Genomic DNA, 72,089 nt, shown 5'->3' with positions numbered 1-72,089 from the left:
TTAAATTATCCTTGCTAAAATGGAATGAAAATGCAAGGGGGGAAATTAAATGAAAAGTAAAATGAGACTATCTATCAACTAGACTCAATGCACGGGATGCAAATGTAAAATGTTATAAATGATGCAGAATGGTTTATACAATATGAATGCAGATTTTCATGCAAGGGAATGAATCTAAAGAAGTCTAATTGGTAAAGAGAATATAAAGAATGCAAAACCCTAAATGGGTACTAACTATATGCATGAAATTTAAATTTAGAAGAATGCAGTGCAAGAATGCTTAAAACAGCGAACACAATGAAGATGCAGAACCAATGCAATGTACGAAATTAATCCAATTTATATTGCTAAAATGAGTTATGTTAGCTAAAATGCAGAAACTAGTGCAGAGGATTAAAATTCTATGTGCAGGCCTAAGCTAATAGCTTTAGCTCTGATGCAGAAAATATTCATATAAATGCCTAAACAAGTCTAAAATAATGAATATGAATGAACTATGATGCCCAGTTACAGAGAACAAATGCAGAAATTAAAATCATGTTTGAAACTCAATGCCGACAGTTTCAAAGCATATTTTCTGGTTCACTTGCAGACTATGGAATCTTAAGATGCTGATGCATATGCAATGGCTTAGGCAAATTTAAAATGCTCAATATGAATGGGAAATGCAAGGTGAACAAGTAAAAAAATGGTAGGAATGAAATTCAACTAGTTGAACCTATTATTAACAGCAAAAAAAAAAAAAAAAAAAAAAAAACCTATGACAGCATTGTGACTAAATGCAGTTTTTATGCAGATTTCAAAATGATATCAGAAACTACCAATGCAGACCTGAACAAATCTCAAACAACTATGATGCATGGTTAAAAACCTACTATGAACCTATTTAGACAGTTTCAAGATCAGTAATGTGGATGCAGATTTCAATGATTGAGCTATGATACACTCGTGTTATATGCAAAGCGAAATGAGTCTACTACTTCTAATCGATGCAACAGATGTAAAGACTGCATGAAATTCAAACTAAGCCAAGTTGAATCAGAAACTACAATTATGATTCTAACGCAAATGCAAGTGCAGCGTTACCTACTCTGTAAATGCAAGTTATGAGTGATATGTAAATTCAGCTCTTAAACAGATGATGATATCTAATTATGTGCATCATGAAATGAATCAAAGACAACTACCTAGACCAGAAAATGCACAGGAATTAATATCATCAAATTGGGTATCAAGACGTACACAAAAACTAGAAATTAAAATAGATGCAAGAAGCCCTAATATCAATATTATCAAGGTTAACCCTACTACACGATTTAAACCACAAAAACAAGGCATCCTGTTCTGATTGTCTGACTCAAGAAGACCTCTTGGGAAATAAGAAAGAGAGAAGAATACAATACGACAGAGAGAGGGGAAGAAGAAGTGACGATACCCTATACTACACTACTCTACAAAGAAGAAACTACAGAATGAGGAAAGAAGATGTGTCGAAGAGAGTAGTCTCTTTATCTTTTCCACACAAAAAAACCTTTTTATTCAAACAGAGAACCCTACGAATCGAAGAAGAAAAACCCAAACCTAGGTCTTATCCACGCCTCAGCCTGAGCGACTTCGAGTGGCACTGAATTCGCTTAGCAGCAGCCTCGATTCGAACTCAGCTCCCCAGATTCAAACCCAGCACCTCTGATTCAACGTTAGGTCTTGTGTGCACTCGTCCTTTTGTTCAGCTAAGCGTTCTGGGCTCAAAAGCAAATGCGTCCCAAGCCTTTAGTCAGTCTTCTTGACTAGGGGTTGGTCTGCAAAATCAGAAAAAAATAGTAAGGGGTTAAAATCGAAAAATCTCATACATAAACCTATGTGAGCAAAACTAAACTTAATATATATTTCTATTTTGGTATAATTAGTGATTTAGTTCCTTATTTTTTTTTAATCTGTACAAGATACGTATCAAGTCGTAAGATTTTTTATTTTTTAAAATTTTTAAAATTTTTAAAATTTTTATTTTTTTTCTATAAATTTATAAACTGCCATGTGTCAGGTTACCCGTTTTGTCATATGACAGTTTCCAGGTTTTGCCACGTGACAATGGTAATAGTTGTTTTCAATTTAGTTCTTTATTTAAATTTTTGGTTCAATTTAGTACTCATATCTTTTACAACGATCCAATTTTGTTCTCTCCAATTTGAGACCAAATTATTAAATAAGCTTAATTACAACTTATATATACATGTTTCAATCATTTCTTTTTTTACAATCACTCCACCTAAATACTAAAATTACTTTATTTTTTACATTTTTAACTTTGTAATTTTTTACACAGAAAATTGTTTGTTATTATGACCAATTCCTTATATTGTTCATAAAAATTAAGACTGGAATTGCGTTGGTATTTCAATGTATGTATATAAATACAAAGTCTATCATAGAAAATGGAGATCGAAAAGGAAAATATTTTCTACACTTTTCTCTATCTTTCTTATCACCACTCTCATAGACACACGTGCTTTTTACCTCCTTTGGGAGAAAAATAAAATAACAAATCTTAGAAAAGGAGGCAAGAAAAAGAAGAAGAGAAAATGTATTTATAATATAGAGGACGAGAGAGTGAGATTGATAGAGAAAAAGAGATATTAAAAATTTTTGAAGATACGTAACTGTTAGTTTAATTTTCTTTTGATTTATTTTTCCCAATTTTCATTATATTTTGTTTTAATCATAAAAAATATTTTTTCCCATTTCTTTAGTGTATGTCCGGCCGCTCGCGTCACGTGATACCCATCTTAAAATTTTGCTTTTTTTTTCAAAAATATATAAAGACCTAAAAATAAAAAATAGTTTTCTTTGTTTACTCTTTCATGTCTATCCGGCGGTTGGCATTGCAATGACATCCACATCCAATTTCCAATAAATTTTAAAAAATATATGAAAGATTTTAAAAGATTGGAAAATAAAAGATTAAAAAGAAGAATTTATTTTCACTGTATGTCTGGTCGCTCATGACATAACACAAATTTTCAAATAATTTAAAATACTAAAAAATTAATTAAAAAGGTTTTCAAAATTATTAGAAAAATCAAATCATTTTCCTAATAGTTTTTCAAATAGTTTTTTCATAAAGAACCATGTAACCTTCATTCTCTATTGTGAACATGGAGATACGTAGGAGTGAGGATTAATCTTTGTTGGTCCCAAAAAACCAAAAAAATGTTTGTTTCTTTTGTTCTTTCTTTAATTATTATTTTTGGGGAAAATAAACATTTTGAAAAACCGCATCCTTTTTGCACGTTGAATTAAAGATACCGTTTTAGAACGGGATCTGTGAGGTGCTAATACATTCCCTACGCGTAATTGACTCTTGGACCAAAAAAATCTCATTTTTTGCATATCTTATCTCATCTTTTTGGTTTTTCTATAGTTTTTCAGAATAAACTATGGTAGCGACTCCAAACCCTGTTTTTTCAAATTTTATTTTTTGGTTCGTCGTCCCATCATAATTTTAGTTGCGACAACTTGACAACTCTTGCAAATCATAACTCAATTAAACAACAAATTTCACAAGAGACAAAAATAAAACTCTTTTTGTTTTTTTATCAAACATATGGTGTGCAACAATATATGATAAAGACTTCACTGGGATTGACGTTCATGATTTAATTCATAGCAAAAAACACTAAACAATATACTTCTAATTCCTTTTCTAGCATTCACACATCTTGTAACAAGTCGTAATGTCTTACCGATCAGTCTAAACTTGAATAATAAAAATTGTATGTCTAACAACATTTATTATAAGTTCGCATTAATGATCAAGATTATGATGTTATGAATAACTAAATGTTTCACATTTATGTCTAGCATGTGAAATTTATTAATTGTTCTATCCTAATTAGATTTTCCAAACTATCTTTCAATCAGCCGATACTCCCATATATGTAATCAATCTAGAATATGTAGTTAAAACAAGAATAGAACACAAGAGTGATGAAAAAGAGTTAAGTATACATTACACTCAACTCTCGTGAATAAGGGAGGTAGCTACTTCTTAACATTTTGAATACTAGAATAAGAATGAATGCCTTTAACCTTCAAAATGCGGATCTACCTTCTCTCCTTTTAGGTCAAGTGTCATTCTCCCCAAAAGAATTTTTTTTTCCTCTCTCCCCCCAAAGGGGATTTCCCCCAAAATAGTTGTTTATTTCCGAGAAGGATTTTTTATTTCGATCTTTGCTAAGCCCCTTATTTATAGATTTTTCAAATTGAATTGGGTGCTTTATATTTGATATTGTACTAGAGTAACCAACCTTATAAATATCTCCTCTTGCTGATAACTTTGATACTCAAATTCTATTGTGTCACAACCGAAATCGTGGCAGGACGACGAAAATAATTTAAAAAATACAGAGGAGTCGCCACCATAGTTTATTATGGAAATCAATAGAAAAACCTTTAAAAAAAGAATAGTCTATGAATCAAATTTGGGTTAAGAAGTCACTTATATGTGGGAAAGGTATTATCATCACACAATGTATGTCTTAATACGGTTCCATTTAATTAAGTATGCAAAATAAAAGTATATTTTTAAAATATTTGTTGTTCCCCAAAAATCAAACAAAATAAATACATATTCAAAATAATAAAGATAAAAAAATATTTTTTATTTTTTTTTCCCAATAAAGATTGTACCTCACTCCTACGTATTTTTATTTGGAAAATCAAATCAAGGATAACATAGTTTTTTGTAAAATTATTTTTTGTTTGATATTATTATTATTTTTTTATTTTAGATTTTAATATTTTTATTATGAAGAGAATCTGAGATTGGACATGATTAAATTATCAAGCAAATCCAAGACTTGACATGATATCCAAAAGCGATAGAAAAAGAAGTATAGTTTACAATTTAATTTTTTTTATTTTAGATTTTGATATTTTTTTTATTATCAAAAGAGTCAAAGATTTAACATGATAAAAGACTTAGTTATCAAGCAAATCCGAGAATTGACATGATATTCAATAATTATATAAAAGAAATAATTTATAATTTTTAGTTTTTTAAAATAAGAAAATTAAAAGCCTTTATTTTAATTGTCAAGCAAATTCAAGACTTGACATGATATTCAATAAAGAAATATAATTTATAATTTTATTTTTATTTCTTAAAATAAGATAATTAAAAGCCTACACATGAGTGTTTTACTTATCAAGCAAATCCAAGACTTGACATGATATTCAATAATTATATAAAAGAAATAATATAATTGATAATTGATAATTTTTATTTTTTTTAATAAGAGAATTAAAAGCCTACGAAAGATATTTCTAATTACCAGAATAAAAATAATGGCATCCAAAATAGAAGAAAAGAGAAAGGTCATACATATAAAATAAGTTTCACGTGAATTAATCACTCAAATAGAGACGTTCTTTCACAACCAGAGTTGTTGCCACAATCGAACATTAAACTTCAATTGACATATATCAATCATGAATCCAAACCAAAGTCACCTAACATTTGAACCCCAATTGCGTTTAGCTATATAACGAGTCAATCAATCATGCACTTGATATTATAACAGAGTAATAGTGTCAAGATTCACAACCCATTAATTTTATTATTCTCACACTTATGTAAACAACATTAGGAGCAAAAAAATAACTTACCTTTCAAGGCAACGAATAGAGCAAATCCCGACTAAGAGGATAATAAGCTGACCCCCTTTACGCGTGTGCTTTAGTAATAAAAAGAAGAAGAAGAAAAGTGTCGAACTTTTTTTCTTTTTGCATTTGAGAGATTATGTGCTTATATAGACACATTGGGATACCACTGAAATCCTAGTCTTTAATTATAATGAACTATATAAGGAAAGAATTGGTCCCGATGAAACATATTATAGAAATTAAATCGTCGCATAATACCCAGGGTATTGATTATAAATTATTTAAAACTATTGTCTGTAATTATTAGAATCATATATTATCCTGTACATGAAGATCCTGATCAAATCATAACATAATATTCATATAATTGATTCTAATTATTACCAGAAATATTTTCTTCTAATTATTAAAATCGTACCATTCTCTAAAAAGCATTATTACCTAGAATATTTGCTTCTAATTATTAAAGTCGTATCATTTCTCTAAAAAACATTATTATTAGGAATATTTGCTTCTTATCACTAGAATAATATCTTCTCTTACCGAAAAACTCAATGAGACAATCACATAAGCATAAATTCAAGATATTTATTCTAATTATTATGAAGAATATTACTTCTAACAATTAAAATTATACCCTCCTCTAAAAACATATTATAAAATATCCTTTTCAAACATGTTACGTGAGGAGTGTAAATAGCAAACAGTGGGGTAAAAATATGTATACAACATTTGGGATCATGAAAAAGGTGTGATAATTAAAAAAAATTAGATTCTTCCTTCTTTTTCTTTTTTTCTTCTTTTTTTTCCATGGTAGAATTAAAGTTTGAAAATTTAAAAAAATTTCTTTCACCTCTTTTTTCTTACCTACCATCAATCAAAAACATATTTTTTATTTTTTTTAACAAATGCATTCACCCGGACGAAATTGGGTGTTGATAGTTGTCCCTTTTTACTTAGATTTTACTATATAATATAAAATTGAAATTTTCTTATTATTATAGTAAAAGATAAGTAAAGATAAAAACACTAATTTCGTTTGGGTTTCAAAAAGAAATATAAAAGTAAATAAAATAAGTGAAAAAGAATCAAACATATTTAAAGATACACATGACCACACCCAAGAAGAGGATCTCTATCCAAAAGAGAGGAACTTAGTGACCATTACCATGTAGATGGTCTTGATGTGACATAAGAAATCAATGACCATTGTCTCGTAGAGGGTCTTGATGTGACATAAGAAATCAATGACCATTGCCTCACAGAGGGTCTTGATTTAAAGAGATCGATGACCATTGCCTCATAGAGGGCCTCGATGTGACATAAGAAATCAATAACCATTTTCTCGTAGAGGATCTTGATGTGACATAAGAAATCAATGACGATTGTCTCGTAGAGGGTCTTGATTTAAGGAGATCGATGACCATTGCATCGTAGAGGGTTTTGATTTAAAGAGATCGATGACCATTGCCTCACAAAGGGTTTTGATTTAAAGAGATCGATGACCATTGCCTCATAGATGGTCTTGATGTGATATAAGAAATCAATGACCATTTCCTCACAGAAAGTATTGATGTGACATAAGAAATCAATGACCATTGCCTCGCAAAGGGTCTTGATTTAAAGAGATCGATGACCATTATCTCGCAAAGGGCCTCAATGTGACATAAGAAATCAATGACCATTGCCTCGTAGAGGGTATTGATGTGACATAAGAAATCATTGACCATTGCCTCGTAGAGGGTCTTGATGTGACATAAGAAATCAATGACCATTGGCTCGTAGAGGGTCTTCATTTAAAGAGATCGATGACCATTGTCTCGTAGAGGGCCTCAATGTGACATAAGAAATCAATGACCATTGCCTCGCAAATGGTCTTGATCTAAAGAGATTGATGATCATTGCCTCGTAGAAGGCCTCAATGTACCAAAAGAAAAGTTAAACTCGATCATTGCCTAGCAAAAGGCCGATATACCAAAAGTAAACCTAAATTCAACCATTGTCTAGCAGAGGGCCGATATACCAAAAGTAAACCTGAACTCAACCATTGCCTAGTAGAGGGCCGATATATCAAAAGAAAACTTGAACTCGACCATTGCCTAGCTGAGGGCTAATATACGAAAAGAAACTTGAACTTGACCATTGTCGAGCAAAGGATCGATATTTAAATGAAAGTTTGTAACCTTTCGATAAAAAAGGTCCTAATATGAAATTTACATGTGAAAGTCAAATTGAATTTTGTGAATACATGAATGAAAGAGACTCATATTTGTTCTTGACAAATCATATGATCAGTGTATGCTGAAATCTCTAGATAAAAAAAAATGAAACCTAAAAAGTTGCCTCGGGTTATATACATGAAGCAAAAGAGATGACTCAGATGAATTGGTGTAGGAACCTTGATTAACGTAAAAAACAAAGTGCAAAAAACGATGGTAATGTGTGAAAACTTTGACTAACATAGAAACAATGTGCAGAAACCTTAGCAAGGTGTGAAAACCCTAACTGACACAAAAACAAGGTGTAGAAATCTTGACTAATATAGAAACAAGATTTAAAAACCTTGGCAAGTTGTGGAAACCTTGACTGACTTAGAAACAAGGTGTAGAAACCTTGGCAAGGTGTGGAAACCTTGACTCACATAGAAACAAGGTGTAGAAACCTTGACTCACACAGAAACAAGGTGTATAAACCTTGACTCACATAGAAACAAGGTGTGGAAACCTTGACTCATATAGAAACAAGGCGTAAAAACCTTGACAAGGTGTGGAAAACTTGACTCACATAGAAACAAGGTCTGGAAACAAGGTGTAGAAACCTTGGCAAGGTGTAGAAACCTTGATTGACACAAGAGAACCAAGATTATTAAAATTAGATATATTATTATTTTTTTCATTTTGTTTTTTGAAAAAGAAAGATTCGACAACCACTCATATGAAGGAAGAAGGTTTTGATCCCAAAAGGTAGAAAGACTTTTCTTTTTAAAAGAGGATTCAACAACCATTCATATGAATGGAGAGGGTTTCGATCCAAGAGTGACAAGAATTTTTTTCATTTTGAAAAGAAAAAAAAAAGAACTGTGATGCATGTACATTATGCATTATTATTTAGACATATGTTATGAATTTTTATTTTTTAGCATTTAAATGATTGTGCATGCATGAATATGCTAACATAATGTGATATGTGCATGAATATGCTAACATATATATGATTTTTTTCTTTTTGACCCAGATATTACATAGAGCCTAATTTTGCTAACACGTGTTTGAATATTTTATGTTTCATAATTGATGTGATATCTGTATGAATGCATGCAGATGCTAACACATGTTATGAATTTTCTTTTCATTAATGCATGAATATGTTGATGCTCATTATGAATCTCTATTGTAGTGTAATTTTTTTTCAAGATGTCTTGATACATGTTATGTGTTATGCAAAGTGACATGAAAATGTAAGATGCTACGAATCTGGGAGCTACCTATATACATATATATATACTAACAACATATGGATGCATGTTATACCTTATGCAAAAGCGACATAAGGATGAAAATATGAAACATGTTATGTTAAATTTGGAAACTACCTAGATGCACGTGAAATGTGAGTGTATGTATGGTATGTACCATGCAAGGTGGCATGAAAAAGTAAGGGGATGAATATTATTCATTATAAATTGTGACATAAATCCAAAATAGATCCATGCTACGTGTCATGTGAATGTCAAAATGCTATTTCCCTTAAAATTATATGCATGGTACCATACATGAATGAAGACAAGATGTGATGTAATGCATTCTCATGGCTCAAGAGGCATTTACATGATATGTTGATGCAATTGTGATGTAATTATGATGCACTTATTAAAAAAAAAAGCATGCATGATATGCATTTAACTGAGTTGCCTAATGAGATGTAATGCATGTATGCGCCTCAAAATGCCCTTATTTACATTATATGTTGATGCAAATGTGACACAATTGAAAACTAACTACTTAATTTTGTAAAAAATGAAAAGATTAAAAAAATATATAAAGAAACATGCATTCTCCCTTTGTGTCCTAAAAGGTGTAGAGAAAACCTATTTTATGGTCTATAGACTTTTACATTATAATTCCAAGGATATTTCTAAATAATCTCATAGGCCTCTGGAGCTGAAGTCAACCTCATGACATAATCCACAACGATAGACGACCTAACAAATGTTGCATGTCAAGAGGAAGCAAACTCTAGATGAAGTCTTCCCAATAGTCAAGTAGATCTGAGATCTAGCATAACAATTATTGGACCTCCACTCCTGATGGCTAACTCAGGTCCAGGTATGGGACCCCAATATAAAATGAATGCACTAGCCTAACATGTGTAGTGTGTGAAGGAAGCAACCTAAGACTACCCAAATCCACACCTGCAACCGAAATCGTGGCAGAACGACATAAATAATTTAAAAAATATAGAGGAGTCGTCACCATAGTTTATTATTGAAAACTATAGAAAAACCTTAAAAAAAGAATAGTTTTTGAAACCAAATTTAGGTTCGGGAGTCGATTACGTATGAGGGAAGGTATTGCTTGTAACTATTAGAATCATATATTGTCCAATACATGAAGATCCTAATCAAATCATAACATAATATTCATATAATTGATTCTGCTTATTACCAGAAATATTTTCTTCTAATTATTAAAATCCTACCATTCTGTAAAAAGCATTATTATTGGGAATATTTGCTTCTAATTATTAAAATTGTACCGTTTCTCTAAAACTCATTATTACCAGGAATATTTTCTTCTAATTACTAGAATAATATTTTCTCTAACGGAAAAACTCAATGAGACAATCACATAAGCATAAATTCAAAATATTTATTCTAATTATTATGAAGAATATTGCTTCTAATAATTAAAATTATACTCTTCTCTACAAAGAGAGATTATAAAATATCCTTCTCTAACATGTCATATAAGGAGTGTAAATAGCAAACAGTGAAGATAAAAATATATATAAAACATTTGGGCTCATGAAAAGTGTGATAATTAAAAACAAATTAGATTCTTCCTTCTTCTTTTTCCTTTTTTTCCATGGTAGAATTAAAGTTTGAAAATTTTTTAAAAAAATATTTTACCTCTTTTTTCTTACCTACCATCAATCAAAAACATATTTTTTATTTGTTTTAACAAATGCATTTACCTGGACGAAATTGGGTGTTGACATATTGATATTCTTTTTAATTTCTTTGATATTTCCACCTATCTGCAAAATATTAAATATGTAAACTAAATACTTATCTTTTCCAATTTTATTAAATAAAACTTAAAATATCTAAAAAGATAATAATGAAATAAAAATAAACAAAAAAATAAAACATGATAATACAAATTATCAAATACATAGTCCTAAAATACAGCCGAAAGAAAACTTTGCTAATTACACATAGAAGTGTGACGAAACTTATATAAAAATATACTATGCCTATTTTTTATTACAAGCAAAGAAATTAAGTGTTTATTTCCTCCTAGATGAAAGATCTTTCTACTATAATCATAAAAAAAATTGAAATAAATTTCTTTACCACAAATAAAATATATCTAAATGAAAGACTAGAATAAGGCCTTTGAAAGATTTTTCTTGAAAGCTTAAAAAGCCCTTTTCACCAATTTGTTTGGACCCACTTTGAGTTAATTGGAAACTAGAAGGTAATATCAACGCAAAGTGTGGCACCAGAAAATCTAGTGAAAGGTTTAAAACAATGGAGGATGAAGGTAAAGTTAACATTTTTCCAAAGGAAAAGTTTGGAATAAAGAAAGAAGAATTAATGAATGGAGAAGAATTCAAAGTTTGAAAGACTTCCTTTAACATCTTACTTTCAATTATTATTGAAAGAATGGGAGATGGTTTTAATATTTCCTCCCTTTCTCTCTCTTAGTGTCTTTCTTGTCTCTCTTCTCGCTCTCTTTCCTTAACCTTCTTTCTTACTCCTTTTTCTCTCTTTCCTCTTCCTATCTTCTCTTGCTTTCCTTTCTTCTTCTATTGTCTTTCTCTTTCTTAGCTTTCAAATATTTTTCTTTCTTTTCTAGCTCTCTCAACTCTTTGTTCAAAAGTATGAGTTTCTCTTTCTTCCTTCTTTCTATCTTTCTTTTCTTATTGGTGATTCTTGGTTTCTCTCAAAAGAAGGGAGAATAAATTTTCTTCTCATGTATGCCCTTAACTCACATCAATCTCTAATTGGAGATTTTCTACCTTTCTCAACAATATACTGCTTATGATTCCACCTCTCTTTTTCATGTCTTACAAACCTATAAATGCATAAAATAACTATATGGTATTTACCACACCTAACAATGAATGGATGAAGCTCTTTAATCTTTCTCTCCCAAACTAAGTATGATAATGCATCAATGCTCTCATAAAAAAAGGAATGTCACTCTCATCTCTCAAATGTAACTCACCTTCACTATTTCTAGGATACAAACTACTATGAACAAAAGAATGAGAACTCGCCTTTTAAAAAAAAATTTCAAAAAGAATTATAAGTGAAATTTCCAAAGAGAAAATAAGGAAAAAATTCACTAAAAATGCTTTTAGGAAAGGGAGATGAATCATTTGGATAAGCTTAGAAGCCAAGTATTTCCTAGTAAGAGATCTTTAGATCACTTTCGCCAAATTTCTCAATAAAATCTCAAAACTATTTTCAAATGTGTGAAAATTTCTTAAGACCAAAGGAATGTTAACTATGTGTAACTAATTATCACAACTACAACAATTTAAAAGACAATGTAAAACAATCATATGAAAGAATTTAAAATCAATGAATGGAAGAAACATGAAACTAGTTGAGACCCTAGGTGAAAGGACAAATGGCACTTGGAACCCTTTGATTCACTTTCACACTACACATATTAAGCTATTACAAGCTTAGCTAAGGAAATGGAATTGCATACTGCATTTTCCCACTCTAAAGCAAAATGAAACTGAAACTAAAAGAAAAATACAAAGAACTGCAAATTTTTGTGATAAAAATAAAACAAAAACAAAAACTCAAGTCTGCAACAAGCTTGGGGTTGGTTGCTCTTTCAGAAATCTGACATCTCTCGATCCCGTCAACTTTTGTTAACTCTCAAGTGTATCTCTGTCTAGCTCAAATCCTTAGTTGTAGGTCTAACATTCAAGTGTGTTGTTGCTCACGTGCTTTCCCTCATAGCAGCTATCTTTAGCCTTCAGAGTCCCTTCAAGAAGAGAGTTCACACCTAGTAATGCTTTAACAATGAGTTGCAAATAACCAAAAAGAAACAAAGGAAATCCAAAAACTCTTCTTCCACGTGAGAGTAAAGAAACAAACTAAAAGTAAGGAAAATTCAAATTTGAAACAAGGACAACATCAAATGATAAAATTAATGAACAAATTTCAAGAATATAGAAGAATGACAAGCAAGAAAATATCGCAAGGTAAGAAAGAAGGCACACAAACAGAACCTAAGAAATATGTTTAAAATATAATGATAAAACTAAAATCAAACGAGAAACAAAAAACAAGTTGAATCAAGATCATATGCAACTGTAATTGAAATGAATTTAAGATATGGTTGTGAACTGTCCCATACATTGTCTTTTCACGCTATAATGGTTTAGTCAAATACTTCACTTCACTTCTCTTTTTAGATCTCTTATTTTTTTTAATCATTTCTTTTCATTGGTTTTTCCCTTTTAGAATTGCCAAAGGTTAGAGAAGACACTCTGCTTTTGGAAACAACTCACAAAAAGTTCAGATTTCCACTTCTAATACAATAGCAAATGCATATGATAGATTAAACAAATGATTCAACTTAAAAAAAAAAAAAATTAAGGACACATACACAAGGTAAGAAAAAACTCTTGGCGAATGCAGCAAAACAATAAATGATGCAACTATGTCAAAGCATAAATACTACAAATCAAAAACTCAACAAAGTATGAAAATACATTAAATCACCACACATATCCAATATTGGAACAAGGAAAAGATATTAGAATATAAGCCAAGTGTAACGTTTTGTTTTTGCCATCTGTTATAACACACACACCTATTATAACCGTTGTTTACTTTTCTGTTTCAGCTTTGTTGCTTTCTGTATATAATATAGTTTTTGTATAACGTTTCAAATAATGAGAATACATTGATTTCTCTCTCTCTGCACCACTTAACTTCTTTCTCTTAAAATCCTATATGGTATCTAGAGCTACCTACGATTGTTAAAAGGGGGCACGTGGGTTTATTGATCAAGAAATAGCATTAGCGGAGTTCAACAATAGGCGCGTGTAGTCTCTGTTCATATCAATATAAATAAGAAATTACAGAACTTTAAGAACTCGATCAAGAAACTGCCATGGCTGGAGTAGGAGGAATGATGCAGGGAGCGTTTTCGGTGTTTGATGGAAAGTCGTTCGATGATTGGCGCATCAAGATGCAAGCCATCTTTGGCTTCCAAGATGTTGCAGATGTTGTGCTTGATGGATTGCCTGAATTGGGAGCAAAGGCATCAGACGAAGAGAAGAAAAATTACAAAGCCCAACAAAAACTTGACAGTAAGGCTCGTTATATTCTTTACCAATGCGTGGGTCCGAAGGTGTTTCATAGGATTTCGAAGGGTGAAACAGCCAGAGAAGTATGGGAGATATTAGTCAAGACCTATGGTGATAGTGATCGGAGTAAGAAGGTGAAAATGCAAACTCTACGGAGGCAATTTGAGTGTTTGGCCATGAAGGATAATGATACTATGGAAGACTACTTTGATAGAGTGCAAGAGCATGTGAATGCTATGTGTGCGTGTCGGGACACAATCACTGATCAATATGTTGCTAATAAGATTCTGAGGTCACTCCCACCGAGATACGATCACATAATGGTGGCTATTGAAGAAACACAAGATATGGAAACCATGGGGTTGGAAGAGTTGCAACATACGTTGGAGTCACATGAACACAGGCTAAATGAGCACAGACAGTTTCAAGATCAAGTTCTGCAGGCTCGATCTCAGTATCGTGGAAAAGGAAAAGGGCCCAAGAAGTACAATAAGAAGAATGATAAGCGTAAAGAAACCCAAGAACAACACAAGAAAGACTCAAGTGATCAAGAAAGACGTAAAGATCACAAGACATATCAAGGTTATGATGGAGAACAGAATTGGAAGTTCGACAAACGGAAGGTGAGATGCTTCAACTGTCAAAAGTTGGGTCATTTTGCTAAGGAGTGTTGGAAGGGAGATGAAGCTAAGAACAAACCGAAAAACTAAGCACACCTGGCACAAGATGAAATGTCAAATTCTGAACCAGTCATGTTAATGGCTAAAACTGATGGAGATGAGGCAGAGTGTAGTTCCTAGTATTTGGATTCGGGGTGTTCAACCCACATGACTGACCGAAAGGAGTGGTTCGTGAAGATGAAGGAAGTAGCTAATGGAAAGATCAAGTTTGCAGATAACATAAGCTTGACTGCAAAGGGTTCTTGAAGGGTTGTTTTGCGGGATAATAGTGGAAAGGAAGTGATGATTGAAGAGGTATTATATGTCCCTGGGTTAAAAACGAATTTTCTAAGCCTAGGACAACTTTTACAAAAAGGTTTCACCATGAAGATGAAGGACAATTACCTCAGTGTGTTTGATCAAAATGGGAGGTTAACCATTAAAGCAAAACTTTCCCAAAATAGGACTTTTCGTGTTATAATGAGTGCTGTCAATCATCAATGCTTTGCCCTTTCAGAAAAGGATGCATAATGGTTATGGCACATGCGTTTTGGTCACTTGAATTTCAAGGACCTATCTCGTTTGAGTAAAGACTCAATGGTCAAAGGGCTTCCGCTAGTTAAAGTGCCTGAAAATGTGTGTAGAGAGTATGTTCAATGTAAACAAACAAGGGGAAGTTTTTCCAAATATCTGCCACAAAAGACAACAAGCAAACTTGAAGTAGTGCACTCGGATGTGTGTGGTCCGATGCAAACAGAAACCCCTGGAGGCAGCATGTACTTTGTGCTTTTCGTTGATGATTTAACAAGGAAGGCTTGGACATATCTTGTTAAGTAAAAGAGTGAAGTACTCGAGGTGTTTAAATGTTTCAAGGCCTTATTTGAAAGACAAAGTGGTGAGAAAATCAAATGTCTTAGATCAGATGGGGTTGGAGAGTACACATATACTGATTTTAAGAAGCTTTGTGAGGATGAGGGTATTGTTCATGAGGTCACACCTCCTTACACTCCTGAGCACAATGAAACTGCAGAGAGAAAGAACAGGACACTGCTGAACATGGTACGTTGCATGTTCAAGAGCAAAAATCTTCCAAAGTTCCTATGGGGAGAAGTAGTTATTATAGCAACATATATTCTTAATCGATCTCCCACAAAGAGGTTAAAGAATATAACAACAGAGGAAGCATGAACTGATGTTAAACCAAGTGTGGAGCATTTGAGAGTGTTTGGTTCTGTTTGCTACAAACATGTGCTAGACCAACTAAGGAGAAAGTTAGATGATAAAAGTATATCGCTGCTGCTGATTGGTTTCCACTCCACTAGTGGATACAAATTGTTTGATCCCAACACAAGGAAAGCAATAGTGAGTAGAAATGTGGTAGTAGATGAAGTTGCTGAATGGGATGAGAAGGCCAGTCAATAAGCACAACCGACTATTGTGATAAATAAAGATGGTGTAGATAAAAACTCTGGTTCTGAGAAAGATGATGTGAGTGTTAGAAAATCATCCATAACCACTTAGGTACCATCCCATCTAAGGGATTATGATTTGTCTTATGAAGCAGTTGTGACCTCAGATGGAGATTTTGTGCACTATGATCTCATAGCTGAGTCTGAGCCATTGAGTTATGAGGAGGTTGTGTCTGATGAAAGGTGGTGGAAGGCCATGAAAGAAGAGATTGAAGTAATTAAAAAGAACCACACATGGGAGTTAAGTGAGCTTCCACCTGGGAAGAGGCCAATAACTTTGAAGTGGGTATACAAGACAAAGGTAAACCCGCAAGGAGTCGTTACAAGGCACAAGGCCAGGCTTGTGGCCAAAGGATTTTTACAGCAAGCTGGAGTTGATTATGGTGAAGTCTTTGCACTAGTGGCTAGGATTGAGACTATCCGATTAGTAGTCTCTCTTGCTATAAATTTTCATTGGTCACTACATTAACTTGATGTAAAATCTGCCTTCTTGAATGGTAATCTTGAGGAAGAAGTCTATGTAGTACAACCACAAGGTTTTGAGGTTAAAGAGCATATAAATAAGGTGTATAGGTTGAGGAAAGCTCTTTATGGACTCAAGTAGGCTCCAAGGGCCTGGAATTAGAGAATTGATAGCTTCATGAGTAGTATTGGATTTGGAAAATATGCGTCTGAGCATGGAGTTTATGTCAGGATTAGTCACAAGGATGGAATAACTGACAAGTTGATAATTTGCTTGTATGTTGATGATTTACTCATCACGGGCAGCAGCGAGGAGTTGATTTCAAAATTCAAAGGTGAAATGTTAAATGAAATTTAAATGAGTGACTTAGGTAGGCTGAATTACTTTGTGGGCATAGAATTTATAGAAAATCAGTCTGGTCTGGTCATGCATCAGTCAAGGTATGCAAGGGAGGTTTTGAGGAAGTTTGAAATGCATCAAAGCAATTCAGCCAACACACCAACTGAAGTGGGTTTGCATATGGAGAAAGAACCCGAGGAGATGAGTGTAGATCCTACTGAATACAGGAAGATAGTTGGGAGTTTGAGATACTTATGTAATACAAGGCCTGATATATGTTTTAGTGTTGGACTGATCAGTAGGTACATGCAGAACCCGCGCCAGTCACACTTAAATGCTGAAAAAAGAGTGTTGCGGTACTTGCAGGGCACTTGTGATTTTGGAATTCTTTTCCCAAAAGTTGAGGCTGAACCTAGGTTGAGTTTAACTGCATATTCAGATGCAGACTGGTGTGGGGACAAATGGGATAGAAAAAGTATAGTTGGGTACATTTTCTTCCTTGGAGACTCACCTATCTCATGGAGTTCAATTAAGGAATCAGTGGTGGCTTTATCATCTTGTGAGGCTGAGTATATTGCAGCCTGTGAAGCTAGTTGTCAAGCAGCATGGTTGAGTTCATTAATGGAGGGACTGAAGTTTGATTTAGGTGGAAGAGTAAGGCTACTTGTTGACAACAAGTCAACCATTAATCTGGCAAATCATCTTGCTTTTCATGGGAGAAGCAAGCACATTGAAACAAAATACCACTTTGTACGTGAGCAAGTGAATAAAGGGAGGCTTGATCTTATACATTGCATATCAGAGGTGCAGTTAGCAGACATACTCACTAAAGCCTTGAAACGGGACAAATTCAAGGAGTTGAGGAACCTGATTGGTGTTATAAAGCTTGGGTGATGTTTTGGCTTAGGGAGGTGTATTAGAATATAAGCCAAGTGTAACATTTTGTTTTTGCCATCTGTTATAACACCCACACCTGTCATAACCGCTATTTACTTTTCTGTTTCAGCTTTGTTGCTTTCTGTATATAATACAGTTTTTGTATAACGTTTCAAATAATGAGAATACATTGATTTATTTCTCTCGCACCACTTAACTTCTTTCTCCTAAAATCCTATAAAAGATATTGGTTTAATCAAAATTGATTGGCTAATTAAAAAAAAAAACTTTCGTAAAAGCATATAACATGTTCAATTGAAGAAAAAAAATAGAATTTCAGCTTATGCACTAATTTCCAACAAAAAAAATTATTATCGTTATAAAAGTACTACTGCTTTATAGATTAGATATTTCATTAATAAATATCAATAAAAGTATCCTAAAGTATCAGACATAAGTATTGATGTATCATAGGTATAAGTCAAAGCATTCAACTTAAGTGCTTCCACCATTCATCTAAGCAAACAACCAAATGAACAAAAGTAGAATTTGAAAACAGTGAAAACTAAGAACACAGTTTTAGTTAGCATAAATGAATGATGAAAAAATTCTTCTCAGAAGAAGGAGTGGATGGCTTGGTCACAAAACAAATGATTTAAACAACAATATTGAATCAATTTCACCAAAACTCTCTACCACGCATAAAACAACAACTATGCGTCAATTTTCAACAAAGTCAGATAAAACAGTGACTTCCACATTTGAATAACAAATCCAACATGAAAAAGAAACAAAAGCAATAGTTGGGGATGACAAAAATACTCCACATGCTCGTGGATATCCGCAACGGATAGTTAATATCTGCGAGTATGTATTATTAGGAGAAACAAATATTGTAATACTTGTGCATAAATGGGTCAATATCAGATATCACACTATTCGTATCTACAAAAATTTGTTAGTCATAAGAAATTAAAATTAATTTATAATTTATTGAGTTAAATTTAATTAAAATTAAAATTTAATTTATATTTTATTAAATTTAATTTAATTAAAATTTAAAATTATTTTATATTTTATGAATTTATATTATATTTTTTTTTGAAAATTTTTATTAAATTTTGTTTTAAAAAATTATAAAATATCTCTTTTTTAAATATTCGCAAAAATTTATATATCAGTAGATTTCAAAAAAGGTCACAATAAACACTATCCACATTCGATTTGTTGCCATTCCTAACAATAATACTGGTGGTTCAAAGCAAAATGACATAGCCAAGAAACAAACCAAAGACATATTCAACTATCAATAATTAATATGCCTCCACAAAAACAAGTTAAAAAATATTTAAAAAATAAATAAAAACTATCCTTTGAAAACTGAATTAGTTTAAACATTGATTAAAAACTTACCCGTCAAACAGTATTAATTAAATAATATAAAAGATAGCATAAAAAAATATAACTTCATAACTTTCATAATACTGGAAACTGAGAATAAAAATATTTATAAGTTTTAAAAATTTAAAATATACATAAAAATAAATATAAAATAATATTTAGGCCTAACATTCAATAATAATTAATAATATCATTATTATTTGAAAACTACTGAAAGGATTTTAAGAAGAAAAAGAATATAAATAACGGTGGTTACATTAAAAAAATAATGAATAGTTACTTTTAAGTATTTGAATAATTGTTTTTTATTTGTAAATATAATTAAAATAAAATAGATATATAAAATACATAGTTTTTAAGATATTGTTATAATTTATTAAAAAATAAAAAATATAACTAAAAATTAAAATATAAATATAAAATATATACACTAAAGAAGAGCATCCATGTAGATAACATGTTTTCTAAACAATATTAAATACTTTATTTTTTATTTTACTTTGAAGGAAAAAAATAAAATTAATATTTAAAAATTACTTTTCTTAAAAATAATTTATTGATTTTTGAGTCATTTAATTGAAAGCCTTTTATAATTTTAATGTATCAAACATTATATTGATTTACTAAATAGATGAAAGTAAGAGTAAAAAGTAATTAAAAATAATAATGTAACAAATTATATTTTTTATTATTTATCTTTAATAGGTATCTGTAATATTTACATTAATATGGTCTTATACTACAACCTACCACCAAAACCACCAAGCTAAAAGAAAATAGGCATTTGCAACATAATTCAACTAATAGAGTTAGTATTAGAATTTTTTTTTTTTAAAGAGCAGGATTAAAATCTTGTTATTATTCTATAAAACCCTTCTCCACGCGAATAATTTTTTTTAACGATTTCTTTCTTCAAAATAATAGGGCTGAAGTTTAATTCTACAAATATACATGTGTACTGACAGTGTAATTTATTTAAACAATCGTTTTATGAACACTTATGATACATGCTGAATTTATTTACTTTCGTAATAAGAATCCTAAAAGTTATTAAAAACTTGTTAATAAACTGTGTAAGATCTTTTACACCCAAGATGTTCATTAATTTCTTTTATAATACTTTTTTTTCAATGAAATATCTTATATAGACTTTAAATTGAAAATTTAAATTATATAAGATAAATCGTTGTCAAAATTTTGTAAAGTACTGACATGATTTTTCTTGCGACAAATACAAATATTTCAAAGTAACAAAGACAATTATTGATTGGTTGAATGAATCAAACAAGACATCATTCTCAGACAAGGAATATTTGGGCGTTTGTCATTGGCATTGGAAAAGGACTGCGTAATATCTGTCATACTCCTGTTATTTTCCTTTTTTATTTCAATTGTTTCATCACTTGTTTTTGTTTTTAGTTCAGTTTTTTCTCTTCACTTTCTAGCAACGGAGTTCAAACTTTTATTCCTATTGATTTTGGTAAGTTCAACTTCCAACCAACAGTGGCTGCAACTTCTATGGTCTACAACTCCAACGGAAGGAAGGGAAAAAGTAATTCACTTTCCCTTTCACCAGGAAAAAGTAAAAGTTAGACAAAGTAGAAAATTTTCAGTCAGATTCCCTCTCACTTTGATTTGATCCTACCCTTCACATCGTGTTTCAAATCATTCATTTGTCTCTGCAGATTTAAGCCACAGGTGAAGTTACCCCCTCTCTCTGGCATTTTATGCGCTGATTTGAATGAACCACTACAATTTAATTGGTATTTTTTTTTTCTTTTTTTGTGTTGGGATCTTTCTTAGCCATTTGGCTTTATTTTGTAGATAGTCCTTGCTTAGTGCTGAACTGAAGAGGGTAGAGTAGAATTATGGAATGGTTTCCCCTCTTTCTTGAAAAAATTTTTTGACTGAGATTTGGTTGATGGGTAACCCATTAATCTATTCTTAGGAAAGACCGTTACTTTGAGGTTGATTGTTCTTGCTTCTAAAAGGGGAACACAAAGGGGGAAAAGAAAAGAAAAGAAGTGATTTTGCTTTCTGGGTTTGGGAATTTTTTAGTGAGGGTTGTGGAATGTGACTTGCAGGTAAAAGCTGCTCTTTTCTCTTGGTAGGTCTGCTCCTTTCCTTTGCCCCCAATTTTCAAAGGTTTTGATTTGGAAGAGGAAGCACTATTATAGTGGAGATCTGGGACTTGTTTTGTCTCTTATGCCCTATGAGGACTTTCTTCACAGCGGAATCATGTAAAGAAGCACATCCTAATGCTTTAAATCCACAATCCTGGCTCCAAGTTGAAAGAGGCAAGCTTCCCAAGTTGTCATCGCAGTCCTCATCTTCATCAATGTAAGGTTGTCAGGTTTGAAGCTTAGCATTTTTTTTAGCATTTTCGTTGAATTAAGTGGGTTTCTGTTAACTGCCACAGAGAATCTCTAATCAAGGTCCCACAGCCACCTATACTCCCATTCTTCAAGCCTGTCGATTATGTGAAATTTTTGGCTCAAATTCATGAAGAACTTGAGCTCTGCTCTCCGCAGGAGCAGTCAAATCTGTTTTTGTTACAGTACCAGGTCTTTAGGGGCATGAGGGATGTTAAACTGATGCGAAGAAGCCTCCGGTCAGCTTGGCAGAGAGCAAACACTGTTCATGAGAAGATTATATTTGGAGCATGGCTCAAGTATGAGAAGCAAGGGGAAGAATTAGTTGCTCAGTTGCTAACAGCTTGTGGTAAATGTGAAAGGGAATTTGAACCCATAGATGTAGAATCTCATATTCTTTTGACAAAGTTATAATATCCCAGGATAGAGTTTCCATGAATGGGAACCACACTTCACAATATGTAATCTTTACAATCGGAGATGAGAAGATAGTCTGTGATAGACAAAAGATTTCTGAACTTTCAGCACCATTTCATGCCATGCTGAAGGGGTGTTTCAGGGAATCGCTTTCTGAGACCATCGATTTGTCTGAAAACAACATCTCTCCTTCAGGTATGAGGGCAATAAACTATTTTAGCTTGACTGGAAGTTTGCTTGATGTCCCTCAAAATCTTTTGGTGGAGATATCAGTTTTTGCAAACAAGTATTGTTGCGAAAGACTAAAACTGGCTTGTGATAGAAAACTTGCATCCTTAGTTTCCTCCAGAGAAGATGCATTGGAACTCATGGAATATGCTGTGGACCAGAATTCATCCGTGCTTGCGGCTTCTTGTGTACAAGTTCTTTTACGCGACATTCCCAACTGCTTGAGTGACAATAGGGTTGTGGAGTTATTTATTCATGCCAATAGGAAGGAGTTGGAAGTGATGGTTGGGCCTGGTATATTTGCACTTTTTTGTTTCTTAAGCGAAGTTTCTATGAACCTTAGTTCTAGTTCGGACACAACAGCTCATTTCCTGGAACGGTTGGTAGATTTTGCTGAAAATGACATGCAGAGAATGGTGGCATTTCATGAATTGGGATGTGCAAGGCTTTCAAGGAAAGAATATGATGAAGCCTATGGTGTTTTTGAGAGGGCTGCAAATGCAGGCCATATTTATTCCGTTGCAGGTTTAGCTAGAGTGGACTCTATAAAGGGTGAGAAGCTTTTACCTTATCAGAAGATAAGCTCAGTCATTTGTTCTGGCACTCCACTTGGATGGATGTACCAGGAAAGATCACTGTACTGTGATGGTGATGTGAGGTGGAAAGACCTTGAGAAAGCAACTGAACTGGACCCGACTCTTGTATATCCCTACATGTATAGGTCTGCCACTTTAATGAGGACAGAAAATGTTGAAGGTGCATTGTCTGAAATCAACCGGATTCTTGGCTTCAAACTTTCATTAGAATGCTTGGAACTACGGTTTTTCATCTATCTGGTCCTTGAGGACTACAAAGCAGCGCTTCGAGATGTTCAAGCAATTCTTACCCTGTGTCCATCTTATAAAATGTTTGAAGGGCGTGTAGCTGCATCTCAGCTCTGTACTCTTGTGCGTGAGCATGTTGAACATTGGACAACCGCAGATTGTTGGGCACGATTATATGACTGTTGGTCTGCTGTTGATGATATCGAGTCTCTTTCTGTCATCTACCAGATGCTTCAATCTGATGCCGCCAAAGGTGTTCTATACTTCAGACAGTCGTTGCTTCTCCTGAGGTATATTAAGAAAAAATGTTTCATAACTGTTTCTTATGACTTGAACTTACGTATGCTAAGGAGTCTATAAATCTGATATTAATTTGTAGGCTAAGCTGTCCTGAGGCAGCCATGAGGAGTTTACAGTTAGCTTGGGAACATGCATCAAGTGAGCACGAAAGGCTTGTGTATGAGGGGTGGATCTTGTATGATTCAGGACATTACGAAGAAGGGATCCAAAAAGCTGAAGAGTCTATTGCTATTAAAAGGTCTTTTGAGGCCTACTTCCTAAAAGCCTATGCATTGGCTGACTCTAGTGTAGATTCATCATGTTCTTCAACTGTGATTTCACTTCTGGAAGATGCCTTGAAGTGTCCTTCGGATAATCTGCGCAAGGGTCAGGTGTGGTTCTTCAACTGTTCCACCATTTTGGAAAAACTTTACCTTGCATCATCATATACATATTTTACTAAGAAAACAATACAATTGTTTTCTTCCCTTGAATGAACCAGGCTCTGAACAACCTTGGGAGTGTTTATGTTGATTGCGGGAAACTAGAGGCAGCAGAAGATTGCTATGTGAAGGCCCTTAAAATCCAGCACACGCGAGCCCATCAGGGTCTTGCTCGTGTTCATTTTCTGAGAAATGACAAGGGTGCTGCTTTGAAGGAAATGACGAATCTTATTGAGAAGGCAAGAAACAATGCTTCAGCTTACGAGAAGAGGTCTGAATATGGTGATCGTGAACTCACAAAGGCTGATCTGGAGATGGTCACTAGATTAGACCCTCTTCGGGTGTATCCTTATAGATATCGAGCAGCAGGTTCATATTTTACTTCCTCACTCACCCTTTATTCAGCTCAGAAAAAAGAAACTTTTTTTTTTTAAAGGTTGTAGTTTTAAAACACTGTTATGTTGTGTGGTTGCAGTTTTGATGGACAACCACAAGGAAGAGGAAGCCATTGCTGAACTCTCCAGAGCAATTGCATTTAAAGCTGATTTGCATCTGCTGCATCTGCGTGCAGCTTTCCATGAACACAAGGGAGATGTCTTAAGTGCTTTGAGAGATTGTCGTGCTGCACTCTCTGTGGATCCAAATCATCAGAAAATGTTGGAACTTCACTGTCGTGTTAATAGTCACGAGCCATGAGTCAAGAACATGAGTTTTACCAGATGAAAAAGGAATTTGTAAATGAAAAGTATAGTTAAAGTAGGATTTAATTTAACCATTATTAGGGTGGCCGAAATTTTGTTATTTATATTCTATCTTCCTTGAGTTTTTCATTTCGCACACATGCTCCAGGTGTTGGACTTAATGCATTGTTTTCTTTAAACATTATCTTCATCGTTTACTTTCTTTGACTGCTCTGATTATTTTATATCTGAAAAGTTTAATTTAAAACAAAATAATTACTTAAATTTTGTTACTTATGTCATTCCTTCATTCCGTAAGATATAGCATTTAAATTGAATTTGCCACATGTACTACCAATAAATTAAAACATTTAATTATAATTTTACATTACAGTTTACTATAAAAGGAAATTGTCATTCATTTAGCGATAACAAATTCAATGGGAGCATCTGCCTACCTATTTGCCAACTCTTTTATAAATAATGAGACTTACACATATATGAGGATTTGTTTATAGCCTAATTTATAGAAATATTTTCTATTTTTACCTTTTATTAGATTTAGTGCTTGTCTTTCAAAAGAATTCAACTTAAACTTACCTTCATTAATATTTAAAATTATCATCTATCCCATCTTTTATCTTCCTCCTCTCCGTCCACCATTTACTCAACACTTCTTCCTCTTCTGCATTTCCATTTGTTCATTCATTCCTTTAAAGGTGCAGGCAATATTTCCATTTGATTTGTTATAAATGCATACAAATTTTAATGGCATAATTGTTTGTGTTTGTAGTTGTACGAGACAATTTTAGAAAATAATTCATTTATTTAGAGAATTTAAATTTTTTTGAAGAAAAATGATTTTTTTTGGATCAAAAATTAAATTGAAAAATTTTATAAAGATATTTCAATAACTAAAATAATAAAATTTTAATTTTACTAAAAAAAAAAAGAAATTGAAATTCCACTTTGAAATTCTTCATTGGTCAAAATGAAAAAACTCCACATGTGCAAAAAGGCAACTCATCAACCTTCAGCTCGGGTCATAGGTCAAAACAAATCGACATAGATGAATGTCAAGACAGGTTGGTTGGACCGAATGTCGAGTCGAGTTGACTGTGTTGAAGGTCGAATCAAATCGTTCAGGTCAAAGATCAAGTTGAACTAAGTCGACCAAAGTCGAAGGTCGAAGGTCGAGCTGAGATGGCTTGGCCGGAAGGTCGAGTCAAGTTAGCATGGGCCAAAGGTTGAACTAAGGCGGCCCTAGTTAAAGGTTGAGTTAAGTTGGTTCGAATCAAAGGTCTAGTTGAGTCGATCCTTGCTAAATTACATGTCGAGTCGGCCCCTAGCTGAAGGTCGAAATGAGTCTGCTTAAGCTGACAGTTGAGTTGAATAAGTCTAGGTCGAAGGTCTAGCCGAGTTGGCTCATGCCGAAGGTCAAAACAAGTCATCCCGGGTCGAAAGTCGAGACAAGTTGGTTCATACTAAAGGTCAAGCTTAGTCGACCCAAGCTGAAGGTCTAGTAGAGTCAGTCCTGGTTAAAGGTTGAGCAAAGTCAATCTGGACCGAAAGTTAAGTCGAGATAGCCTTAACCGAAGGTATAGCCGAGTTGGTATGGATTGAAAGTTTAAACCAATCAACACTGGTTGAAAGTCGAGATGAGTCAACTCAGACAAAAGATCAAGCTAAGTCGGCCCAGGTTGATCCAGACCAAAAGTCAAGATGAGTCTGTTGGCAAAAGCAAATACAAGTCTAAATGCTGAAGCAAGATTTTGATGATGATAAAAGAAGCTTGAAAGCCATCTAGAAGTCAATATGAAGAACATGTGTTGTTATGTTTAAAGCTATCTTGTAAAGTGTAATTAGAATAGTAGAATCAATATGCAAAAAGCAAAATCTGGTATTTCTCGAAAAATCAAAGTGATAATCAATTATCACTTAGGATAATCGATTATCCCGAGTTGAATCAATTTTTCAAGAAGGCACTGGAATAATCGATTATCACCTCTGATAATCGATTATCTGTTCAAAAATTTGTTTTCCATAAAACACACTAGAATAATCGATTATCACTAGTGATAATCGATTATCCTGGTCAGTTGGGCGCGACTGTTCAATTTTTGACCTAATTTTTGGAACCCATATTGAAGGAACATCAGAGTTACTTCTCACCAACCTTTTTGAGAAGCTAGAGTGCTAGTGTTGTGACTGTAAAGAGTGTTCTCTGAGTGTTCTCTAAAGAAGCTTTGAAAAACCTAGTGTGGGTAGAGCGATAACTTTTTCCTGAGAGGTTTTCTAGGAGATTGAGTGCTGCTGCTATTGCTAGGAAAGCTAAGGTCAAGGTTCTTTGTGTGATTCAGAGAAAGGTGTTCATCTCTTGTGTGTTCAAGAGAGGTGTTTTCTTTCCTTACTCTTTTACTATCTGATTGTAATCTGTTATTTGTTAGTGATTTAGTTAATCTCGTTTTTGAGAGATTAACAACTGGACGTAGGGTCTTTTGATCCGAACCAGTATAAATACTTGTGTTCAATCTTCTTCTCTATCTCTTTATTTCATCTATTATTGTGTTTAAAGAAATTAATATTTGATTTAATCGATAAATTTTAGAAAAATTTTAAAGTATTAATTTTATTACTTAAAACCAATTCACCCCCTCTTGGTTTTTGTCCAAACGCTTAAACATTCTGCTGCGCGATACCAACAATTGGTATCAGAGCTTGCTTTGATAGTTATTCAAATTTTTCGAAAATGGTTGGACAAAATCAAACTTTTGCTGAGGGTGCATCTATCAACATACCTCCTCTATTTACTGGTGAAAACTATCCTTTCTGAAAAATTAGGATGTAAATTTTTCTGGAATCTGTTGATAGAGGTATTTGGGATGCTGTGTTAAATGGTCCATTTGTTCCTGTTAATATTTGTAAATGATGTGCAGGAATCAAAGTCATTCTCGCAATGGACAACAGACGAAAATAAACAAGCCCAGTATGATGTAAAAGCTAGATATATAATTTCATTTGCCTTAACCCTAGATGAGTTTTACAGGATCTCAGTCTGCACAAGTGCACAAGGTATGTGGGAAATATTGCGTGTGACCCATGAAGGATCGAACGATGTGAAAAGGGCATGCAAGAACTCCTTGATTCAAGAATACGAAATTTTTCGGATGCAACAAGGAGAAACTGTCTACGATGTGCAGAAACGATTCACACACATCGTCAATCATCTAATAGGTCTAGGTAAAACTTTTGACACTGATGAATTAAATATAAAAATTCTTAAATCCTTGAACAGGACTTGGCAGCCGAAGGTGACAGCCATCACGGAGTCATAAAATCTTACGACAATGACGATGGCGACCCTATTTGGAAAGCTGAGAGAGCATGAGCTTGAACTGGGTAGACTAAATGAAGAAGATATTGGAAGAAAGAAGAACATTGCCTTCAAAACTGAAGTGGTTAAAGGCAAAAAGCAAAAGGAAGAAGAAGATTTAGATGACGATGAAAATCTTAGTCTTATGATTAAGAAGTTTACAAAATTCATGAAGACCAAAGGTAAAAATCAATTCAAGAATAACAAGAAGGATAATCAAGGATCATTCTCAAATTTCAAATGCTACTGATGTGAAGAATCGGGACACGTCAAGGCTGATTGCATAAATTCAAAGAAAAGTGAAGAAAAGAAGGGCAAAAAATTCTTTAAAAAGAAGGCATACATAGCATGGGAAGACAATGCCTCAAGCTCATCAAATTCTAGCGATTCTGATAATGAAGAAGCAAATCTATGTTTGATGGCTAATCACGATGATTCTGACAGTGAGGTAAATTCTACTTGCTATGAAAATGACTATGATGATTTGTATGATGCTTTTCAACAATTACTTGTTAAATCTAGTAAATTGGATACTGCTCATAAAAAGTTAAAATATGATTTTAAAGATTTACAAAGTAAATTCGAAAAATCTCTCTTGAAGAAGAATTTTTAAAAAATAAAATTTCAATATTAGAAAATAAAGAAAAAGAAATTGTTGAATGTGCTTCATGTAAAACTTACATGTTTGATATATGTATTTTGGAGAAACATCTTGAAGATGCCTTAGAAAATAAAAATTGTGAAAAGTTTAATCTCAAGAAAAACCCAAATAAGACCAAGCATGCTCATAATCAAAATGTTAAAAATAAAACTAAGAGAACTCGTAGAGTTTGGGTAGAAAAAGGAACATCTCATTCTATGAATACATATGCATGTACTGCTACATGTTTTTATTGCATGAAAAAGGGTCATACTTCAAACAAATGCAATATTAAACATTTTGGTGTTCCAAATGGGAAGTATCATTGGGTACCTGTTCATAAGTAGATATTTTTATTCGAAGCCCAAAGACCCAAACAAGTTGTTGGGAACCTAAATAAATTGTTTCCTTATTTTGCAGATGACTTCTAAATCCATAAGATCAATGTGGTATCTTGACAATGGTTGTTCAAGACACATGACTGGAGACAAAAAAAAAAGTTTAAGAACTTTAAAAGAAAGGAACAAGGATTTGTCACTTATGGGGATAACAACAAAGGAAAAATACTTGGAATCGGTGATGTAGGTGGAGGAAATACTTTGGAGATCAAGGATGTACTGTATGTGGAAGGACTGAAGCACAATCTCCTCAGTATAAGCCAATTATGTGATAAAGGACTCAAAGTAATATTTGAGAGTGACTACTGCAGTATTCATCAAAAGGACTCCAAAGAAGTAACCTTAAAAGGTATGAGACACAATAACATTTACTTCATTGATCTTGAAAATGCATCATCTAGTGATATAACTTGTTTAGTTGTTAAAGAAGAAAATCCTTGGTTGTGGCATAAACGAGCTGCTCATATTCACATGCAACAATTAAACAAACTAATTTCTAAAGAATTAGTAATTGGATTGCCAAAAATAAAGTTTGAAAAAGATAAACTATGTGATGCATGTCAAAAAGGAAAACAAGTAAAATCTTCATTTCATTCAAAAAATGTGATTTGTACATCAAAGCCTTTAGAACTTTTGCATATGGATTTGTTTGGTCCTTCAAGGACAAAAAGTTTTGGAGGAAATTACTATGCTCTTGTTATTGTTGATGACTACTCAAGATATACATGGACTTTCTTTCTCACACTAAAAAGTGAGGCCTTCAAAGCTTTTAAGAAATTTGCAAAAGTGATTCAAAATGAAAAAGATTTGAAAATTAAAGTTTTGAGAAGTGATCATGGTGGAGAATTTCAAAATGAATTGTTTGAAAACTTTTGTGAAGAAAATGGAATTATGCATAATTTTTCGGCACCTAGAACTCCTCAACAAAATGGAGTTGTAGAAAGGAAAAATAGATCTTTAGAAGAATTAGCCCGCACAATGTTGAACGACTATGATGCGCCTAAATATTTTTGGGCTGATGCTGTGAGCACGGCTTGTTATGTATTAAGTAGAATTCTCATTAGACCAATTTTTAAAATTACCCCCTATGAATTGTTTAAAGGAAGAAAGCCTAATGTAGCACATTTAAAAATATTTGGATGCAAATGCTTTGTTCTAAACTACGGAAAAGAAAATTTGGGTAAATTTGACTCTAAAGCAGATGAAGCTATTTTCTTAGGATATTCATTTACTAGTAAAGCCTATAGAATTTTCAATAGAAGAACCTTGAATGTGGAAGAATCTGTGCATGTTTTTTATGAAATTGTGGACCTTGAGGAGAATCCTCTTGAGTCAAATAAAACAAATGCAGGTGATGAAGAATATTTTAAAGAAGCTCTTGATGAGACGTACCTAAATGAGAACCCATTGACTGAACCTGAAGATCTTGCCAAAAGCTGGAAATCACCTAGAAGATTGTCTCTAGAAAATGTCATTGGAGATATATCAAAGGGAGTAGTTACTAGAAATATGTCAAATTTCTGTATGACTGTTGCTTTTGTTTCACAAATAGAACCCAAAAGTGTAGAAGAAGCTCTTCAAGATGATCAATAGTGTATAACAATGCAAGAAAAGCTGAATCAATTTGAAAGGAATGGAGTTTAGGAACTTATTCCTAGGGATGATTCACACCAAGTCATAGGAACAAAGTGGGTGTTCAGAAACAAGCTGGATGAAGATGGAAACATCACTAAAAACAAAGCCAGACTTGTAGCAAAGGGATACAGACAAGAAGAAGGTATAGACTATGATGAGACATATGCTCCAGTTGCCAGGTTAGAAGCTATACGTTTACTTCTTGCCTATGCTTCTCTCATGAAATTTAAACTATATCAGATGGATGTCAAAAGTGCTTTCTTAAATGGATTTATCAAAGAAAATGTGTATGTTGAACAACCACCTGGCTTTGAGGACTATAAGTTTCCTAATCACATTTACAAATTAAAGAAAGCATTGTATGGATTAAAACAAGCACCTAGATCTTGGTATGAACGATTAAGTACATTTTTGTTAGAAAATGATTTTGAAAGAGGTAAAATTGATTTAACCCTATTTATTAAAAGAGTAGATGAGCATATTTTGCTAGTTCAGATTTATGTAGATGACATAATCTTTGGGTCTACTGATAGTTTACTATGTAAGGGCTTTGCAAGCATAATGCAGGGAGAATTTGGAATGTCAATGATGGGAGAATTGACATTCTTTTTGGGTCTACAAATTAAGCAAATGGAAAATGGAACTTTCATTTCTCAATCTAAGTACTGTAAAGAAGTACTTAAGAAATTTGGAATGGATACTGCTAAGGAAGCAAGTACTCCTATGGGAACCTCCTGCTATTTAGATAAAGATGAATCAAGAATAGAAGTAAATCAGACTATGTTTAGGGGCATGATAAGTTCTTTGCTATATCTTACTGCAAGTAGGCCTGACATTATGCAATCTGTATGTGTGTGTGCTCGTTTTCAAGCCAATCCAAAAGAATCACATCTTACTGCTGTGAAAAGAATCTCAAAATATTTAAAAGGAACTACATGTCTTGGACTTTGGTATCCTTCAGGAGCATCTCCTAGTTTGATAGGCTATTTAGATGCTGATTATGGTGGTTGTAAAATAGATAGAAAAAGTACCAGTGATACTTGTCACCTCTTAGGAAGTTCATTAGTCTCTTGGCACTCTAAGAAACAAGCTTGTGTGGCTTTGTCAACTATAGAGGCTGAATACATAGCAACTGAAAACTGTTGTGCTCAAATTCTTTGGATGAAACAACAATTATAAGACTATAATATCTTTCTAAATCATATACCTCTGAAATGTGATAATACCAGTGCTATTAACTTAACCAAAAATCCCATAATGCACTATAGGACAAAGCACATTGAAATAAGACACCATTTCCTAAGATATCACATAAATAAAGGGAACTGTGAGATAGAATACGTAGATACAAAGCATCAATTAGCTTATATCTTTACCAAACCTTTAGCTAAAGATAGATTTTATGAACTAAGAAGAGACTTAGGCATATTAGAGATCTCTTAAATTGCCAAAAACTCAATTTCCTTCAAAAATTCGAAAAATAGCGCCAATAATCGATTATGCTTGTCAATAATCGATTATCAACCACCCTTAAAAATCTCAAACCATTCTGGAATAATCGATTATTTGGGGCAATAATCGATTATCCTCAATTCCGAGCCAAATATCAAAAACTCTCTGGAATAATCGATTATCACTTAGGATAATTGATTATCAGCTCGTCAGGATTCATATTTTACCTAGTTTTTGAAACAATAATCGATTATCACCTTCTGATAATCGATTATTACACGTCGTTGGACCAAATAATTTCAAAAACTAGTCGTTGTAACGGCTAGATTTGCATTAAAATGCGTGTATATGGCCGTTGGAGACACTTCTATATAAATATCAGCCATTTTGGTCACTGGTACACTCTTTTCTCACCTTCAACACTCAAGAACCTCTCATTTTCTCAAAAACTCTCAAAGCTTCCTTCTCCTTCACTTTAACAATGGCTGAACTTTCTCGTAGGAAGATTCCTACCCGCAGAAGAACTGCATCTCGTGCACCTCAACCCTCAACTACACCTAGGACTGCCTCCATTGAAGGCTGGATTTCAAATGAAGATAGAAGATCTGAATTCATCACATTGTGGAAAGACAAGCCCTTTATCACTCCGAAATTCATCAAATCTCAATTGTTTGTCAATCTTCGTTTTACAATCCCTGCTTTTCTTGCTGAATAAGGGGTCAAATTCTTCACAGAGATGCAAGGCACCTACTACCCCGATCTGGTACGAGCCTTCTACTTCAACTACAAATTCAGATATGGAGTGGGTTTTACAAAGGTGAAAGGTGTTGACATTATTCTGGATGATGATATTTGGGAAAATGTTGCTCAATTTCCCATTCATGATGGCACATCTCCAATCCTCACTGCTGGCATTGAAGGGTTCAACAGAATATTCGCCTATAAATCCTTTATGCGACGACTGGATCAAGAAATAGGCCACTAATTGCTAGCATGACCTCTCAAAGTTGATGAGCGTTTACTTCACTATCTTATTGTCTGGATTTTATGTCCACGTGGTACAAATCACGCATAGTGCAGTGAAGCAAATCTCATGATCATCTATGCTATGCTCAATCACATTCCTATCCATTGGCCAAACATCATTCTTGACACAATGCTCAAAGCCAAGAGATTGCCTCAATATCCACTCTCGTATTCCTTGCTAATATCTCGTATTTGTGAGTACAAAGGTGTAAATGTCTCTGATGAACAATCTCATAGCACCACTGAGGCAAACAAAATTGCGGAAAACTCCTTGAAGCAGATGAAATTTATTCCTTTTGGGAATACTTACATTCACAAGGATGATATGCCTCCCTCAGACCATGAAGAAGAAGAGAATCCTCCCACTGCTCCTATTCCTCCTGTTGACACAAATATTGGATCATCCAGTGGTGTTGGTGGCTCATCCTCTTCTTTAGAGGATCACATTTTAAACTTAAACTAGAGACTTGAAGAATTCTTTCTCCTCTCCACTCATCGACATGAAGAAGTCACTGGCCTAATTAGAGGATTAGATTCTAGGATTTCTAATCTAGAACATAAGTTTGACAAATATGATGAGGATGATGACATGAGTCAAGCATTTTAAATGTCTACATCATTGTTATTACTTTTATTGCTATTGTAAAGTGTTTTCCAGTTTTATTGTTATTATTTACAATTGTCTAATTGAGGGGGAGCTTTTCTATTAAAACCTTTTTCAAATGATCAAAACAAAGTGAGAAAAAGTTTAAAAGTTTAAACCAAACAGTGCTACTAACAAATCTACTTGTAAGATATTTTGATTGCAGATACTTTAAACATATTGTTTTGATCATCATCAAAAAGGGGGAGATTGTTGGCAAAAGCAAATACAAGTCTAAATGCTGAAGATTTTGATGATGATAAAAGAAGCTTGAAAGCCATCTAGAAGTCAATATGAAGAACATGTGTTGTTATGTTTAAAGCTATCTTGTAAAGTGTAATTAGAATAGTTAGAATCAATATGCAAAAAGCAAAATCTGGTATTTCTCGAAAAATCAAAGTGATAATCGATTATCACTTAGGATAATCGATTATCCCGAGCTGAATCAATTTTTCAAGAAGGCACTGGAATAATCGATTATCACCTCTGATAATCGATTATCTGTTCAAAAATTTGTTTTCCATAAAACACACTGGAATAATCGATTATCACTAGTGATAATCAATATAATCGATTATCCTGGTCAGTTGGGCGCGACTATTCAGTTTTTGACCTAATTTTTGGAACCCCTATTTAAGGAACATCAGAGTTACTTCTCACCAACCTTTTTGAGAAGCTAGAGTGCTAGTGTTGTGACTGCAAAGAGTGTTCTCTGAGTGTTCTCAAAAGAAGCTTTGAAAAACCTAATGTGGGTAGAGCGATAACTTTTCCTGAGAGGTTTTCTAGGAGATTGAGTGTTGCTGCTGTTGCTAGGAAAGCTAAGGTCAAGGTTCTCTATGTGATTCAGAGAAAGGTGTTAATCTCTTTTGTGTTCAAGAGAGGTGTTTTCTTTCCTTACTCTTTTACTATCTGATTGTAATATGTTATTTGTTAGTGATTTAGTTAATCTCGTTTTTGAGAGATTAACAACTGGACGTAGGGTCTTTTGATCCGAACCAGTATAAATACTTGTGTTCAATCTTCTTCTCTATCTCTTTATTTCATCTATTATTGTGTTTAAAGAAATTAATATTTGATTTAATCGATAAATTTTGGAAATATTTTAAAGTATTAATTTTATTACTTAAAATCAATTCACCCCCCTCTTGATTTTTGTCCAAACGCTTAAACATTTCGCTGTACGATACCAACAGAGTCGTCCCAAATTGAAAGTTGTGTTAAGTCAACTTGAATTCAAAGGTAAAGTTGAGTTTGTTTTAAAATATAAATTAAATTGCTTTATCTGAATAAAAAAATTGAAATTCAAGATATTTTAATTAATTCATCCAAACTAATTATTTAAGAAATAAAGAAAATTCAATTATAAATAATTCAAATATTATGTATTTCAATTTATTAGAGTCGTTGAAATCATTTAGTTAAATGATTTTGAAAATGAAATTTTAATTTATATAAGATATTGAATCAATTGTTTATCAAAGGATTATTAATTAAGCTGAGATAATATTTGGGATTCATGGATTGGTATAAATTTTTCATTTTGTTACAGATGTTAAATTGAATCCAATGTTTTATTATTGTTTTCTAAAGTCACCGTTATTTGCCTACAACGAACTTCCAGTTGCAACTTTGGTGAGGAGTGGGAAAATGAGTAAAGGCAACTCAAGAGTAAATGAAGAAGAGGGATCCACAGAAAGAAAACGAAGGTTAGATGAGAAAATAATTTTAAATATTAATAGAAAATCATTTAAACCTATTTTAAAAAAAAAAGATTAAGTTAAATATATTTTTCATTTTGAAATTATTTTTAAAAATTGTATTTTATTATTAAATTAAATTTGTACATATTTTGTCTCTATACTTTATGAAACTAATGTAAAATATCCTCCTAACAAATTATATTTGTACGAGATGTTTGGACGAGAAAATTTAAGAGGGTAATTCATTTACTTAGAAAATTTGAATTTCTTCTAAGAGAAATGACATGTTTAGATGAGAAAATTAAAATAAAATTAAAATTGAAAAGTTTAAGAAGGTATTTCAAATAATTAAAATAGTAGAATTTAAAAGTCACTTTAAGAAATTAGAATTCTCCAAGTTGTGAAATTGCTTAATGCTTACGACAAAAAAAAAAATCACAAGTCCAAAAGGTCAAGTCGAGTGAGGCAGAAGGTCAAGATGTCTCGATTTGGGTCGAAGGTAAAGCAAAGTCAACCCAGACCGAAGGTCGAGCCGAGTTGACCTTGGCCGAAGGTCGAGTTGAGATAGCTTTGAACTAGGTCAATCTTTGCCAAATGTTGAGCCAAGTTGGCCCTGGTAGAAGGTTGGGATGAGATGGGTCTGAATTCAGTCGGTTCGGATTCAAGGTCAAGCTTAGTCACCAGGATTCGTATGTCAAACCTGGACCAAAAATTTTCACGAGTCTATTTGAGCTGAAGGTTTATATGAGATGGTTATGAGCTGAAAATTAACATTTTTACTATCTAGTTCTATTTTCAAACTTTAGTTTCATCTTCTATTCTGTTTTAATTTTGTAGGGTACTATAGTTGCAGATTTTTGGAGTCCATTTAGCATTTAAAAATTATTCTGATGAAGGGACCTTGTGGTTCCACTTTAATTTAGGTCCCACTTTAATTTACTTTAATATTTTTGTTTTACATTTTGTTTCAGTTCACTGTCCTGATTTAATTCTGCATAACAATAAAATAGTAGTTATTCCTAATTCTGATTATAGTAATATAGCTTAATTTTGTTATAAATAGATATAGTTATATAAATTTGTGATGCTTTGATTCTTCTTAGAAAATAGTCGGTTTACTTCATTTAAAGTTTTATGTTGTTATTTACATTTGCTCAGTTAATTGGAATTCAATTTACTAGTTAGAAAACAGTACAATTTAATTCAAGTTCAATTCAATTCAAAAACAGCTAAAAAAATAATATAATTTAGTTAAATAGTGTAATCAAGTTCAAAAATAGTATAATTTAATTTAAAATTAGTAAATAGTATAATTTAATTTAAAATTAGTGCAACTCAAAAGATAACTCAATTTAAAACAGTTCATATTATAATGTAAATTCGTTTAATATAATTTGTTAGAATAATTAAACTATTTTTTAATTCAATTGAGATAAACTATTTTTTACTTTAGTACATATGAGTTACTTGTTAATGCAGCTTTTAATATTGCAGCACAATTCAATTCATTTTAGTCGACCCTTGTGTTTTTACATTTAAGGTTGTGAATTGGAAGAAAGAAAAATAGACTAAAGAGATTGGCTCAACCTGCTCCCTTCTAGGCTGTGCGGCTTGCAAGTTAAGTGGGGCAAGCTTCACCAAGCCAATGGATTAAAAATCTGAATCTAACTCGCAATTTTTTAATATAAGTCGCCCAACATTGTCATTCCTAAAAAAAATTCTAAAAAATGTTTGAAATTAGAAGACATCAATAAAAGTAACCCAAAATCCATAAATATCCAATTAGAAAAAGAATGATCCTTTACAATCTGAATTGAATAACAAGTTTATTACCCTATTCTCATAATCTTTATTGAATATCAATTTTTTACAAAAAAAATGTTTTAAACTCTTAATTGCAAGCATTTCCTTACGAACATTAGCTCTTATACACGGATATACAAAGGAATTTTATTAACACAGCACATTAATGTAATGTACTGTATGGTATAATCAAAATCCAAACACGTCCTTCTAACACGTGTGACTGATTATAGAATTTTTCACCGACCAATATCTACGCCGTGGAATTTTGGACATCCCCATTTGGGTTCATCCTCATCATGATTGGCCGAATGCGGCGTAAAGGGTGTCCTAAGCAGAGGCAATATTGATCTTTGTTTATGACGTATGTTTCATGAGTTTCCATCATGCAAATTAGCCGCTAGATTTTCAGCTTTTCTCGATGTCCTTGAAGAGGCATTTGAAGCAAATGAATGAGATGAAATAGCAGTGATTAACAAGAAGCCAACCAACTAAAATAAATGATAATGATATACTAAAAAGATTACTTACCTGTAAATGAATAAATCGTTTTCTATATAATCACTCTCTACGGGGATGTTGGAAATAAGGATGTTGAAGAGCCTCATCAATACTTGGCCGATCCTCCTACAGTTTATCACTCAAGCCTTGATTAGATATTTTGAGGGTAAACATGACAAGAAATGCAGTTAGAAAAATTAAGTTTGATTGAATGAAACTAAAAATCTCGTTCAATTGAAAAATTTTATGGTTTTGCTTTGAAAGCAAAACATGATTTGTGACTTTCAATACAAAGTAAACTTCGGTTTGAGTTCCAAAACTGAAAACCAAACACATACTTACCGGATCCCAATGTAACAAACGGCGCACTAACCGGAAAGCCCAGATGTCTGAAAAACTGCAAGGCAAAGGAAATATTATGACGAGGACTTGATATAATATGCTAAAAGGGAAAGCATCAGATGTAGCAAACTAACCCTATCTTTAGCGGATCTCGATTCTTAATTTGACGAGTAATGAATTCTTCAGAGCATTTCCAAGATGCAAGTGAAACTCCAACCTATATTCACAAAAATAAACACTTCATCTTTCCAAAAACTAAACCATTGGATTGGACCCATATATTATAGAAAAACATTTTTTCTTTGAAACTAGTGCACAAGAAATTAAGGTGAGTTAGGGGTAACTGAAATTAAGATGACTTTCCAACACTGTCATTTTCAGCCACATTAGACTTGGATTAAGCATGAGGTTTACAAATGGAGATAATCTTTGCTGCTTGTCTTGTTGAAAATTACCTCAGTCTAAAAGTGTCGCCAAAACCAATATATTTATTATAAAACAGTAAAATATTTTTAATTTTAAAAAATGTCAATCAACAAAGTCATAACACATGAAAAAGTTTAAACAACTTAATTAGCTTTAGTCAGGCCAAGAACCAATGATTAAAAGAGGGACAGTGGTAAAACTTACTTTGTTCACTGTGTGATACTTTTTTGAGAAACTGCTCGACCCGGAGACCCCAGGGATTAAAATGCACAATTCCATGAATGATCTAAGTCTGTGACCACATTAAAAGATAATAGTTAAAATTATAGGGTACAGAAGTTCAAAAGAATGAATAAATATTAAGTTCCCTTCATTACAATAAAGTCTTTAGAACAAAGGCAATCACCTCCCAGATTCTCTCCTGCTTCCTTAATATTTAATAAAGATAGGAAAATGCTAAAGAGCAAGCAAAGTCCAAAAAGCTGAAATGAACTAAAGATTCATGAATTCAAACTTAAACCAGAAAACTGAATATTGATTGTGATTTGGGGTCCCAAGATAATCCACAAAGGAATACACATCATTGAACATCAAGACTGTTGTCACCCATTCCAATAAATGTTGAGGCACTTCCAATTCAATGAAGGACTTGTTCTTGTGTAAAAAAAACTTCAGCCAAATATTTGGAACAACAAAACAGACACTCTAGCATTGAGATACTGTTTAAGTTGAGTTTACAAATAAATTCAACAAGACACTGAAATCACACACAATACAGCCATAAACTAGTTTTCCGACAAAGCATTCTGTAGTTTGTCCACAAACTACAAATAACTTCATAATTTCTAATTGCACAACCAACTATTAGGCACACACTCTTAAAACATAACTCCCGAAAGTTATTTTGCATTTTGGATGCATAACTGCTACCATGCACTTCTAATACAGAACTATTTTCTAGAACAATTGAAGATATATACACCTAAATCCTAATAATTGCCAACAGCCGTTTTCTACTCTTAACTGACATCCTACAACTTTTAATATCGAACTGCTTTGAACTATCTCCAATCCATTGGTGGAACTAACTTGGATCTTAGTTCCCATCAAACAATTTGGTGAATTGGAGAACAAGACATCTTCAGAAACAGAAAAACCGCTAAAGGGTACATTCCTTTTGAACCGCCAAGAACTTACATCCCATAAAAAAATTTTGGTAGCCTTTCTAGTTTAGATAGAGAGATAGGTACTATCATTGTGTCATCCTTATTTCTTGCTATCAAACAAATTTAAGATTACATTCATAAAAAAAATGCATACTTGTATGCCAACTCCTTCACACCCTCATTCCAGCCTTTTAGATGTTGATCTAATAGAGTCCGTGTTAAAGCATTTATCTGAAAAACATCTGGTGTGCCTAAGACCAACTCTAACATCACAACACCAACGCTCCACATGTCATATCTGTGAAAGCAGAAAGATTGCATCAAAAACATGCAGAATAAAAAGACCAAGCAACATCTTTAAAGAAAAAAATGAATATGGATGCTGAATTCATGTAAAAATACCACATACTTCAAAGTCGAGCTTGTTGGCCCTTGATACCATGTAGCATTTAGTAAAGCTTCAGGAGGAGTATACTCATAGGTTTGCTCAGCTCTGAAGAAATATAGCAAACTTTTACCACAATAATCACAAGTAAATGATCAGTGTATAAAGAGAAGCGAGATACCTCGAAGGCCCAGTAGAACCATACAAATTATTTAATGTGTATTCATCAATTCCACTTCCAAAGTCAATAATACGCCTATAAGAAACAGCAAAAAGGAGTCAAATTCACTACAAAACGCTGAAAAATCATGCACACACGAATGGAGACATATGTTGGATAGACAACTAAAGTTTTAAAGGTAAGCACTAACCCAGTTTTATTGCTATCATTGACAAAGACTCAACTATGACTATGAGGTAAAAAATAATTTGAGAAAAAGTTTTCCCAACGCAAGCAGGATATAGAGCATACATAGATACCTCTTAGACCTGTTTATAGATAGATTCACAGTGTAATAATTTGAAGAGTTAATTAAGAAAATTTTCATGCATCATGTGGCATAGGAATTTAAATTCCATATGTACAGTACACGAAAGGCTTCATAAGAAAATCTCAACATTCATCATAACTAAAAGGCATAGAATTCAGATACATAACTAACACTACTAAAAAAATCTTATATTTCCTAACAATTTTGTTTTGAAATTTTTTTCGCAAGAAATACTTACAAATTTTGTTGTAAAAACAAATTTTGTAAGAAATATTTGTGAATTTTATAATTTTGTAGGAAATAATTACCCACGATGGAATTACCTACCAATTAAGATTCTTAGAAAAAATGGCAAAAAAAATATCTTTTCTTGCAAATTCTTTTCACAAATTTGCAAGAAAAATCCCATGTAATATGAAAATTTCTAATAGTGTAAGCAAGCAAGAACAAAAACAGCATTATAAATTATCATCAAAAAGAGATGAACATCAGATTTCACAGTGAATGAATTTCCTTGCATATTATCTTTTCTGAAATGTCAGTCACCATATATAGCTTACTTTTTTGGAACAGAACGAGTAAAAGTGAATTGAAATAGCAGAGAATTTAATTATGTAGATCAATTGTCAGAAAGAAATGAAAAAAAGATTTAATTGTTCCATACACATGGAAATAGGAAATTGGAAATAGATGGTAGACCAATGTTTAAAAGGATATGAAATAGGCAGCCAAACTAAAGAGGATCATTGCAATAAATGATTGGCTTTAAAAATATTTATTCAAGTAGTTTTTGAAATATAATTTGAATGTCAAACATTAGGAAGTGAAATTCTGCAGGCAACAAGATTCTTGGATGCACTAACACCAAGATAGAAGAGAAGTTGCAAAAGTTAATATCATTCTATAAGATTATATTAAAACCAAACACACAGTGCTTAAGAAAAATACGAATTACACCACAGTTGAACTAATAATAAATAGATGTAACTAGGCATATCCATGGTTTCAATACATAATATAGAAGTTAAAGTGTTTACAATCAATTTTTATTCTAAAATAAACAATTTAAAACAACAGGATGTACTGAAATGCAACCAGGATACTTCACTTTACATTTTGGTGGAAGAATTATTAACTTTAGTGGGAATCTCTTTCAAGCATCTCCCTGTTTCCTGATCTTCAAAGCATATCACCATATTCTCTTCAAAAGTAAACTACACTCAGTTAATTTTCTTAAATAAATTCTTTCAATTGAGCATTGCATTATAAAAAATGAAAAATCAATAAAATATGCATCAATGAGTCACAGATAGCAATCTCTGTGGATAAGGGTAGTGTTTAAACAATTAGTCAAGTAGCATTAAGCACAATACACAGGTGAAACATTTTGGAGTAAACATAGGACCCAAACTGAAATTGAAAAGTTGTAAAGAGAATTAAACTGAGCAGAAGGTTTTAAATTCATTCAACCCACCGAAAACACAAGACAGAGGAAGCATTTATGGTAGCTGCCCTCATTAGTACAGTTGTACAATGAATGATAACAGTTCGTAAAACAAACGAAGAGAATAGTCTGTTTTATAACAGAATGAAAAATGCAATATTTTTTATATTATACTCTAATAAAAAATCACCCAGACTGATTAAGTAAATTTATAATAAAGAAGAACAAAAGGAGAGTTTACTTGAAAAAGGAAAAATAGATATACTATTGATTAAGTAAAGGCATACATCTCTCAGGAACAACAAATTACCCATGTCTTACCAGGTTTAATATCTCTGTGTGTGATGTTGCGATCATGACAGGATTTGAGAGCTAATAACTGAGAAGATTAGGAAAAGAGGGTTGTCAAGAATATGCAGCACAGGAAAGATCAAGAATAAATTCTGGGAAATGTAATATTTGTTTGTTGACAGCAGCTATCAAATTTATCTAAGATATCAAAATACTTGAACCGCAAAAACTCTTATAATTTAAGATACTTGAATAATGAATGTTCTCCATGAGATCAAGATTTGGGATTGAGGAATTATTAGAAAAAATGAGAGAAACTGAAGTGTATGCTTCTTAATAAGCCCGGTTGCATGCTAACCAATTTCTAATATTAGACACAAATTGAGCATCCAAGAACCTATGCACAGGTTTATAATGCACCATAAACAGAAAGAAAGAAAAATTATGAGAAACCTCAGGATTTAAAACAAAAATGTACACCTAAGTAATAGTATTGGCTTTTTACTTTTTCCTGAAATAAATGCAGTATCTAATATTGCACAGATTTTAAAGTATATTTTAAAAACAAGGGAACTATGAAGGCTATCAGGCTAATGCATCTACATTTTAAGACATACCAGCTGCCTGATAAGGTTGCGCATTTCTTCCTGTCCTTCTTCTGTTGTTTTCAACCAATGCCACCACTTTGAGGGTCGTAGTATCTGAACTTGTTTAGCTTGCTCAAGTCTTTCTTGCTCATCAGAACCATATGCATCTTCCACTGAATATAGAAGTTTTGAGAGTGACACACCTTCAAAACTAAATACAAGCCAAATTTCGTTCGCCTGAGACTCAAAAGATTCCACATATCTTGCAATATGGTTCAAGCCTTCTTCATAAAGGGTTCTTTGTACACGAAATTTGTTTGGGAATGAATTCTCAGGACCAAATTGTGATGATGATTCCAAGACACAGGTTGATTTTCCAGCCGAGAGTGGATCTTCAAAACATGTAGAGGCATTTAAAAAAACTTCTCCAAAGTACTTCTCCCTTAGACCACTCAAGTAAACAGATGACCCCTTCTCCACCTGTTTAACTCATTTCAGATTTATTTCTGTTACATGGTTACGTGTGCATAATTAATTATAATCAACTTTTCCTATTAAAATCAAAGCAGAAAATCCAAGCATGCATCTTCTCTTTTGATTGGGATTTATAATTATCATTAAAAGCTTTTGTTAAAAAAATATTGCTAGAGCATGAAAGGTAAAAAAGAAGAGGTCAAAAATAACAAGCATTTGAAGTTTTGTTTGCAATAAGAGGGAAGGGAGATGAGAAAGCTCCAATATGAATAATAGACAAGATGTAAAAGAGAAAAGTGGAAAAGGTGTAGAAACAATAGGGAGTATTAGATTTGTACTAATGAGAGGATAAAATAAAATAGAGAAAAAAGGACTGGATAGGAAATCACACACATCAAACATAAAAGATAATTTATCATAATTTCAGGCTTTCAACATTATTCAGAATACAATTACTGAAATTAATTTCTTAGAAGGTTCAGTTTTCATTTTTTGGTGATAACTATGCAAGACTAAAATAAAACATCTAATTTACATTATATTTAGTAAGGAAAAAAGCGCACTACGCAGAAGCTGAATAGGAAAAACCGAACAATCTGACTAAAAGAATAAAACATGCAGCTTCCTCTGAGGTCAAGTAATCAACATAAAGACGGTGACTCAATTTCGAGAAATGTCTATTCCAGAAATATATAAAAAATAAGGACTGCGAGAAAATAGATTGTTGATATGATCATGAAAGTGGGGTCTTCAATTAAAGAAGAGTTTGGAGAAGAAATATCAAGAAGACAAGTTAAAAATACAAAAAATGTAAAAAATATCGTGGAAAATCCCACAAGACAATATCCAGAAAAGAGGCATAGGTTAGAATAGATTGATTGAATATTATAATAAAACTAACCTAGATTAGAATAGCTAACCCTAAAAGGAGTCTAAGATCTCCATTTAGAGTAGATAGAAAACGCGCCTCCTTGACCACACATGCCTTGTAAAATCACTCATGGAATTGAAATCAAATTGAGTACTTTTAAAGTTATTTTGTGTTTCTTTTGTGATTGTTGCTTGCTTAGTTGACTTGTCCCAAGTGACCTCTCTTTTTCTTGCCTTCTTAGAGCCACCAAGAAGGGTGCCAAGGGACCTTCAAGGGTCATAGGCAACCTCCATGGTTGTGTAAATTTGATGAGGTAATCATCACCCTACCTTATCCCTTTTCCATTCATCATGTGTCAATCTTCCATGTTTCTCTATTCCATTTCTTGTGTTGTTCAGCTGTGTTCTTGCCAAGATTGCATCCCTTGCCTCTGCATCCCTTCAGCTTGCCAATAACATCACAAAATCCTAAAGAGAACTCTCACAAAAACCTGTCCATTCTTACGTTTCTCCAAGAAAACCAAGAAACACCTTCAACCTTTCCCAGCCATAGCTTCGGCTATCCACCCTTACACCACCCAAATCTCACTTATAATTCACCTAACCTAGCTTGTTGCAACCCTCTATACATCCACAACATAAACCCATTGTTAGAACCTCTCCACAATAGCTTCAACAAAATTACTTCAAGAACCTCTCCAAGATTCTAACCAAAACGCATCCTAAAACATAAAAGAACCTCCCTGAGTTAGCATAGAAGTATACACCATCCTCCCTATAGCTAGCTGAAATCAAAACAAAACCATAAAGAACCTAGGGACCATCCAATAAACCATTTTTTGGGAGCTTAGCTAGCTGTAATTTTTGTTGCATCTTAAAATCCTCCTTTTTAAGAAACCTCCAACCAGATTCCCATCAATTGGATAAATAAGGCAGCAGACTTATAGCTTGTTAATTATGTTGATTCACAAAAGAAAAATAGGTATAAACTCCATTCTCACAATGCATAGACATCTACCAGATCCTAATGCATTGAAGCCAGTAAAAGCAGTTCAACATCACTCAAACTTATTACCATTATACGTTTCAAAATGTACAGGGTGTAATTAGAAGGACCGTTCTGACAATCAGAAGCAGTTGTTCTGTTGTTTGTATTTGTATCATCCCTGCTCCCTTTTGCAGCATTACTATCTTGATTACAGTTCCAATGAAAAGCCAACCACACTTCACCAAATGATCCACGTCCAAAACTCTTCTTCAACACATACCTATGCACCAAAACACAATTTGGATTAATTGTGAATCATAATGGACACTATGACAGTACACTGAAAAAGGGGGTACGAAAAATTCTGAATGTGCTTGAATATAACTTAGTAAATTTATTTATTAATAATTAGAATGATTATTGACAGGAAATTGATATGCTGAATTATTATTATGAAAAGAGTAAAAGATAAAAGGTTGTCGAGATATTTTAGGAAGTTTTACATTTTATTCTGTCAATATCTTCTAGGAAGTTTTAGATTTTAATCCTATTGGTTATAATTCTATATATTGGCTGTATTTTGGTTTTATTACTAGCTTATAAATCCCACAATCTCAGGGATTTGTTTCCTAGAATAGGCTATGCTTGTTTTGTAAATTATCCAATCAATGTATGTATCAGAGCTCATGATCCTTGGGAGTCTTTGATTGTATTGTATTGCCTGTTATCTGTTTTCTGTAAGCCTTCATAGTTGTGGAATCTGATCTTCATTGATGTGCGTCTATTATCAATTAATTTCTCTATGGCTTAATTGCACATAATTTTAATGGCTGAAATGGAAAATGGTAACAAGCATGACGGTGCAAGATAATTACAGAGTGTTATTCAATCTAACAGTTCAATGATAAAAATCATCTAAAATGATCTCAACCCATTAAGACCATCTTAAAAGGGAAAGGAAAGGCTAGTCATTTAACCTATGATGTTTCCAATGAAGATGATCCTACATTCAAGTCATGGGACAAAGAAGACTTCATGATCATGACTTGGTTATGGAATTTGTTAGGTATTGTTGAGATATTGTTAGTTACAATATCTTGTGTTAGTTACCGTTAAGAAGTGGATTTTAAGTCTCACTTAATCTTACAAAATCGGCTTGTAAGATGAGGTTTGCATCCACTTATATACTCTAAATTGGTCTTATCACTAACACCCCCTCACGCCGAGATATATACATCTCGAGCGTGAGACTTGACATTAGTCTGATAGCCGATGGAACAACTGACCCAACAAACAACAAATATCGCTAGGATAAGCTCTAAACTATGGCTCTAACACCATATTAAGAAGTAGACTTTAAACTCAATGGCCCATATTTCCTACATGATTCTTCCCAACACACACACACACACAAAGTGGCTGTAATCTACTGAGTTGTGAATGTGATGTGTATGTAGTGTTTTTAAGAGGGAAATGCTATGTTATTTGGCTTTAGGAGGTGTATTGAATAGGGATTCCTTGACGAGATTATCCATATTATACTAAATATTCAGACACACAAAGAGGAAGATGTTTAGGTGGTGAAAGTTGATGGAGGTTCCTATAAACTGAATTTATATCAAAGAGAACTGTTTCAAGCAAGTTATTGGGAATGAACCCTGTCATATGAAGAGGACTTAAGTCCTGAGATGTGAAACTACGTAGAGTGTCAACAGTTTTGTGAAAATCTACTATGACAAGTACCAAATCTTTGAATCCAAATCAATGCATGAGTCTTCCGAAAGAAGATGTATAAAGTTAGTAGAGATATACGTGTGATCCACATGATGATGTGTTGTGCTTTGCTGAGATGTACTCTAAAATGTTTGTTATAAATTGAACTCTGATCTTTTAAATATGCTAGCTTACCTTGTGTTTTGAGAATGTGTTATCCACCTACAATGATCGTGTTACACAAAGGCAGAGGGTGTTTCAGGTGGGAATGAGGGGCAGAGGAAGACTTTTTTATGTAAATATTTTGTATATGTATATAAGTATAGTGATTAGTAGTAATGTAACTCCAAAGTAGGGTTATTACACTCGCGGCTAAGAATGATCTATAGCTTAAAATTAGATATTTGTGGATAATATCAAAGTCATTTAAAGTCTACCCTAGTCAAATTCATTGAGGTTGATGTACCACTTGTTGGGTTCTTATTATAACACCCACAAATATCTAATCTTACATTCATGATGTTCATTCCTTGGCATGAGGTGTGTTGGACGTCTCATATCAACTAAAGGTGAGGTGCAAAGCTGGTGAGATTTTCAACCCACCTCTAGTCGACGTGGGATCTTCAACAATAATAAACATTAAATGCTACAATTTCCAACACTGACCATCAATCCAAGATTAAAGAAAAGGGAATTCTAAAATTTTACGGATTTAAAAGTGCACTTTTCACCATACTAAGAACTATATTGTCCTCTCCATTAATGAATGGATAGGAATTCAAAGTAGATAAAATTACCTCAAATCAGGCATTGAATAATCAGAAGATCCATTGCTGGCATCAGTATCATTTAAAGGAATTGATTCAAGAAGACCAATGAAACTAGCAAAACCTTCAGGATTTATGCATCGGCCTTCAGTTTCATTAACAGTTGGACCATAGTCAAAGCAAAAGTTCTGGTTATTGTATAAATCTACAAGACCACCTGATGCTGAAAAGGGACCAACCAGCACATTTGATTGTCAACAGATAAACCAAAATTTAACTATAAGCAAATGCAACATAATAACAAAAATTAAGAACAACCTCTAAATTACCAAGATTGTGTAATTAGATAATAGACATCTTGCTTACGGGCATGATGAGAAAGGGAATCTGGTGGAGGCGGAGGTAGTTCATACAAATAGTCATCCCAGTCAGTTTTTTTGGCAATCTGCTTGGAGTCCTCTGGTTCATCAAGATTTTCAGATAAATAAAAGCAGCCAAAATCACCATCTTTCACTTCAACCTGTCACAAAATAAATCCTGAGGTATTCAATTATTTGGATTGATTTTGATCTGATATTTTTTATTTTAAAATGAAGTAATGATTAATGTTGGAAAGCTGCCTTAATTATGGTCAAGCTTGGTCCACCTTAATACCAACCTCGTTAGTCTCAAGGATGATCCACATCCATTAAAGATATAGCTTAGAAAGCTTGGACAGTGATCACTTTACAAACTAGTTTTGATGGATTTGGATTGGCTCTACACCCAAATTTTGAAATAACTTTAAAACCTATCCTAGATCCATTGTGAGGCTACTTTCATAGTCATTATGCTCTAGGTTAGTAGTCCCAGGCATGAAGGGGAGTTTCGAAAAAATTGTGGACACTAGTAACCCGGAGCAACCTATAGTCCCACATCAAATATATATATATATATATATATATATATATATATATATATATATGACGTAAAGTAAGTTAGTTTTATGGGGTTGAGATAGACCTTAAACCCAAATTCTAGAAATGTTATACTAGAAAGATATGTTTTAAGTTAGTTTTCCCATCTGTTCGCACAACACCATTCGGTGATCAGATTGGTGATAAGGCATGAGGATTAACTATTCAAGTCCCTAACAAAAATTATGGCTGAAATTCTAAGAAATCCAGTAAAGCAGGTTGGTCCTCTTCATTCAATTCCAAACATATAAACATTCCCGTGTTTAACACAAAGTTCCCCATCCAACAACAATATCACAAAATCAAAAGCTCCAGGATGGACTCAATTACATTTTAAGGAACACAGCAGAAGAATAATCAAACTTTGACACACATCACAGTTAACTTATAAATTGAAAATTCTATCAGTCTTTTCAGAATAATCAATTAATTCCATTAGGACACAAGTTATGAGAAAACCAAACAAAATATGGAAGAAAATTGACAATAATAAATTTCCATGGCTTTTGGCCATACCAATATTCGCTTGAACTTGGTATCTACTAGATGAGGGTGCTCCAAGTGCATAAGATCAGACGAGATGCCATTAACTGATGAAGTTCCAAAATAATAAATTAGTGGAAGCTACATACAGGAATAACCAAATTTTATTCATCAATTGTTTAAGTTATCAGAGCAGAACATACCATGAAATTGCAAATTAGATTTTTATACATTGAAATTATTAATGACACCAGCATTTGCTACATACAAATGCACAGGAAAAGATACTTTGTAAAACTTTATCTACAGTTTAGTGCAAGCAAATATACCCAATACATGCTTTATGTATGTAACTTCATATGCTATTGCATGCCACTCGGACTTTCTTCAGACATTTAAACACAAACTAAAGATAATCAAAATATCAGTGCCGGAGCTACACAAATCCACACCACAAGAGAATTCATTTTTAGTGGTTAGCGTTTAAACTTTTAATAAAATCAAAAACATTGGTGATTAGCAACTACAAAAGAATTACCTGATACGAATTTTAAACCACATAAAAATACATAGCTCAGTCAAATAATAACTAAAATCATATAAGTTCTCCCAAAAGTGTCACTTACATTGTCTTCCCTTACCTTACTGTTTTTCTTCTCCACATAATTCTTATCTACAGTTATTAAAAAGTCCAAGTTTTGTAATTTAAATTATAGAATTTTTTAAATTGGAATCCCTTTTGGGCCTCCTTCACTTTAATTTGGTCTTACTTGAATAATTAAGATAAGAAAAATACAATGCATTCAACCTCCACTGATGTGCTTACATTAATATGAGTTACTTAACAAATGCAAGGCACTTGTATTACCCGTAACCCACAGGCTAGGTACATAGAAAAGAAATAATACTAAATAACCTTTCATTTTAGCACTCCCCTCAAGCTAGAGCATGTAAATAACATGCACCAAACTCACCCATATAAACTAAATCCTAGGTCCTCTTAGATATTTAGTTAGAATGTTTGCGAGTTGCATTAGAACTAACACTGTGGTAATAAGATTGATCCTTAGACAGCAACTTCTCTCTAACAAAATAACAATCAATCTCTATATGTTTAGTTTTTTCATGAGACTATGGATTAAAGGCTATATGAAGAGTTGTCTACTTGTCACAAAACAACTTCATCTAATCATTTTCACAAAATTTCATGCATAGCCAGAACCATAGACATATATACAACTTTTGCCCTAGATCGAGCAACAACAGTTTGTTTCTTAAGGGAGGGCATTGGTGACAGCAGTGTAGAACGCCAAATACAATGGCGATGACTGAAACCATTGTCAAAGGCAATGATGGATAAGACAAAGCGGGATCGTGCTTGCTCTAATACCAACTTGAAAAAATAAGATAGAGAGAAACAATGTATTCAACTTCCACTAGTGTTTGTGATAAAGATTGCATGTATGATAGTTTTGTGTATGTGACTATTTCTTTGAAAAGTTGAGCAATGATATTTGTAAGATTAATATTTATGGAAGGACAAAAAAGGCATACAAAATGTGTACAACAAAATGGGAATATTCTTACTATATATAGTTAATGATTATGGATCTTAATATAAATCAATAATAAGAAAAGGGTGCCAAGCCATAGGAAACATAAGGCTTTGTGTGTGAAATATGTGTTGCTTGCTTACAATATGTTCCATACATGTTCTTATAATGTCTACTATGGTTTCATTGTATACACTTTCTCAATGTATTTTTAGTGGCAGTGGATGATATGAAATCCATGCTACAAAACTTGTTTGGAGAGGACTCTAATAATATGAAATCCATGCTACAACACTTGTTTGGAGAGGACTCTAATATGTACATCACTTCATTTGGGATTAGGTTTTGGCCTATATTAGGTGTATAAGCATCGTGGTCTTTCTAATTGGGTTTCATTAAGATATGCTTAGAGATTAGGAACACTTCACTACATTTATTTTCTCTTCCCCCTCAATTATTTTCAGATTTTAATTTGGAGGTTACCTTATCAGAATGTCAAAATGGGTTATGTACCATCTAGGGAATGACTGACCTCAACATGCTCATTTTGATTCCGACCCGATAAATATTTATCATAAAACGACGAGTTTCAGTCATAGGCCGAGGTGACGAGCAAAGAATCCGAGCAAGATTTGGGTCAAGCAGGAATTGGGCTGAACAGAATTTAGACCGAGTAGGATTTGGGCCGAGCAAGAATTGGGCCAAGAAGAAATTGGATCGAGTAGGATTTGGGCCGAGCAGGATTTGGAACAAGTACAATTTGGGCCGAGCAGGATTTGGGCTGAGGTGGTTAGTTCGTTTCTAAAAGAAAGAGATTTAATATCCAGCGGAAAAATAGGAATCAGTTGTTGATATTTTGCCACACTAACATGTCTTCCTACGAATTAGGTAGGTAGGAGCCCTATATAAAGGAGAAGGGAGGAAGAGATAGGCAGACCTCTTTTAGAACTAGAACTACTGAAGTCCAGAAAATGGGAAACGCATATCTACTAGTGTAAGAGCCAGAAAGGTAGTTTGTTCTTGGTTTTCGTCTCCCAGAAATTCGAGACCGGAACATGGCGCCCACCGTGGGGCCTGGTAAAACGAGGTCCCAACCACAATAACATGAATAAATCACGATGATAAAGTAGTCCATGATGAAAGCGTCAATGGCGGAGTTGGGAAGGGAGAAGAGATGACAAAGGTCTTTTGATGCTCGACGATGAGGGCTCATGATGACCTTTGACAAGGTTTCAGCGGTCTTGGCAAAGCTGAACGGAGAAGTGAGCCCTATGCCAACCTCGAAGCAAGAAGTGGCCAGACATCAATCAACCCAAAATCTACCGCACAAGCACGAAGCTGGATGGAGATGTAGGCTCTTGGCCGATCTCCATTGTATCCTCTTTATAAACTTTTCATTTGTATTATTTTTCCTTATCATTAAGAGCTCATGAATTACCAATTTTGCAAGGCAACCAAAGAAACTCTAACTCGATAAAAAAGTAGGTCGGCCCCTGCTAAACCAAAAAGGCCTAAAGCAGGTCGACTCTTACGATCTACACATTCCAGCTTGGCTGGAAGCACGCAATAACCTGTCTAAACAAAAACTACCACTATGATTCACTTGTTTTATATTGAGGGTCTCATCAGTCCGACCTCGCTACGAGCTTGGTAAAAACCTCAGTACTGAGGACTAAACTCGATCCAACCTCGCTATGAGCTTGATAAACACCTCAGTACGCTGAGGGCTAAACTCGGTCCGACCTCGCTACGAGCTTGGTAAATACCTCGAAAGCTACACTTGGTCTGACCTACCTACGAGCTTGGTAAACACTTCAGTACGCTGAGAGCTAAACTTGGGCCAACCTCGCTACGAGCTTGGTAAAAACCTCAATAAGCTGAGGGCTAAACTCATTCTGACCTCACTACAAGCTTGGTAAACACCTCAGTACGCTGAGAGCTAAACTCGGGCCGACCTCGCTACGAGCTTAGTAAAAACCTCAGTACGCTGAGAGCTAAACTCGGTCCAACCTCACTACGAGTTTGGTAAACACCTTAGTACACTAAGAGCTAAACTCGATTTGACCTCAACTAGATCATTTTATATATTACTTCTTATGTTGAGGTCTCCCTTTGGGTCGACCTCAACTTAATCATTTTATCTTACCTGTCTTATGCTGAGGTCTTCCTCAGGCCGACCTTAGCTTTATCAATTTATTCTGAGGTCTCTCTCGAGTCGACCTCAACTTTATCAATTTATATATTTACTTGTCTTACGCTGAGGGCTCCCTCCTTCAGGTCGACCTCAACCTAATCATCTATGGGCCGAGTAACCAGAGGACGACCTTCAGCACGTGACTTAAACATACTTCTTTCAAGAAGCTCCTACATTTCATAAACAAGTTGTTTATTTTGCAAGAACAATAAGGCACACCATAAATTATTATGTAGCTAGAGATGAACGCTGCCAAATCTATCAAAAGGGACAAAACTTACATAAAGATGATGTGAAAGAAAGTGAAGACCCAACATGATACTAAAAGATGTAGATGGTTTATGACAACCTTTCATCTCAGCAAGTTAAGGACTCAAGGATGGAGGATTGTGTACCATCCAGGGAAAGACCGACCTCAACATGCTCATTTCGATTCCGACCCAATAAATATTTATCATAAAATGATGAGTTTCAGTCATGGGCCGAGGTGACAAGCAAGGAATCCTAGCAGGATTTGGGCCAAGCAATAATTGGGCCGAGCAGGTTTGGGCCGAGCAAGATTTGGGCCGAGCAGGATTTGGGCCAAGCAGAAATTGGGTCGAGCAGGATTTGGGCCGAGCAAGATTTGGACCAAACAAAATTTGGGCCGAGCAGGATTTGGGCCGAAGGTGGTTAGTTCGTTCCTAAAAGGAAGAGATTTAATATCCAGCGAAAAAATAAAAATCAGTTGCTAATATTTTGCCACACTAACACGTATTCCTACGAATCAGGTAGGTAGGAACCCTATATAAAGGAGAAGAGAGGAAGAGGTAGGCAGACCTCTTTCGGAACTAGAACTACTGAACTCTAGAAAATGGAAAACGCATATCTACCAGTGTAAGAGCCAGAAAGGTAGTTTGTTCTTGGTTTTTGTCTCCCTGAGATTCGCGACCGGAACAGGTTCTAACTCGTGAGCCAACTCGGCTCATCACAAACTGAGCCAGGTTGGATTGGAAAATTTTCAATTTCTTTAAACATGGGTTGAAGTGAGCTCAGTTCACTTAACCTACAAGTTAAACAGATTTAAGCCAGGTTGATGATGGGTTGACCTGTAACCTACCAATAACAACATTTTATTAGTATTTTTACTATTTTTTATAAGTTTTTATTAAAATTATTTACTACTTCTAAGGTTCACAATTTGATCTTTTTATGTACTAAAATATTATTTAATAATATTTGAATAGTTTAGGTGTTTAATTTCTTTGTTTGTCAAGTTATATACGATGATATTTTAATTTTCAACTATTATCTTTATTATAATATGTGAAGAATTAGTACGGATGGGTGAACAATTATATACGTTGACTCACTTTGAGCCCTCTATTTGTGAGGATGGGAGAAGGAATGTGAAAAAGTTAAAAACGTAGAACAATTTTTCTAGATAAAGGTAAATATAAAAGGCCACTGAAATACTAAAAACATGAGACAAGAGACATAGGTTTGAAAAACTGCCAAAAAAGGAAATAAAATGTAACTATGTTACATCCTTTTATCATAATAGCAAGTAGTTACACATGTGCTTAAATTTGTCAACTTAACAAAAAGATAATTATTGCAGTCCCAGTCGTTCTTTCTTCCATTTCCAAATTTTTTCCTTGAAAAAATGGTGGAAAATGCAGTTTCCTTCCTACTTCTCTAACCCAAACAATACAATATTGTTAAACTCACATAATAGTAAGCAATTTAGTGTATGGGTAAATTTATAGATCTAACAAAAAATTATTTTTTGCAGGTCCCATCTGTTTTATTTCCTTTCATTTCCAATTTTTCCCCAAACAAATGGTGGAAAATGCTGTTTTCCTTCAACTTTTCACCAAAACCCACATAATATATACCTGAGCTTTTGAAGGAAGATTCTTGCAGACCAATATAGCTTCCCCTAAGCGAGTTTGCTGAGGAATTGACAGACTCCAGAGGAATGACAATGGCTGCCACATTGTCCATACTGCCCTTTTTTAAGGCATTATTAACAATTAAATCTGCCAACGAATAGGAAGAATGGGCGCACTCTGATCTCATGTTACTGTAACTATGCACTTCCCACAACAAATCACAGACATCCTGCAAGCTCGTCTTCTCAAATACACCATCTGATGCTACCACCAAATAGCTATCATTAGCAGTCAGAGGCTGCCAATCAGTCACTTCTGGTGCAGATATAACACCATACCTGTTAACAATTCATTACAAGAAACGCATTATTATTCCACGTAATAATTTTATATTATGAAAACAGACATCCTGAAATTCGAGTCTTAATTTTTAATATAGAAAAAAGAGCTGGTTTAATTGTTTCATTCACACTATGAACTATATGTGCAATTTCAACAAGTTTTATGATGGTGGTCGATGGCCTTGCAACATGGTCCTCCACCTTCACCAAAGTTTTAGACGGACTACGAAACCATAGGCAAAGTTATTTCTACAAAATGAACCATTAAAAAAAAATCATTTGCCCATGATTCAAAGCTACTGCCTATCCTATGCACATGCTTTAGCCATATAAGGTTTGTTATTTAAAGAATTTGCCTTGAACCTACCTTTTAAAGGATAGGTCACCAATAGACCGTGTAATAGCAAGTTCACCATTTACGCGAGGCACACCACTCCAATTTTGAATTTGACCTCCAGCTGTTTCCACCCGATTTCTTTCATCATCTCTGTCTGGATGATGATCACTAGTCAATTCCTTTACTGCAAAATGAGTGAGACCATGGGATGAAGCCAGTTTGTACTTTTCCCGATCCCACACGGAAACAGAACCACCATGTTCTTTCTGTCTATATAGCTTTAATAAAAAGTCTAAAAATCACAAAGAACTATAATTAAAAACATTTTAGTCATGTTTCACCAAAATGAAAAGTAACCTTGTTGCCCTCTAGCAACCAAAAAGTGCAACAGAATAATATATAATATTTCAATTATGCCATTATAACCATGTTCCTTAAAAATTCTCACCTTTGGCCTCTTTGGGAGACTGAAAATTTTTAGAGCACAATATGGCCTTAGAGTCTCCAATATTGGCAACCAAAATTTTATCATCTGCTACCAAAGCAATGGTAGCTGTTGATCCAGAGTGAAAATTATTTTTAGAGGCTTCCTGTGTAGTTCAAATTCAAGATGTCAATACAACAAGTACGAAAAAGGATGTCTAAAGCGTTGCAAATGAACAGAAAGTCGAATTTACCTCAGAAAATTTAGCATCAATGTCATGAACGGCTCTCAATAACCCTTCTTTCAAAATTTCCAAGTGTACAGAATCATCAAAATTTGAAGTAAATGTATTCTGAAACCTGAAAAATTGTTCCAAATTGAGATTAGCATACAAATGACAGAAACAAAAGATAGGTAAAATTTTAAATGCGATTAAGAACACATAGCTTATGAATCGTAAACCAAGGAAGCCACCCAAAGCACCAAACCAAATGATAGAAAAGAATACTACAGACGGGTGATACAGGAAGTTTAATAAGGAAGCTGCATCACAGCCAATCAATTTAATTCTGATTGATAATCAGAATTAATTTTGATTATTCCATTAGCATTTTATTTATGGTATTGTATTTCTATTTTTCTATAAATAAGCCAACTCTAAAAAGGGTGGAGGCACGTGAATTCTGATTACGAATATTGTAATTCTTCCTCAATTCAATACATCATATTGATTCTATTCATTCATTGGAATCCCTATGGTTTTGTAGTTCTTCAAATAGTCTATTCCTAGTTCTACCATTAATTCAGTTGTTAAACAATTCTCTTGGTCGCTTCACAATACTGAGTTTTCCTCCAATATACTTCTTATACCTTTGGAATGTTGTGATGTGGTGCTCGGTATTGAGTGGTTGGTTACTTTGGGAGACATTACCTGGAACTTTGATCGGTTGTCCATGCAGTTTTATGTTCATGGTAAGAATCTGGTTTTGAGAGGGGCAACAAGTGAAGGGCTTAAAACTGCTAGGAAAAAACAGTTACAAAAAACAATTGCTTCCAGTGTTCATTTATCCATGCTTCACGTGGGTACCGAGACTAATACCTTCCTACTGCAGTCATTAACCACACATGCTAATTGTCAAGTTATTCCTAACTCTATTGAGGAATTACTTGGGCAATTTGAGGACATTTTTCAGGAACCTACCACACTGCCACCTAAGAGGCAAGGCCATGATCATAAAATTCCTTTTGTTGCATGTGCCAATCCTATTAATAAGCGGCCATATCGATATGCTAAACACCAAAAAGATATTATTGATAAGTTGGTGCAAGACTCTCTTCAGTCAGGTATCATACAGAAACGTTGTAGCCCTTTTGCAAGTCCTGTGGTCCTAGTTGGTAAGAAAGATGGTACTTGGAGACTCTGTGTTGACTACCTCGATCTTAATCGAGAACAGATTCCCTATTCCTTTGGTGGATGATCTATCGGATGAATTACATGGTGCTGAGGTGTTCTCCAAATTTGATTTACGATCTGGTTATAATCAAGTGAGAATGGAGGAAACAAATATTCATAAGACTGCATTTAAGACACATGGGGTCACTTTGAATACTTGGTCATGCCATTCGGCTTAACTAATGCACCAGCCACCTTCCAAAGCCTCATGAATGATATTTTTAAGCAATATCTGAGGAAGTTTCTCTTGGTGTTTTTTGATGACATTTTAATTTATAGCCAGGATTTGAACACTCATCTCTCTCATTTGCATATGATTTTGTTGACTATGCGAAGGAATTCCTATATGCTAAAAAATCAAAATGTTACTTTGGTGTCGAAAAGGTTGAGTATTTAGGCCATTTCATCTCAAAAGAGGGGGTAGCTACTGATCCTGCAAAAATACAAGCTATCCAGAACTGGCCCTTACCCACATCCTTGAAGCAGTTGAGGGGTTTTTTAGGACTTGCAGGCTACTATAGAATGTTTGTGCGAGGTTATGGTAGTATTGCACGACCTTTAACCAACATGCTAAAGAAGGATAGTTTCCACTGGTCTGAGGAAGCAAAAGTTGCATTCCAATCCCTCAAGGATAGTTTGATGCAGTCACCAGTACTAGCACTACCTGATTTCTCTAAAGTCTTTGTGGTTGAAGTAGATGCTTCAGGTTCAGGCATTGGTGCAGTGCTTATGCAAGATCACCATCCCATGACTTTTATTAGTCGGGCTCTCAATATGCAGCAACAGTCACTTTCCACCTATGAAATAGAACTGTTGGCGGTCGTATTTGCAGTCCAAAAATGGAGACATTATCTGCTGAATACTCACTTTATCATCAAAACAGACCACAGAAGCCTACAGTATATTCTCAGCCAGCGATTGACTACAGCCTTCCAACAAAAATGGTTGGTCAAATTGATGGAATTTGATTTCACAATTGAGTTCAAGCAAGGAAGGGAAAATTTAGCAGTTGATGCTTTATCCAGGCAGCAATCCGTCGACTGTCAAGCAATCACAACTCTCACACCTGAAAGCACCATGTTAAACAGAATCATTAATTCTTGGCAAGTTGATCTGGACATAAAAAAGTTGATCCAAGACTTGCAAACAGATGCTTCGTTGCATAAACATTATACTTGGCATCATGGTGAACTCAAGAGGAAGGGGCGACTTGTTGTGGGAAAAGATGTGGCGCTCCGGGCTGAATTGTTGCAGTGGATACATGCTGGTAATACTAGTGGCCACTCGGGTCGGGAAGCTGCACTCAAAAGGTTGAAATCAGTTGTCTATTGGCGAGGCATGACCAAGGATGTACGCATGTTTGTAATGAAATGTGAGGTCTGCCAAAAATGTAAATATGACAGATCCGCCTATTCGGGGTTGCTACAACCCTTACCAATTCCAGAAAGGATATGGCAACATATCACCATGGATTTTATTGAGGGATTGCCAAATTCCAATGGCAAACAGGTCATCTATGTGGTCGTTGACAGATTAAGTAAGGCTGCCCACTTCATGGCCTTATCACACCCGTATACTACTACTGAAGTTGCTCAATCCTTCTTGGACAATGTTTTCAAGTTACATGGCCTTCCGATTCTATTACAAGTCACAGAAGTCAATTCTAGAAAGATTTGATGGCCTTTCAAGGGGTTCAATTGCAACTCTCAACAGCCTACCATCCATAAACAGATGGTCAAACTGAGATAGTAAATCGATGCTTGGAGACCTTCTTGCGATGCATGTGTTGTGACACTCCCCATGAGAGGTCTAAATGGCTTCCTCTAGTAGAATGGTGGTACAATACTAACCACCATACTTCTATACAGTGCACTCCTTATGAGGTGATGTTTGGTCAGCTTCCCCCATTTACCTTCCATATTTACCTGGCGAGTCAAAGGTGGAGGTAATTGATAGAAGTTTACAAAAGCGAGAAGAGGCTTTAAAGTTAGTCAAATTTCACATGAAGAGGGCCCAAAAACGAATGAAGCAATTGGCAGATAAAAATCGAAGTGATAGATCCTATGAGGTTGGTGCTCTTATGTATGTCAAGCTCCATCCCTACAAACAAATTTCAGTAGCATTTCGGGCTAATGCCAAGTTAGCACCGAAGTACTTTGGGCCGTTTCTTATCACTGACAAGATTGGAGTGGTAGCTTATAAGCTCCAATTGCCTTAGGGGTCTAGAATTCATGATGTCTTTCATGTGTCACAACTTAAAAAGCATATTGGTGAGGCAACGGTAGCAAACTCTCATCCTCCCGTTTCGGATGGTGCTATGGGGGGCAAAGAACCAGAAATAATCTTAGATAGAACAACTGTCAAGCGAGGTAACAAAGTTGTCACCAAGGTACTCATCAAGTGGAAACATCAATTACTAGAAGATGTCACGTGGGAGTTATTCTATGATCTGAAGAAAAAGTATCCAGGTTTTAATCTTTGAGGACAAGGATTTTTTGAAGGCTAGGGAATTGATACAGGAAGTTTAATAAGGAAGTTGCATCACAGCCAATCAGTTTAATTCTGATTGATAATCAGAATTAATTTTGATTATCCCATTAGCATTTTATTTATGGTATTGTATTTCTATTTTTCTATAAATAAGCCAACTCTAAAAAGGGTGGAAGCACGTGAATTCTGATTACGAATATTGTAATTCTTACTCAATTCAATACATCATACGGATTCTATTCATTCATTGGAATCCCTATACTTCTGTAGTTCTTCGAATAGTCTATTCCTAGTTCTACCAACATCAACGGTGACTAAATTAGACATTTAGAATTATCCACAAGAATATTGCTATTTCAGTTTTAGTAACTTAAAACGGTTGATGTAAGAAAAAAATTAAAAAGCACCTTTCAAAATGCAGTCCATGCCATTTTGAACCTGGAATCTCCTCCCATCTATGCAGTAAGTTTGCATTATCACGAAGTGATGGTTCTGTTGACGTCTTCGAAAGGAGGGAAAAGGCAGAATCAAGGAGAAAATAAGTATGCAGAACAAAATACTCCAATAAAAGTTTGGATGCCATCTCACTCGCTTCTGCACCGTTGTGACCGTCGAAGACGGCCACGATGTCAACCGCAACTTCCTTGATCCCGTTCACACCTGTTCCGTGATAAATTAAAATTACAAAGAATGTTTCATAGAAGCCTCGGAAACACAAACCACATAAGGCGGTTAAGACAGCGTACCAGGAAAGGGAATGCGAACATCGAGGACGCAGAGAGCGCGATCCTCTTGAGATTCTCTGCGGCCTTGGAGCATCGCAATCTGGCAACGCGCCGTGCTTTTGGGAATTGAATCATAGTCGGAGAGTTTCCAGAGAGGACATTTTGGGGACTGAAACACCGCCGGAGCACCGCCATTCTTATATACCGTCAAGCACGTTGACGACTCGGCGTGAACGAAAGGGAGTGTGACGAAAAACAGAAACCCTAACGCGAGGGTCAGGTACTCCGACGGAATCTTCGAAATCATATCCGACTATGATTGAAGTGGCAGAGGAAGATGATTGAGGTGGCAGAGGAAAGTTACCCACTCACCCACTTACGCAATGAGACCTGAAAGTTAATTAGAAAAGTAAAAGTAAAAAATAAGATCAAAGATAAAATAATTCATTAGTTATATTATATAATTTAAAAACTTTGGTTAATAATTATTTAATTAAAAAAAATATTAAATATTATAAAATATTTTTAGATAATTGGATATTAATAAGTGAGAATAAAATATTCAAAAAAATAATAATAGAAGATATAATGTTTTATTAATATAAAATATTTATTTTATTTTTTAAAAGGTAAAAAATTTATAAATAATTATTAAAAATATATTAAACTGATTTTTTAATAAATAAAATAATTATAAGAGTGCACACAAATTAAATTAGATATCTTTAATATAAGAATATATATAAATTGTTTTTCGATTAACATTTTTTTTAGGAGATAATTGAATTTTTGGATCGAGAGTTTCATTCACATGTAAATTGGAATAGTGATAGGAAATTCAAATCCAAAACATTTTAGTGATATAGAGAGTGAAACTTACAAAGTTGGGATAGTGGTAGAAAACTTAAATCCAATTTTTTTTAAGTGATTTACAAAGTGAAACCTAACAAAATCATGAGTATATTTTTCAACAATCAATTATTTAGGATATTCAGGTAGGAAAAGTTAACTAAGTTTTCGTTTTACACGCTAAGTGTAAAAATATTGAGAGTTTTATGTAAACTAGCTTGAGATCTTATAGTTTCAATGATTGAGTTGAAGTATAAAGACTAATTAAGTATTATTTTAAATTTAGAAGGATGTTGATTTTAAGTAAACATGAATCGTATAAGATAGTTCAACTTTTGTTTTAAAAATTATGATTTTATAAATATAAAATTTTGGTATTTCACATCTTATACAGGTGTTTCAGGTAATTAAATATAAAAATAGCGTTTGGCTTATCGAGATTTGAAACGTGAATTCACCTGTAAAAGTCTTTTTAGTGTCCAAGTCAAGATTCTCGAAAGTTCAAGTCAATAAGAAAGTAAATATTCGTTTAGAGAGAATGAACTTATGTGATTATTCTCAAAGTGAGTATTCTAGAAAGAATACTACTTATATTCAGGGCACTCTTTAAGCCTTAGACTTATGTAATAATAGGACAATATTAACAATATATCATCTTATCTCAAATAAGTATAATTAATGGCGGATCTTATAAAAAAGTTTGGAGGACCAAAATAATATACTCAAATCTTATATATTTAATTATTATTACTAACATAACAAAAGTATATATAATTTAGTATTGAAATCCTTGTATATTTTTTCTTAAAAAAATTATAGTTTTGAAATTGTATTTGATATGAAACTCATTTTAAATAAATTTTTTTCTAACTTCATCTCCTTCCCTAGATATTCTCATATTTGAGAACATTTTCTCATCATAAGTTCCAAATAATTAATATAAAACATTTTGTCTTTAATTTAAAAGAATTAATATGAAATTTTCCACTTACAATACTTTGAATCTTAAGTTTAATTCAACAATCAAATTCCTAGTATCATGCTTGAAAACAAGTGAAGAAGTAAATTTGTATTGTTTTCATCTTTAAGGGTGTCTTCATATTTTCCTATAATGAGAAAATTACCTTTTTTTTATCTTAGAAGAAAACGGATGAAAATGATGAAAACTGATAGTGTGAGAATGAATTTATGTCTAACTTTCTATTTTTTAAAACAAAAAACCAAAAAAGAGATGCAAGAATAATAAATGAATACAATACCTTAGAAACTTCAAATAAGAGAGAAAAAAAATATTTCAATAAATTTTATTATTCTTTATTATGTTTAATTTTATTATTTTATTATTTATTAATATTAAATATTATATTTTATAAAAAATAAAAATCAATTTAAAAATTATAAAATAAAAAATAAAAAATCTTGGGGGGCCATGCCCCAGACCTTACAAGGTCCGCCATTGAGTATAATAACAACATTATCATATATATTACTTGACATACTTAAATATTATGTCAATATTTAGTATAAGAGAATATTAGAATGTAATATGTTAATATTTAATATTAGAACGTTATCAAATTGCCGATATTATCATGAATATTGTTAATGTCTTCTCCAATAGGTGAATCCGGATATAAGAGATTGATTGAGCCTTATTGGACCGCACACATATTGGACTGAGTAAGTACAACAATCAAAACTACATAAATAATATCAATTTAAAATTTAAAAACAATTCAAAAAAATGTTAAAAGTATAATCATAATAAACTTAATTAAAAATAATAATAAATGTTGTCCATAAATAATAAATTCACAATAGATAGAACTATATCCAACTTCAGTCAAAAAATAGTTTGATCTATTTGTCAGATAAATAATGTGAATAATATAAACCATACAATAATCGTATTGACATGTGTAAACATTTAATTTTATAAATAAAATTATAGTTTAATTGACATGAAAAATTGAATTGATATTAGTAAAAAAAAAGTAGTTCAGTCAATGTTTAAAAACATTATAATTAACTTTAAACAAGAAATAACCTTATTTTATGTTTATGTTCGTTGAAAAATAATTTTAACTTAGATAAACTCAAAGTAATTTCAATTGATGTAAATAGAAAATAAGAGTATTAGATATATCACTCAAAAAAAAATCATAAATGTTAATGAAGAAAGTCTTGACAAATATCATTCGTAAATAATAATGATTTGTATTAAAGAAAAATACCAACAATGTAAAGCTCTAAATCTATTCCGTAATGCAAATGTCTTAAGCGATATTGAATTTATACGAGAAGAATAAACATAAATTTAATAAAAAAGAAAATTTAGATGGTTTCATATTCTTATTTTATAAGTAAAATTTTAAATCATTTAATTTTAATTAATTAGTCTCATAAATCTTTATAACTTTAGTTTATTCTAAATTTATTTATCAAACAATATATTTTACTATATATAATAATAAATTTAATTTTCCATAAAAGGTAGTTAACTTCTAAAACTTTAGAGTCAAAACATACAAAAGAAAAGCAAATTCTTTTAGTTATAAAGATCAATTTCATATTAATTACTAATCTATATTACTCTATGAAGAAAATAGCTTTCTTCATCATTGCACAATTTTACTCTTTAATAAATAAAAATTAATTTATCTATTTTATTAATAAAATAGATAATAGAATAACATTTTTATTTTAAAATAAATAAATGATTTTTTTAATGACAACTGCATAATTTATTTAACATTATTTTTACAAAATTGTATATTTATTAATTTATTTTTTCAATTTTATAATTAGTCACTTACAAAATAATAAAAGTATATCTATAACTAAATATATTATATTATCTATAATTTATAATTATATATAAAGAGAATACATCTCTTTGGTATTTTTTTGTTTTTCAATTTCATCCTCTTAATTAGTACTTTTGAAATCTATAACTATACATCTATAACTATATATCTATAACTAAATTATATAGAAAGAAGATAATCTCTTTTGTATTCACATTTCATAATTTCAATTTTACCTTTTATAATAGGGTTAAATATGTTTTTAGTCCCTTAACTTTCAGTGAATTTTGGAATTAGTCAATTTCGAAACTTTGGACTAATTTAGTCCTTCATCTTTCGAAATACGTGGATTTAGTCCTTTTAATAAAATTTTGTTAGATTTATTTGATATTTTATATGCATTTCAGAATTGTATTTGAGTTGTTTATACTGTTTGATACATTTATGCTTTAATGTTAAGTCAAATACTATTATGAAACAAGTTTCAAGTGTCAAACAAAATTAACAAAATTTGATTAAAATGATTAAATCCACGTATTTCGAAAGATGGAGGACTAAATTGGTCCAAAGTTTCGAAATGGACTAATTCCAAAATTCATTGAAAGTTAAGGGACCAAAAACATATTTAACCCTTTATAATATAATTATTTGTTAAATTTTAAAAAGTAACATTTACTTTCACATTTTTACATGTTTTCTATAAAATTGTCGATCTTCTCACCTTTTTTTTCTATTCATCAACAACTATTTTTTTTCCATTCATTTTGTTTTTGATAAATATAAATTTATTTTGTATATTAACTTAATAACATTACAATATCATCACCTGATAATTTGAAAATTGTCATAATTTGTAGGCACATTACCATATTTTTAACCATCATAATTTTAACTATCATACTATTAATAAAAAATATGACATTTTAAAGTGTTATTTTATAAATATTAATTATTTTTTAGGCATCCAATTTTTATTTTCCTTTTATTTTTTAATTTGGTTTTCCTTCCCTTTTAGATACTCCTATCAATTCCAATTTTTTCCCCTTTTTATAATTTTTCATTTTTCCAATTTGGTGCACTCACTCATGAAACTTTTGCAATTCACTCATTTTTCCAAACAATTACTCATTTTCGAAAGAATTTCTGCATTTTTTTGAAATTTTTCAAACCTGCACTGACACTTAGGGGTGGCAAAACGGGCTGGGCCCAACGGACCAGTCCGTCAGTTCGTGTTAAAAGGGACGGGTTAGGTTGAAGATTTTAATTCGTCAGTCCGTTTTGGCTCGTCTTGTCCAGTCCGTCAACTTGACGGGCCAAAGTACGAACCAGCCCATCATGGCCCGTTGACGCGTTTTAAAAAATAAAATAAAGTAAAAGTAATTAAAAAAATTAGTTTTTTATATTATATTTTTTAAATATGTAAATATATAATAGTATTGTAATTTAAATCATTAACACCTACAAATTATGTTTTAATTATTAGTTATAGTTGAATAATTTAATATGTAAATTTAATAATTATTTTAATTTATCTAATTAAGAATATTAACTAATCAATTAAAAATTTTAAAAATATTTTATTTGATTAAATATGCCTTTAATAATAATTTATATGTAAATATAAACAAATTTTAAAAATTAAAAAATTAAAAACAAATTAACAAGCTAAACACATAAGAAAAGATTTACTGCAAAGTTGAGAATGTCAAATCTGAAAAGCTGTAAACCCACACAATGGTGACTAAAAGTCTTGCTAAGAATCGCTAAAGAAAGGGATATGCAATAGTAAATGAATGAATGAACACCTAGACTTAGCCTTTCCTCACAGATAAATGTTTCTCACTCCAACTCTCATGTGTTTTGAGCAAATATCTCTCTCAACATCCTAGGACAAATCATATTACCATAGGCTTGTGCAAAATCTAATATTAATAAGACTACTTAAGATCAATAGGACTTTATTCAAGGTTGAAATGGGGATCGGGTGAAGGTAGGCTAAATGAATGGAAAACAAGTCTATAATTAGAGAATTGTGAGAATGTTGGGGAAAATTGTGAATAGAAGTGCAGGGTGCAGGGTGCCAAAACCTCTAAATTTCTCTCTAGTTCATGTTTCGGGTGGTACCCTACGATACCTGGGTAGCACCCAACGCCTAACACCCATGAAACTCACTACCAAAAGGGCGCCCAATAGTACAAAGGTTGTGTCCAACACCATATTAGATATAAACATCAATGTTCTATCTAAGCAATCCTTATCTTATTTAAACCTTAAAATAAATATAACTGGAATTAATACATACCTAGATAGTACCATTCAACCAATTTAACAAGTGCAATATTCCATTTAATCAAAATGACTTATTAGAGACTAGAAACACTATAATACCCATTCATTACCATTCATACATCAAACTTAACATACAACATATTTTTCTCATTTATCCCATTATCACACATAAATTAAATCAATCAAGAGTCACATGGTCACTTAAAATAGAAATTTCAGTTTAATCAAGTCATATAACAAATTCACAACTATCATTAGTGTAATTATACTCAATTTCACAGCTCAAGCATAAATTCAAAGCAATTCCTTCAAACGTGTACAAAATCCATTCTAAAATAGATTCTTCCACTAAATTTATCATAACTATACATAAAATCGTTCATCAAGCCTTAATAATAATTAAATTTAAAACTGGTTTCCCTTACCTTGGTTAAACAACCCTTTAACTCATAGTTACTTTTAGAGCTTTGTTTCTCACAGGATGCTATAACTACCTACAGATACAAAAAATCACAGGTCTAAGCATATCTTTATGATTACAACAGAACAAAGATTCATTTTGAACTATTTTAAGTCACATGCATGGATCTTAGAATTGTGTGGGCCTCAAAATGATAAACTAACTAAAAAATAAGGCAAAAAATGAACTTACTTTGTTTGAGATCCTGATAAGTCAGAAGTGTAGACCTCTCCATCGTGATTCCACTAGTGGTCTCTAATCGTCAAACAAATGAGAGACGAGCTCAAAAGGTTAGAGAGAAGGCATAAGAAATTTTGGAAAATCTTTCTAGAGAAAGTGTGATTTTTATATAATGAACTTCAATTATTAGATATCTATTTATAGTTTAAACCTTTCATTACTAAAATATTATAGTGTTATCTTTTTATAAAAGTCATCAATGCTCTTAAGTCATTTTCTAGGTTTCACAACTTGGCCATTTAAATTAAATTATACTTTGCTTGAGATTCTGATAAGTCGAAAGTGTAGACTCTCCGTTCCATTAGTGGTCTCTAATCATCAAACACTTGAAAGACGAGCTCAAAAGGTTAGAGAGAAGACATAGGAAGCTTTAGAAAATCTTTATAGAGAAATGGTAATTTTTATATAATGAACTTCGGTTATTAGAAATTTATTTATAGTTTAAATATTTCATTATTAAAATATTATAGTGGTTTTTATTTATAAAAGCCATCAATGCTCTTAAGTCATTTTCTATGTTATCATAACTTGATCATTTAAAAAAATAGAAATATATTTTACTTTATTTCTTAAAATAATATATATTTATTAATATTTACACTACCATATATAAAATTGTCTCTCTAAAAAGTTATTTCACTATTTTATCCATTTAATTTGTTTTTAAAGTAATTTATTATTAAAATGAGAATATATTTCAACTCTATCATTTAATTTTAAATAAATTATTATTTTAATTTTTAAACAACACTAGTTACTTATTATTTTTAATGCATTTCTATACTATTTTTTAATTTTTAATTTTATTTTTTATAGTTTCTAATTATTTAATCATTTAATAGATTGTTAAAAAACACTTTATATTTAAAAAATTAATTATTTTTTTATTATTATTTTTTTCATTTTTCATTTTATCTTTTTATGATTTTTAATTATTTGGTCAGTTAATAAAAATAAATTTAAAAAATAAATTTTAGTTTTATGTCTTATGTGAAACCCCTCTCTTTTCCCTCTCTGAAAACACTAACAGCCAGTCTGCCTCCACACCACTCCTTTTGCATTCCTTCTCTGTGCTTCCTTATTCTTCCTCTAAAGTCTTTCTCTTTTCTTGTTGCAGCAGGCAGGCTTGGAGCCAGTGTATAACCCTCCCTTCCAATTGAGCATTCCTCTCCTTCTCGTAAGTTAAACTTCAATTCTCAATTTCTAGAATTTCACCCTTGTCTGAGTTGAAATTTGAGTCTCATTTGCTCTATGGATTTGCATTCCAGTTCCTTAGGTTCTGTACAGGTGTGGTGTCCTCTTGTTAGGAGCTTTCTTCTCTACTAGCCAGTGGTTGTCTAGAGGTAAGGGAAACTATATGTTTTCTTGAATTTCGCATGGAAATCATTTCGGATGCCTTTGATTGCATGATTGGGTGTTGAATTGGTGCTTGAATTGTGTAATTGAGTGTGTGATTGAATTTGTGCATGATTTCTAGGCTTTTGCATGTGAGAGTAGATTGAGAATCTGGTGTATTCACCCAAGCGAGCAGCTCTCGCCTGAGCAAAAACACCAGAAACTCATTCTCTGCCCTACGCGAATTGTCGCATAGGTGAGTGATTCTCGCCTAAGCGAGAGAAAGTCTCTCCTAAGCGAGAAAGCTTAGCCTGAGCGAGAATTCGCTCAGTTTTTTAGTTACTCTCTGTTTTGAGTCTCGCTTAGGCAAGAATGACCCGCTTAGGCGAGATAACCCTTTCGCTTGGGCGAGACTTCCTAGCTTGAGCGAAAATCACTACACGAGAGTGTTTGATTTGTTGTTTGTTGTGAATGATTAAGTATCTTCAATGTTAATGCATGAACTGGGATGATAATATGATTGAATTGGTTTTTTGGCAGCATGTGTAGTATAAATGTATGAATTGAATTATGAGAGTTGAGGTTGATCTAGAATTCCAAGTGGAACTTCTAATGAGTATGTTCTTAGTGTATGTAAGGACATGATGACTCACTATTGGGGATATCCTGAAACTCCAATAATCATTCACACTCAAGTAGAACATAATGGATTATGTCGTGAGGAGTAGCAGAAGATCCTAGTCTTTAGACTTGATCAAGTCTTAAACGAGAAGGGGACTTACCTTGTGAGTGGTTGGGTGATAACCCCTTGAGGCCAAACTCTGCAGAGTTTGGGAACCACAAGTCAGTGCATTCCACCAAGAAGTCCAATGTCGCTTACATAATTTGGATAATTGAGTCTAGAGTCATCTATCTTTCATGTGCTATGGTGAATTAAGTGATTATGTAGGAAATGTGAAAATTAATATGGTGTTTATAATTGGATTGTATATTTCTTTTAATCAGATTAGCTTACCCTTATTGTTTGTGTCTGTTTTCTTGTGTGGTTCCCCTTTTTTGCAATGATCATCAATCATTTGGTGTGAGCAAGAGAAAGATACAAGTGAAGATACTCCCCTCTTGGATAGGAGTTGAGACAGTAAAATGGAGTTTTCCTGTAATAGTCCTTGTTTTATGTTTTGATCAGAGTTGGAACTTCTGCTAACTCTTTTCTAGCATAGGTTGTAAATATAGTTGGTACTTCTATAGTTTTGGATGACCGTATTAATACTCTATATTGACCTATTTCCACTATCTATTTTGTTTTATCATGATATAATGTTTTTTTTAGTAGCATAAAAACTATTAAATGTGATGTTACATCTTAAAATAATATCATTCAAAAATAGTGTATATTCATTAATAATACAAATTATTTTCACTGTCATATAAAAAATTGTCATGTAATAATTTTATCTTATATATATATATATATATATATATATATATATATATATATATATAAGGGTATTTTTGTGAATTAAAGTTTAGCGGGTACATGTATCCATTTTTAATATCCGTTTCCTACCCATTGCGAGTTTTACCTACGGATATCCACAGGTACAAATATTTTTGACATCCCTACACGTGGCACTGCCATTACCATGTGACATGACTCTAACTTGACACATGAAATTTGTTTTAAATAAAAATAAATGGCCATGCACCGACATGGGACACATTTTAATGTTGTAAGTACAATACTATCAGAAAAGACCAAATTATATCACATTTTCAAAAGTAATGACCTAATTGAGATAGAAAAAAAATTAAAATTAAAGGATCAATTTGAGATTTTTGAATACGAAAATTGGGACAAAGGACATAATTAAAGTTATACATAAATGAATAAATAATAGTAAATTATATACATACCAGGGTGATTGTAAAACCCATTTTCTTTAAAAACAATTTTACCTCTATCATCTTTCCAAAACAAAAAAGTATGATGTTATAGGGTGGTTATGGATAGGTGTGATCAAAAGTGTTCACATCTTGTTAGTATGTTGAAGTAGTGTGTGATCAAGTCAGTTGAGTGATGCTTCAAGAAGGGAATAAGGTAGTGTGAAATTGATGACTACCATGTTTAAGATTGAGAACCAAGGCTATCTGTATATTTGGTAAAATCTACAAGAGGTGGTAGAGAGCATATGGAATGTAAGTTTTGTATAGAAGATAAAAATTGTTGGTCAGGCGTAAAAGATCATTCAAGCTTTTGGAACGAAGGTTTAGAATCTGTCTTAGGGGGATAATTAGGGATGGAAAAATGGGTCAGGCCCGCCCAAAAAAGGGCAGGCCGAGTTAGAATTTTCAACCTGTCAACCCGCTATAACCCGGCCCGCCTAACCCGCCAATTTAGCGGGCCAAAACGGGCCAGCCCGCCAACCCATTTTTTTTTTAATTTTTTAATTTTTAAAATTAAAAATAATTAAAAAATAATACTTTTTTTTAATATTATATAAATAAATTTATAAACAAAATTTTAATAAAAAGTTAAAAAAAGTTAAAAAAATTAAAAAAAATTAAAAAAAGAGAGATGGGTCAGTCTGCGGGCCAGCCCGCCCAAAGACGAGACATGTTACAGTTTTCGGACCGTTTATTGATGGCGGGCCAGCCTGGCCTAACTTGTTTTTGGCGGGCCGGGCCAAAACGGGCCAGGCTGGCCCGTTTTTCCACCCCTAGGGATAATGGTCAGACAATTCTACACTATTGAACACTATATCACATAGCACAAATGCATAGTTTTCAATTAGTCAGGGTGTTGAAAAGGTAAGTCAAGCAAGTCTAGGTAGTTGTAATAAGAGAAATCAGGCGAGTATGTCCTTATCTTTTACCTAATGAGTGAATTTTCAAGGATGAAAATTTTGTTGTTTGTTGTTGGGAAGAATGTAAATCCCTTTTTTTTAAAACAATTTCAGTTGCCTTTTCTTTCCAAAACACAAAATCCCCCACCTTCTCTCAACACCAGCTTCATTTCCCATTTCAACTCAACCTTGATTCTTCCTTTTTCTCATCTGATCTTCATTTTTTTTGTGAAATAGAGGTCAGTTTTGGGATCGTCTTGGAGTCCTCGTCAAAACCAACCAACAATTTCTTCATCCAAGTAAGTTGAAAACTCCAATATTCTTCTTCTTTTCTGTTTGGAGGGTTGCATGTGAGGTTTCTTAGATGCATGTTGTTCATGGGGCTTTGATTCTGATTTGATTATGACCAGAGCCTCATCCCCTTCTTCATTCCTTCGTTTTGGTCTCTAGGTTGAGTTGGGGTTTTTTGTGTTCGAATCATCTTAAGGTTTCGTTGTTTCAAGCTTGGGCTGCACTAGAGGTAAGAGAAGCTAGGCTTCTATTGAATTTTTGTGTGAAATGATAATCTTTGTAGTTAGTTGTGATGTGGTGTGTTGAATTGATGAGTTACATTTTGAATTGTTTGATATTTGATTTGTTTTTGGTCTT

General features: G+C 33.0%; 2 protein-coding genes and 1 pseudogene across 8 annotated transcripts in view; 1 reads left to right on the top strand and 2 right to left on the bottom strand.

Annotated features, from left to right (window-relative positions):
* PDF2 (prefoldin 2) overlaps positions 1-1,795 on the bottom strand; it is a 6,848-nt gene extending 5,053 nt beyond the window's left edge. For all 4 annotated transcript variants that reach the window (XM_028080138.2, XM_028080136.2, XM_028080137.2 and 1 more), the window contains exon 1: positions 1,582-1,795. The gene's annotated coding sequence lies outside the window, so the exon portion shown is untranslated. The remainder of the gene's footprint in view (positions 1-1,581) is intronic.
* A 19,438-nt stretch (positions 1,796-21,233) lies between these two features.
* LOC114190938 (ETO1-like protein 1) lies at positions 21,234-24,891 on the top strand (annotated as a pseudogene). Its single transcript, XR_014996760.1, has 5 exons — positions 21,234-21,770; positions 21,850-23,561; positions 23,651-23,942; positions 24,053-24,362; positions 24,469-24,891. The product of XR_014996760.1 is annotated as an ETO1-like protein 1 (transcript).
* A 12,400-nt stretch (positions 24,892-37,291) lies between these two features.
* On the bottom strand, positions 37,292-61,006 carry LOC114190798 (kinase superfamily protein). 3 transcript variants are annotated; one of them, XM_028079837.2, is made up of 21 exons: positions 60,640-61,003; positions 60,301-60,553; positions 56,204-56,309; positions 55,975-56,116; positions 55,557-55,818; positions 54,852-55,186; positions 49,261-49,334; positions 48,155-48,308; positions 47,819-48,011; positions 45,396-45,588; positions 43,007-43,456; positions 42,420-42,477; positions 41,768-41,855; positions 40,345-40,419; positions 40,188-40,271; positions 39,933-40,076; positions 38,817-38,904; positions 38,321-38,403; positions 38,187-38,241; positions 37,875-37,970; positions 37,292-37,769 (listed from the first exon to the last, which is right to left on the bottom strand). In XM_028079837.2, the coding sequence occupies exons 1-20, from the start codon at positions 60,923-60,925 to the stop codon at positions 37,905-37,907; spliced, it is 3,189 nt and encodes a 1,062-aa protein (XP_027935638.1). In that variant the 5' UTR covers positions 60,926-61,003; the 3' UTR covers positions 37,292-37,769; positions 37,875-37,904. The 3 variants fall into 3 exon arrangements, 2 of the variants coding, with proteins under 2 accessions (XP_027935638.1, XP_027935639.1); XM_028079838.2 differs by having other exon boundaries at positions 55,557-55,710; positions 60,640-61,002; XR_003605851.2 differs by lacking the exons at positions 37,292-37,769; positions 37,875-37,970; positions 38,187-38,241; ... (1 more) ...; positions 38,817-38,904; positions 39,933-40,076 and having other exon boundaries at positions 40,201-40,271; positions 41,791-41,855; positions 60,640-61,006.
* Positions 61,007-72,089: the final 11,083 nt, after the last annotated feature.

Source organism: Vigna unguiculata, chromosome 7 (genome assembly GCF_037176805.1).
Source record: "Vigna unguiculata cultivar grain cowpea cultivar isolate G323 ecotype 2 chromosome 7, ASM3717680v1, whole genome shotgun sequence".
Lineage (NCBI taxonomy): Eukaryota > Viridiplantae > Streptophyta > Magnoliopsida > Fabales > Fabaceae > Vigna > Vigna unguiculata.
Note: the sequence above shows the minus strand (reverse complement) of the source record. Positions and strands in the feature narration are given on the sequence as shown.

Excerpts from the sequence above, each read along its gene's own strand:
- LOC114190798 (XM_028079837.2), bottom strand. The coding sequence starts at position 60,925 with ATGATTTCGAAGATTCCGTCGGAGTACCTGACCCTCGCGTTAGGGTTT. Across the intron at positions 38,404-38,816 it reads AGTATCACACAGTGAACAAA|GTTGGAGTTTCACTTGCATC; the intron begins GTAAGTTTTACC and ends TTGTGAATATAG. Across the intron at positions 38,242-38,320 it reads CGAGATCCGCTAAAGATAGG|TTTTTCAGACATCTGGGCTT; the intron begins GTTAGTTTGCTA and ends TTTGCCTTGCAG.